Raw genomic sequence first — 72,089 nt, 5'->3', positions numbered from 1 at the left:
GGTCCAATTATGGTGAAATTTTTATGGTACGCTAATTATTGTATGCTTGAACTATAGTAAAAATTTCGTACTCATTGGACTATGTATAACTTAGTTATAGATAAATTCTAATTAATTACAGACAAAATTGGATTACGTGCATGCAAACCCGCTGTTATTGAAGTAGACCAAGTATGATAGGTGGGGGGTTAAGTAGATTTTTTCCTATTTAAATTTGTGAGTTTGAATTTGGATTATTTGTGTGAACTACTAATAGTATAGTTTGAATTGATGTAGGCCCCGTTCGGCTTACTTTAAAAACGACACTATAGTCCTGTTCGGCTTACTTTATATTCGGCTTATTTTTTCAATCAGAACAGTATTTTTCTCTCACAATAATTCAGTCAGAACAATGTTTTTCAATCAGTTTCAATCAAGAAACCGAAGGATTTACCGTCTTAGCTGGAGTTAAGCCTAATAACGGAGAAAAGCACACTGTTGCTGGAGTTACACTGTTGCTGAAGTTGCTATAATACGTACGATCAAGGTCGGATATACTGAGTGTAAGAGAGTGTTTAGTTTCCTGAATTTGGGTTACTGTAGTACTTTTATTTTTATTTAGCAATTAGTATTCAATCATAGACTAAGTAGGCTCAAAACGTTCGTCTCGCAATTTCCAATCAAACTGTGCAATTAGTTTTTTTCGTCTACATTTAATGCTCTATGCACGTATCGCAAGATTCGATGTGATAGATACTATAGCACTTTTTAGAATTTTAAGGTGCCAACTAAACACGCGCTAAGTTCACTTTCTTCCCCGCTTATTATAAAGGGTGTTTGTTTTTTTTTTCTAAATTTTAGTCGATGTTCCATCGGATATTTGAACATATATATAGAGTATTAAACATAGATTATTATAAAATTAATTGTACAGCTTGCGACTAATTTACGAGACGAATCTTTTAAGTCTAATTAGTCCATAATCTGACAATATAGTGCTACAATAAACATGTGCTAATAATGGATTAATTAGACTTAATAAATTTATCTCGTTCTATAATTTATTTTTTTATTAGTATCTAAACATCCTGCGATGTCCTTATGTGAGACCTTCTAAATTTTAGTCACGGATTCTGAGACCCTAAATATAATAATAACACACATGCACCGGCACCACATACGAACTACTCCTGCACAGCGAAACAGAGGCAGCAGGCTTGACTTATAGTACATGGAAAAACAAAAACAATTGAACCGCCCGGCGCGCCTACACACGTCTGCCCATGTGCAGCGCAGGAGGAAGAAGAAGCAGTCAACCAGAACCCGTGTGCACGCGTCGTCACGTTCGACGATTCTACACCATCTGGGTCTCCGACGGCCGCACCGCGCGGGTGCCGACGGCCTCCTCCTCGGCGTCGTCAGCCTCACCGGACATCTCCTCGAGCGACTTGCCCTTGGACTCCGGCACGAGGAAGGTGAGGACGAAGCCGAGCATGTTGCAGGCAGAGAGGACGAAGAGCGAGTTGCGAACGCCGATGCCCGCGGGGTACCCGGCGTCCGTCTTGCTCTTGTCCTGGTTCTGCGCCGCGTACAGGAACCCGAAGGCGCCGATGATGGCGCCGGCCTTCCCCGAGGCCGCGGAGATGCCGTGGCAGGTGGACCGCAGCCGCGCCGGGAAGATCTCGGCCGGCACGATGAAGGTGGTGCTGTTGGGCCCGAAGTTCGCGAAGAAGAAGGTGAAGGCGTACATGACGACGAAGCCGATGTGGTTCCCCGGCGTGGTCCAGTGGTGGTAGGGGATGGCGAGGGCGAGCATGAAGACGGTCATCATGAAGAATCCCAGCAGCTGGATGGCGAAGCGTCCGACGACGTCGATGAGCGCGACGGTGAACCAGTACCCCGGCACGGTGCCGCAGAGCGCGATGAGCGTCTGTGCGCGCGAGATGCGGAACACCTCCTCGAGGGCGCTCATGGTGTTGGCCTTGGGGATCCAGTTGATGGCTGTGAAGATGTCCTTCTGGAACAGGTTCTGGCTGTAGAAGGCGATGTCGAGGAGGAACCAGGTGGTGGCGGTGCCGACGAGGTGGAGCCCGTGGCGGCGCGCGAACTGCCTGGAGAAGAGGCCGAAGGTGTTGCTCTCGGCGGTGACCATCTCGTCCAGCTTCTCCTGCTCGTCGACGATCTCCGTCTGGAGCACCTTGGACATGTCGGCCGCGGCCTGCTTGGCGTTCTTGGCCACCAGCGCGGTGTAGCGCGCCGTCTCGGGCATCTTCATCCGCCAGTAGTAGGTGAGCACCGCCGGCGCCGCGCCCAGCATGAGGATGATGCGCCACACGAAGTCGGCCTGCGGCACGGTGGATTTGACGTGGTCGTCCCTGTACGCCGGCGCCGGGTACCCCGCGCGGAAGGCGGCGGAGATGATGAGCGTGACAATGCCGCCGGCGAGGATGCCGAAGCCCTGCATGGCGAAGACGGCGGCGATGAAGGCGCCGCGGGTCTTCTTGTTGGCGTACTCGGACATGATGGTGGCCGACAGCGGGTAGTCGCCGCCGATGCCGAAGCCGAGCCAGAAGCGGAAGAAGCAGAGCGTGGCCATGACCCCCGTGGGGGTGTGGCCGAACGAGAGGCCCGACGCGATGGAGCAGATGACCATGAGCATGAGCGTCATCCCGTACACGCTCTTCCGCCCGAGCTTGTCGCCCAACCACCCGAAGAAGAGCTGGCCGGCCAGCGTGCCGCAGAAGGCGACGCCGTTGACCGCCGCGGCGACGTTGGGCGGGAGCGAGCCCGGGTTGTCCTTGCTGGGGTCCGTGTAGTAGATGCGGCCCAGCAGCTTGGTGACGAGGGAGATGCAGAAGAGGTCGTAGGCGTCCGTGAAGAAGCCCATGCCGGCCACGATGATGGCCGTGAAGTGGTACCACTGCGTCTTGGCCGCGTCCAGCGCGCTGAGCACCTGCAGGCCGTCTCCCCCGCGCGCCATGGCGGATGGATACTAGCTGCCCTGCGACTACAAGAGAAGTGTGTTGGGGGGCGGGGCAGGCTGGGATTTGGGATTGGGGAGATGCGCGGCTGCCAGGAGCTTGAAGCTTGTGTGCACAAATGGCGCGGCCGGGCACGGGTATATGTAGCTCTGCTCAGAGCTCACTGCTGCTCGGTCCACGGATCCTAGGCGGAATATTTTACTCTGCTTGTGGGTTGCGGCGCGTCCGCCGTGTAGTTTGGACTACTAGGAAGGAAGTCGGGTGTCACCCGGCCTGCGGCGGCGGCGACGACTGGGATGGCTTGGCAGGCGTGAGCGCACAGGCATGCGCTTGTTCAAGTTGCTCGCGCCTTTCACAATCACTTTGACAAACAAAAAGGCTTGCTTTACGACATTTTATTTACGTCGATTCCTCTTGTCCGAATTACAAGGGAATCAGGAGAGTTCACTCTCTGCGTGACGTCATGAACTGATTACTCATCTTTTTGCCGTTTTCCGCCCCGGCGGGTTCGCCATAGCCGGAGCCTCAAGTCCACCTCTTGCAGCCTTTACGGAGAAACTTGGTTGCTGACAAGGACATGATGAGTGTGAGGTGCGAACGCAGTTAGCGCTTGTTAATACATTAGCAGGCTAGCAGCACACATCGACGACTTCGAGTCTCCACCAAGCACCCACCCCTATCAATTTCAACGGATACTGGCCCTAGAAAAGTTGTGGATACTGTTGCAACATGAATTCCTCGACTTCAACTACCATATATTTATATAAAGACTCAAACATATATTATCAGTTACAGCAGGGGCTCCTTTGGTAGAGTTCATATTCTCCTCAAAACTCCTCAAAACATTTTAGATCCGAATTCTCCTTGAAAATGTTTCTTTGGTGATTCTCTTATCACTTCTTTCAAGGAAAATGAGAAGCAAGTTAATCTAAACAGATGAAAAATATCCTTTTTGGGTGATTCACTCTCGTAGTGTTTAGGTGATTCAAGGAGAAATATTTCACACTTTAGCACGTTTTGCAAGGATTATGGAGAATATCACCTGAGAATATAAAACGCTTCTTGCATCCAAACCACAAGAAGAGTATATAAATTTGGGAATCAGTTGTTAGATTATTTTAACTGAAAAGTGGCCCATATATAAATTAAGGAAATTATTTTTATTATTATTAAATGTCTTAGTGTGATGGTTGTTAGACTAATAAGAATTAGGGTTGAAATATCCTCTCCTCTCTTCAAATAGAATTAGTGTTTGCATTAAGACCTAAAGGCCAATTGCTACCGCATATACTAAATAAATGTGTGTTACATGCATGCATGAGTATGTGTGTGAAAGACTCATGCGTTGCTTTGTGATAGTGCCTATTAGTATTAATTAGCCACCATGTACTAATGTTCATGCCCATTGGTAACTAATTAAGTTATAGTGGGTAGAAGCTTGAAGACAATATGCATGTAGTACCGTGTGCTAATGTCATTGCATTACAGGAGTATTATTCATTAGCACACACTAATAATGGTCATGCATTAGGGTCCTCATTGACGCCATGCATGGTGTATGCGTTTGTCATATTGTGGCTTGTGACCTTTGAAGCACCTGGTATGGGTGTATAAATAGAAGAAGCTTACAAGTGAAGAGTGGATTCCCATTAGAGAAAAGACTACGGTAACACACATGAAAAGTGTAATAGTCCTTTTATCATCAAGAGAACAAGTAAGGTAAGAAGGAAGAGGGGAGAAAAACATTTCCAAAATGCAAGGAGCAAACATGGCGCAAGGTGGGTTTGTGTTGTTTAGCACATGAACGGTTTTTGTGTGCTATGCACGTATCTAAAGTTGTTATATTTTGGTTAAATCAATTTGTGCTAATACCATAAATTGTTTAAGCTTACATCAATACCCAAGAACATGTATGGGTCATATAGGCTCATAGCATCCTAGCTACAAAAAGAAGAGTCAAAAGGGGTCTCATGGGGGCCGGAAACCATGAAAGGCGTAGACATGGGCTGCGTTTTCGTCAAAAGCTCCGGGCTAACAGTTGAGATTACCACAAAACAATGATGAGAACATCAAGGTACAACTTCACCGTTTCACAATTCATTTTTGAAGTATTCGGACCGTTTTCCTTGTGCTACAGTGCCTACAATGTCAGACAGTACCCTATAGTGCATATACATCCCAAGGCCCAATCTAACTCTTTTTATCACAATGGTGCAATTAGGGGCTTGTTTGGATCCCACTAGATTGTGCAATATATAGCTTCCACAATTTAGGCTTAGGGTCCAAACAACATAGCTTTTGTCCCACCTTTAAAATATAGCTTTTACAACCCACAATGTGTCTTGTTAGCTTATACCAGATTGTGCGTGTTAAAAGTTCTAGCTAATCCAAGCAGGACATTTTGTTACAATCAGCCTTTCATAATCCAATAGTCCACGAGCTACAATCGGTGAATACAGAGAGGAAAACCAAGATTGAAGCTTGTGCACTATAAGGCCATATTCGTTTGTCTTATGAGGCGTACTATTTCAACGAACGAACAATGTTTTTCTCTCACAACAAATCAGCGAACAGTACTTTCAGCCATGGCTTTTCAGCAAAGCGAACCGGGCTTAAGTCTTAAACCCCACTCTCTGATCAATTTCAAATTGTAATGCACTTACCCTTGCCCCTAGGCAAATTTATTTACCTTTGATAAGTTTTTAGAAAACTATATTACATCCACTAGTTCAAGTAAATGCACTATTAAGGCATGCTTCACCAAGAAGTTAATGAAACTAATTCGATATAATATATGCTGGTTCATTTTTTTTTCCTATAACCTCAGTCAAGTTTAAATATATTTCTAGACAAAACTAAAATAACTTATATACTTTGAAAAAGGAGGGAGTACCTTTTCAGCTAATCGATGTCATAAATGACAATCCAACAGTAATGATTTAATGTTGTGAATGAGTATGCCAGAAGCCTTTATATTATAGAAAATTCTTTAATCCCACCCATTCTCATTTTTTGGACAGTGAGTAGCTTTTTTTTCTGGTAGAGTGCTGGTTGTGAGACCTCGTCAGCTTGTTTAGGATTTTTTTTTAAATAGTCTTATTGTAACAATTGCTTGTAGATCTAGGTTCTTTAGAACTAATTGTAGATCTACGTATCATCAAACAAAAATTCAAAACAAACACCGTGTCGTGTCTGCCCTCCAATTTGACGGAAAAAAACAATTTCCTGAAGGAATCCCATCCTTATCTCATCCGTCTTCCCCGCAATCGTGGGATTTCGTTCAGTTTGCCTTCTAGGCCGTGTTTAGTTACCCTAAAATACAAACTTTGACACTATGAAAAAGAAAATTTTCTACCATATTAAACTTATGGTACATGTATGGAGTACTAAATGTTGACGAAATCAAAAACTAATTGCACAGTTTTGTTGTACTTTACGAGAAGAACGTTTTAAGCCTAATTAGTCAATAATTAGATAATTATTACCAAATACAAACGAAAAACTACAATATGGCGGCACCGATTCCAGCGGCTACTAAACGCCCCCTAGTTACACTCAACTCGAGACGTAGCTATCCGTTGTGAAAGCGGCCGTTGACCCGTCCTAGTCGTCGCTGCCAGCGAAGCAGCAGCAGGACGACACCCATTATTTCCTGCCATGTCCGTGTGGACCGGAAACAGCAGCGCGCCGTGCGTAAACAAAGGGACATCATCGTCTTTTCTGATCACCGAACCGCAGCTTGTGCACTGCGGCTACTGCTAATTTTTTTCTTTTCTTTTTGCAGTGCCAATTCAATTCATACGGTTTCTTACGTTGTTTATAAATAAATCGCTCTCAGACTATAAAACTGGGTCATACTACAATGCAAAGCAAAAGAATTTCAGCCGAGGGACAGGAAGGCTGTAAGCGGAGAACTTGCTGACAGCCATTTCAGCGTGCTATAGTCTAGTACAACATTGCTGACAGCCATTTCCAGCCAACGGCTCTCAGCTCTAGGAGAAAACAAACAACAAATTTGGTCATTTTGCAGCGGCCGTTCCATTTGACCTCGTTTTTTTTTATTAACGGGCAATCAGCTTGAATCCGAAAAAAAAAAGCAAATTACATGTGTGTGCTGGCGTATACTTCCCGCAGATGCGGCCGTCTGCAGCTCTGTTTCGTTTGTTGTCCAGATTATAAAAACTGGGATCGTATCAATCATCTGCGTGCGATGATAGCCTTACCTTTACAGAGGATCAGGTGCTCACCCGCCTATAGGAAGGACCGGGTTTCTAGTAATAATGATAAATAATATATGTACAGTACTACGTATTAGGTTTTGGGCTGTGTTCGGCTGATACGAAAACCAATATATTGCTACCCGCCCCTAAGAAGAATAGCCAGTGTATTACATTACTTTTATGATGATTGATGACCACAGGCATGCATGTATGCCAAATTAAAGGTGATATGCTTTACACACCAGCAGAAAATTAAAAGTAATGTATGTATGCCAAACTAAAAGTAATGTGGTCATCAATCATCATAAAAGTAATGTAATACACTGGCGATTCTTCTTAGGGGCGGGTAGCAATATATTGGCGTACATGTATAAAATGACAGTTAGCTAGCCTAACATCACCATCCAGAACCTTTCCCCAAAGAATGACAGTCTGCGTGGCAATCAGCTGATCGATTATTGAAAGAAGAAGAGCAGTGAACTATATTCGGTTTACATATGACTGCAGGTCCAGCAACTTTCGGCAAGAATAAAAAGGTTGCCGTATTATTCGTTTTTAAACTAATCTTGCGATGATATAAAAATGTCGAGGAAAGTTTATTATTATTTTGATAAAGGGCCAGGAAAGTTACATCCATATACAAAGCTCAAAAGAACATGGTACTATATATATACACTAGCAGCTAATAATTGCCTGCCGCGTCGACGTCCCTCTGCTCGAACCTCGCAACTCATTCATGCACGCACGGGCACGGCCGCACGCCACGTCATTGTTTGCGCTGAGCTCCCACATCGCTGTAGTCATCGTCAGGTTTTAGTACACGCCACTACTGGTCAGTCAGTTTTCTGGTGTGGCAACGTGGGAGCTGCCAAAGGCAATGTGCAGCGTGCGTGATAAGCCAGTGACCAGAGCTCGGCGCCAGCGTCTACGGCGCCGAGCTCGGCGCCAGGGACGCTGGCGGCGAGACGTGTTAGCTCGACGCCAGCATCAATGACGCCGAGCTAAGGGTCTATATTCTGAAATCTTTCCTCCAGAAGTTTATTTATGAGAAACTTTAAAAAAAAAAACTAAAATGTAAAAAATTCAGACTACGTCTAGCTTTACAAAAATTCAACCGCAGCCGCGTGCCGTCTCCGTCTTTTGGTTGTCCCCTTCCCCTGGTACTAGTTGGAAACTCGGCAGGTAACTTCGGCCTGTCGATTCTACACGCGGCATAGGAACCCGGCCGGCGGTTGGCCGGACTGACTGCAAGTTGCCATGGGAGAACCAACAAGGACGACACTGCGTAATCAGATGATCAGATCAGACGAGAAGCAAGGGAACGGACGCTTGGAATGTACGGGGGTATATCCGCTTGGACCGTTGACGATGACCGCCCCATGCCTTCATGTCCAGCAGTCTCAGCTATCGTTAGCTGTGGCTTCGTTATTGATGTGAATTGGTTTGAAAAAAAAAACAATGGTCATAGGAGCTTTATTTGATTGATTAGCTAGACTAATAACAGGGCGATTGCTATTCTGCTGATTAAGGGGGTGTTGGGATCCGGTGACTAAAATTTAGGAGGTGTTACGTGAGGGTGTCGTATGGGGTATTCGGATACTACTAAAAAAACAAATTACATAATCCGCCAGTATTCCACGAGACGAATTTATTAAGCCTAATCAATCCGTCATTAGCATATGTTACTGTAGCACCATATTGTCAAATCGTGGACTAATTAGGCTTAAAAGATTCGCCTCGCAAATTAGTCACAAGCTGTGCAATTAGTTTTGTAATTAGTCCATATTTAATACTCCATACATATGTCAAACATTCGTTGGGACAACGACTACAGTTTAGAGGAGAAACAAGCACCCCTAACTGTTCGTAGCATCCAGGTAATTGCGCCGAATTTGTTGGGTAACTCTTGGACTGTTCCTTCAACCGATATATTGATTCGCCCTATATGGTTATTAGCTTGTTTACAGCATCAATTGACCTGCTGACGCGGGGTTATTTGGGTGGCGATTCGACTTAGATGGCCCCACAAAAGTTCACTACAGTTGTAGCGATGGTTTTTTGGCACCGCACCTTAGGCGCCGCAACAACTGGGCGTGGCAGTCTATGGCTGGCTGGCAGCCAAACAACTTCTGGCCGAGAAATATGTACAAGGGACGGCGTAAGTTGCCTTTGGTTTCCGTTGTTCAACTCGTGTTCGGTAAATGACCTGTAGCATACAGGGTAACATAGATGAGAAATACGTACCCTGGCCGAGAACTAAAAATCGTCCTTTGACACACAGCACATGGATACTTGTTTTTTTCTTTCTGAAAATGACTCACGGTGTACTATTTCCATCGGTACGGCGCTCTGTTGTACGCATGCTTATGCGTCGTTGAATTCAACCGGAATAATGAGGGAACGAATTGAAGGTGTGTGGGGGCGTGGCGGGGCCTATTTGGCAGGGCCTATAGTAGCGACGGCTCCGTCTGGACAGGCGAGGAACCGTGGTGTGTCCGGTCTCCGGTCTCCGGTCTCCGGTCTCCGCCCTCGGTTGTTGACCAGACACAACACAACGCGTCCGGGTCTGGGTTTTGGTCTCGGTCCGCTGGTCCAGACAGGCCAACAACAAGCAGCCTGTTCGGTTGGCCCTTGGATCGAGCTAGTACAGAGTAGCGCGTAGCCATTCTCACGATTTGCTATCCGTGCTCTGTTTCTCATACTCCTACGCCGTTGCACTTGTTGTTGTACACCTACACGGCTACTCCGTACACGGCACTGGCCACCCCCACCCATCGCGTAGCACACGGTATGGTCGCCCGCCCGTCTGTCTTCAAGTACAGTATATATATACACACACCTGCTCCCTCCATCTCAAAAAAAAAAAAGACAGTAGTTGGAGGACCGGACACGTAAATTAAGCTATGTTTAGTTACCTAAAATCCAAACTTTGATACTATGTAAAAAGAAGATTCTCCATCACATTAAATTTGCGGTACATGCATGGAGTACTGAATGCTGACGAAATCAAAAACTAATTGCACAGTTTGGTAGATGAACGTTTTGAGCCTAATTAGTCAACGATTGGACAATTATTACCAAATACAAACGAATGCTACAGTGCACTATAGTGCCGACAGAATTTCCGGCGGCGCCAACTTTGAGGGCAACTAAACGCGCTCTAAGGCAGACGAGAAATATCACTGCTCCTATGGATAACAGAGCAGGTGTGGGAGAACTGGCAGAGCATGCGATGCGGCAGAGGAAACGTGTGAAGGAGAGGGCATCAGTGGCTCTATTTGTGCATGTGGTCAGTTTTTTTTCCCTCTTTTTTGCAAAAAATGGGACGAAGTTAGGAAAAAATTTAGGAGGAGTTAAACAATGATAATTAGCAAGAAAAGATGTTCAATCAATCTTAGCCCCTTCTACCTGTACATCTACAGCTGAAATTTCAGACGACGACTCTACGGGGCTTCGCTTGCTCACGAGCGGTAGGGGGCTGGAGCCCCCTAGCTCCACCGCCGGCTCCGTGCCTGCCCAAAAACAGTGGCACGTACTAGCTTCGAGAGTCTTTCTTATGATTTTTTTATTAAGTGGGTTTCGGCTTCTGCTAAATAGCATGTTCATTTATTGGTTTCAGCCAGCCCAGATCAACCAGCCAACAGCGATTTTCTTTTATAATAAACCAGTACCAAGCTGATACCCGTACATCCTGAAACAACGGTCATTGTGAGATTTTTTTTAAACCTTACGACGACAGTCCTTATGAGAACGAGGGAGTAGGATAATAGGCTATTGGGTCAGGACTCAGCAACAGCCAACAGGAGCCTGGACCCACAGTCCACAGATAGACGTGACAAAGGACGGCCGAGGCGGCGAGGCCCACCCCTATGCAAGGCGGTTAGGCCTTCCAACGATCCGTGCATGTACACATCCACACTAGCAGCTCCAGCTTCCTCCCGTCAGATTCAGTTTTTTTCTCTCTAAATTTGACTCAATTTTTTTATACATCCACATCCACATGTATAAAAAGTTTTAGAAATTCAATTTAGAATAGGTTTAAAACCTTTTCGCATTTTTGGAACGTACACGATTACTTTCCTTAGTCAATCTCTTCCCTTTTCATGAGAAATCCCCCCCCCCTCCCCTTTTTTTTTTACCGTTCACCGCTGAAACTATAATCCCCATGTTCGCTGATGCTGAAATTTGGCTTATACTGATGCTTATGCTGAAATATTGTAAGAGAAAAATGCAGTTTCATAGCTGAAAAGTAGTTCTGAATAAGCTCAAGCGAACAGGGAGAATATTTATATACAAGTCTTAGTAAGCCACGTAATCATGAAAACACTACCGGTCATAACATAAATTTTAATTAGCATACATACGCCATCTAATTCTCTTCGGTAACACTGTCCTAAGGACGTCCATTTGTCCGTTTGGACGCTCGCGTTGATGGGTCACAACACCGGCCAATGATCCCACACTCCACTTGCGTATCCGCTCGCCCAACCTTATCTCCTCGTCAGCCCGTCGTCGTTCCTCTCCATTCACCGCGTCACCGTCGCGTCCGCACATCCGCACGCGCTCCAGCGCGACCACACCGCCACGGCGCTCTCGACGTCGCAAGTGCTCTAACGCCAACCAACCGCCGCGACACTCTCCACCGTGCCCGACCGGCCGTCGTCCTCTCTCTCCACCATGCTCCAGCGCCATCGCTCGCCATCCTTCCTCTCCACCGGGTCATCCGCCCACCGTGGCGTTCTCCATCCACCGCACCGGCCTCCTTCTCCACCGGAGCTGCGCGCCTCTCCGTGGCATCGAGCTCCGCGTCGACGAGCCTCCAATCATCCTGGCAGCAAGTAGATATTGCGCTGAAAACACATGTTGCAAGCGTATGTTTCAAGTGTTTTAGATATCTAAGATGTATGTTGCAAGTGTTTCATAAGGATGTTGCAAAAATAGATCGGGATGTTGCATATGTTGTAATGGTTGTACACATATGTTGCAAACATTTGTTTCAAATATTTTATCTATCTTTAGATGTATGTTACAAGTGTGTTTATCTGGATGTTGCATATGTTTCACACATATGTTGTGAGTGTTAACCTGGATGTTGTGTACGTTTGCAATAGTTTTTAAGTGTTTTTAGGTGTTTCTGCAAGTGTTTTAAACTCATATTTCAAATGTTTTATCAGTCTTTCAGACGTATGTTGCAAGTGTTGTATTTGAATATTTTAAAAGCAGATCGGGGTTTGCACATGTTGCAATCTGACCCGCCTCCTATAGCTGTTGGAGGGGGCGCAAGGGGTCAGGCGAGGCGCAGATATTGCGTGGGGTCGGGCGGAGTGCAAACGCCGTGTGGGGTCATGTTGGGGGCGTAGACGTCATGTGAGTCGAGCGGTACGTAGGGTGCCGCACGCGGAAACAGGGTGCAGGTGTGGGCGTCCAGACACGGGCATTTGTCCGGACATCCGTGCACTAGCACTGCCGAATTCTCTTCCATGTATCTTTCTCCTATGCATCATGAGTTCATGCATAAGCCTGTTGAATTCCATGTTATTGTCACTCCCCTTAGATTCCCACGGTATCACATCAATTCATTAACCAAAGATGGCCTCTACACATATCCACTCTTTAGACAAAACTAGAGCTGGACTTCCACTAATAGGAATATCCACTTCTATGACGATTAGATTTCATCACTGAAGGAGCCAAATTCGTCATAATTTCAATTTATGACGAATTTATAATGAAAACCGGTTCGTCATAGAAGTCGCGTCATACTTAAAATTCTATGACGATTTTCGCAAATCATCATAGAAAGTAGCTTGATCTATGACAAAAACAGAACGTCATAGAACTATTTTGGCATGAGTGGTAGGGGGCTGCCATGCTGGTGGGTGCTTTCCGTTGGAGATGCTTTCCATATGTACATACTATAGCCGGTTGCATTAGAGATGGTTCGGGTACGTGTCACCTTCTTATTGCACAACGTGGCCATTTCTGGTTCTTGCACGTTTCAGGTTCTTACTGGACCACGTGTCGTGTTCCTGTTGTTCCACATGTCAGTTTTCTATGGGCACACATGTCGTGTTGCGGTTGGATCACGTGTCACTTCTTCATTGGACCATGTGGCATATTTTTATTGGTCCGTGTGGCTGTTTCTTATTTGACAACGCGTCACGGCATTATCCGTCCATGTTTCACATTTTTATTCAGCCACGTGGCTTGACGACATCCTTCCACATGTTAGATTTTTAATAGCCCACATGTCATGCTCTAGCTATTTCTCGTGTCATGCACTGGTTTCTGCATGTGTCATATTTTTATTTGATCACGTGGCTTGTTCTGGTTCTACCGCGTGGAGTACAATCAATTCGGCATAGAAGTAATTCGAGATCGTCACTACTGCATAGATTGACTACATAACAATTCAGCCTGACAGTCAAATAACCCCAATTAACATTTCACACGTCAACAGCGAACCACTAATAGAGTATCACAATATCAAACCATCACATGCATCCACACAACAGACCACAAATGTTCACCATATCAAGCCACAGGAGTTGAAGACAGAGAGTTAATTACCAGAAGAGCTTAAACGCAAGACTAGCTCACTGAGCCTATTGTACTCCTGCTGTTGCTGTTGCTTGAATTCCTCAAGCTCCCTTTCAGCCTTTTCTATCCTCGCCTTTAGTTCATCCACTAGTTCGACAAGCTCAGATGTACTTTCCTGTTCACCAGCAAGCTGCTCCTGAAGTGTCATCTCCGCCGATGTCTCTGTTCTGGTGGAGTTTCTCAGGATACCAGCATTCTTCAAAAAAGGTTTTTGCTGCTTGCCTGGGAGGGGCGCTTGCCCTGGTAGAGTTAGAGGACCTTGAAAACAATATCAACACTATTTGCAACAGGTTCTGCTTGAATAGCTTCCATAGCTTCATGCAAAATTCAACCAGTAAACATTTTTCATAGAAGTGGGTATTTCTAGTAGTGTTCAATCCTTCTTCCACCTACACACCCCATTCCACATTTTTCACCGCACCCAACCTAAATAAACTTTACACAACTTAAATATAACACCCCTGGTGTTACGAGCTTGCTTAGCACCGAGATTTAGGTCCGATAGGGATTAGCCTACCAAGTTTTTGGGTTTTAAAAATTTATAATGCACGTGAAATGATAAGCGAGTCCTATGTGACTTACTTTTGTGGACTCAAATAAATATCCAAGTTAACTTACTTGGTGCGTAAAAGTGCCAATGAAAATCCTAACGAGAAAAATAGGATAAATTGTTTTAATTGTTTGATACGAAAAACAATTTATATAAACAAAAAAATATAACTTGTGTGTAATACTTAAGTAAAGATGATGAGCAAGTGGTGTAGTTGAATATGCAACTTTAATTTATGAAAATAAATGTTGTTAACTAGTGTTCTTGGGAGCTCAAAAATCAAATTTGAAGTTAAGATAAGCTCTTTTCGTTAAGTCGGCAAACACTTGAACTATTGTTTAAAATACCATTTTTGGTGAATTATATTGAGCAAAATAATTAAATGGTGCTTAAATATTTTGCTCCTATGGGTTAGTAAGGTATGGACTATTGCATAAAATACTTGTTGGTAGCTGTTAATAGGATTTAGGCCTTTTTGAAAATTATAACAAAAGTGTTAATGGCTGTTAGTTCGAACTGAACCTTAACTTTTCTAAGTACGGAAAAAGTAGTAAGACAATGCTATTTTGACATTTAATTTCTAACAAAAATGTTTAAACACTAGATCCATGTTTTTGTACTGTTGGTTGCTTCTAAGTAAGCACTTGAGCATGGTGTAGGTCGAAGTTGTGTTGGATGTCACGTTGCTCTTGTAAAAATTGCCCAAACCTCCTTAGAACGCGCTATAACCGCGTTGTTGGCGCTCTATTCGTGAATTGGCACTCTAGCGACGAGCCCATGTTGGCATCCTTTTATCTCCCGCTTTGGTTGCTCTATGGTCGTGACGATTGCTTCGCTAGATGGCTGACAGTGTTGGCTATGGGTCAGTGAAATTGGTTGAGTTTCAATCGAGGTAATCATTCACCTTTGCTTTGCTTTAAAATGCGTGCACGGCACCGAGCGTAGCCGCTCGGCCTAAGTCCGCGATGGGTGTTGGTATCACGCCGTGGCCGGGTCGTGGCCGCAGACCAGCTCGTGTGCACAGAGGGTGCCACGCAGCGCCTCGGCCTGGCATTGGCTGGCCTCGGCTAGCCGCGGTCTGGCTCCCACTGTGCCATACACTGGGCCGAGCTAAGGCTGTGGCTATCGTCTCTCATTTGACGTGGCGTCCGCCTCTCCCATTGTTTCACCTACCGCGTCTGGGCTAATGACCTCGATCGCAGGGACGATGGTGATGTCCCTCTACCACGCTTGCCCCCTGCAAGCCGATGCTAGTGCGACTTGCTCGGGTCCCTCCGCTGCAATTCAAGCGCTTCGCGCCAAGCCTCTAGGTCTCATCGTCTTTGTGCACATGCTCATATGGCTGCCATCGATCGGGTCACCTCGTCTTAATCCACTCGAGCTCACTCGTGTGACCTCCCCACAGCCGCACCATGTGTAGAGCCACCGTCCCTTCCTCTTCCTAATCACCAGCTCGGGCTTCGCAGCGTAATTCCCCACATCAGTGGGTGGCATAGCTAGTCAGCTAGGCGCCCTATTCTCCTCAAGCCCGGTCGATCACTACTAACCAGCAATTTGATGTTTTGCTCGCCGCCGGCCGTGGGCGCCACTGAATCGATAGATTGGAAGGTAAAGCATGTAAGAGTGGTAGCAGTTCGATTGCTTATAACCCCAAGCTTGCCTTGACTCCTTCCATCCAGTGCTCGCGTTACTTTAGCCAGGATGCTCAACGATGGAGTGTGGATGCGTCGGTGCTACGCTCAGAGCATCGCCGCACGGTGCGGGCGCACGTGGCCAGACCGCCACAGCGCTCCCCTGCTTCAACAGTCAATGGGGTGTGCACCATGGTGAGCCACTGATGCTTATCCGCACTTTCTACTCTGCCGAGCGTACATAGGTTCATTGGAACAGGCGCGCCACCGCCGTAGATAGCCGCTCACCGCTGTAGCCCGCGACAGTGCGTCTCTGAGTCCCTAACCACCACCCATCCTTGCGCGTTTAGCTATAGATGGTGGTTGGCCCCTTACTTCCATCGTACCACGCCTAGGTTGCCCGACGTAACCGCCTTATGCCATCGGCCGCTGCGTCGGCGCGCGCGGGGATCCCCAAGGACCTTCCTGTGGTAAAGATGAAAACATCCGAGGGTTTGGTTGCAACATTACTGACGGTAGAAATAATGCACATAGTAGTCATGTTATTATCTAAAAGCACAGGGGCTTTTCTGCAAAGCCGCCGTCACGCGCACGCCCTCGGCCTTAGGCCATACTGGGCCGCTGCAACACGCACGCAACCGCACCCACGCTGGGCTGCTGGGCCGAATGCTTGCCACCGGCCCTTTTTGTTTTCTAAAGCATTTTTTCTAATTTAGTTTCTAAGGTAAACTTATAAATTCAATATAAAATTATGTAGTTAACCGAAAATTGTGAAATTAATTTTGTTAGGTTTCTAAAATCTTGATCTATCTGCTAGTATATTTTGTTCACATAGTTTTATAATATTTTTAAAAGTGGTCTAATTAATTTGAGATGCTTAATATTGTTAAGATATAAACTTGAAGGAATTTTTGTGATAAATTGGTGATAGTGTTGGCTCTAAAACTTTCACAGTAAATTTCTAACATTATTAGGTGCTCACTGTAATTTTTGTAGCTCCATAATAATTAGTTAGCTAAGGTAGCTAAATGAGTCCTAGTTCAAAAATATATATTTAATCAATAAAATACCAAAGCACCTTAGGGTTGTAGAACTAAAACATTTTCCAAAAATGAGGTCTTACTTGATGACGTGGATACGTAGACTAGTACGTTAGTCATTAAAGCAAGCTCGTTAGCTTATGGAGCGTAATCGTATTTAGAGTTGCAGTTGTAACGTCCCGCCTCTACAAGGCCGGGCCCGCTTACATCTGACAGCTTTTCTAGGACATAGACTGCCCTCACAGACCCACACAAGTCTTTTCTATGCACTTTATCCTCACTCATGCACACCCAGGAATGACTTCCCTGTTGGTCACCCATCCTGAAATTGCCCTAGACCAAGCACGCTTAACCTCAGAGTTCTTTAGAAACGGGCTTCCAAAAAAGAAGTTGCAACTTGTTTGTATGAGTATCATATTAATCCTGTTAAGCCCTGGGCCATGATGTTACAGTATCCTCCAATCACCTGTAACAGGGGAAATAAAACCCTGAGTACTCGATTGTAATTAGCAAGACTTACCCGATAGGAGGAAAATAAAAGACTCCAAGGATATATAAAGCTTATTTAGCTTGTGGGTTATTGCATCTGCGGAAGCATTACTAAACGTGCGTCCTTATATTCAATTTTATAGCAGCCATCATTAGTTCATTAACTAATCATTCTATGTAAGCACCTATGCTACTTTCAAGTAGGTGGTAAGCAATCAGAACTATTTTATTACCATTCAAGTTTCAGTTCTTACTACAGTGCTAGACCATAGTCAAGTCGGTACCATCTCACGGAAATAACGATTCGTGAATCAATGTATCCTAGTTGGGTACCCTAAAACACAAACCCGTTTGTACCCCAGGCACAAACAAGACCAATCCATTGCACTCCTATCATGGGATACAGGTCTCCGTCCAAACTTGGACTCCAAGCCCACACACTTGAGACTCAGTCCCAGTATGGTGCTTAGACCTCCACCTTTCCCCAACTCTAATCAGTCGGTTCGGAAAAGAGCTGGAACCCACGACAAGAGCGTAACGAGCCTTTCCGCTCCCATAAGCAAGTATGTGCTCAAGATAATAAGTCTGTGACCTAACTACCATCCACAGCAATGGACGGTCCTCAATCGACATAGGCGGAACAAATGCAATTCGAGCCTCGCTCGAATGCCTAACCAAGTCTGGATCCGAAGTACCATTCCACTCGGTCTCCAATTATCATTCATATATATTCTATGTGATAGTAATATAATAACAACAATAATATCTTTCCTATCTCTCGCGAGTGACAGGTAATCACTCGACTTCTACTGGGTCCTATAGCAGAGCAATCTACACGATTCTGCCATACTAGTACGACTAATAGGATAAGGATATATATATATGCAAGTGGTTTTCATTCAACTCCTTAAAACTTAATGCATAAGCATAAAATAAAGTGTAGAATAATAGGGGTTATGCACCGGGGCTTGCCTAGGTAAGATATAACCAAAGATTATCATTCCATCATGGCGACACAATCATCAGGCACCATCTTTTCTGCTTTTCTGGTCGACTCCACAATCCATCGTTGTTCCTATTATGATATACGTGGATGCAACGCAGAGACGTAAATAATCAACGCTAACTGCTATAACAGAACCGACCAATTATACAAAATTAAGTAGGAAAATCATTCGCCAGAGCAGACGATTTAGCAAACTTAAGCCCGTATAACCCGGTAGTCCGTGAAATCACGAAGGATTTCAAACCAACTTCCATTCTAGCCAAGATTGTAATAAGTTTAGCAGTCACCATCACATATTACATAAAAGTTTGCATCTCAGATACATTAGAGTTTAAACATAGTTATTACAAAACAAGTTTGAATAAAAGTAGCGGAAGTCATTTGTTCAAAACCACACACACTCACACGGAGTTCAAATACAGTGCCAGCGAATGATCATTTCCAACAAAAGCATCAGACAAGACGTAAGGAATGACCATGCCCATGGTCCTATGCATCACCCATCGTAGGATAAAGGCAGTTGATACAGTAGCCGTAATACATCTGCCCATCTACAACAAGTGGGAATAAAACCCTGAGTACGAGAAGGTACTTAGCTAGACTTACCCGACATAACCGAAAATAAGTGACACCAAGGATTATGAAGGGCTTTATAGTAGGGTAGCTGACTCATTTGCAAAAAGAAGCATTTTTAGCATTTCAAGAACCTTTCCAAAAGTATTATTGTCAAGTTAATTATTATTATTAACCTGTCGACTAGATTTGCACCTATACTAGAGCAAACATGTGATTAAACAGATAATGATAACCAATGATCATTAAACAACTTCCATAAAGTCCTATTCATTATAACTGTCCAAGTGTTCCATCAACATTACTATGATGAAGTAACTCAAGTCAAGTGCTCACTATCCAGGAGCGATGGCGATTCGAATAGATTCCTAACCAGCTGGTGATTTATTCCTTATACAAACCTCACTCACCCGCTAAAGTGAGATATTGATCACCGAGTCAACTATCTAGGAATCTCGAGTTTGCCAGGAACAACATGTACCCGGGGGCCGACCGACTGTACTTTGGTCTTATCATCTTGCCCCCGTGTCCTACCACACCTGCTCCGGCACAGTGCGCTGCGGGCAATCTACTTGGCCCGAATAATCTCCCAGCTTCGTGGTCGAAAGGTACTTTATACGGCCAGCTAAATATAAGGCATGCGTTCAACATGACTCGAGGCCCAACAACGGTCGGTCCTTAATCGACACAGACGGAAAGCACTACAGTCCAAAACTCTGCAAGTCTCCGTCCGGCCTCAACTTCATTTAACACTTAGTTATACCATGACTTCATAGTCATCCAAGCAGATCTAGGTAACCACCTATAGCTCGTAGGTGACAGGAAATCACCCGACTTCTACCGGTCTAAGCCAGCTAAGCATTGACTCGACTGCGGATACCAGGGTAACAAGGATATAGTATAACAAAGGTAGACAAGGTATAATGCAGCAACGGTTGCAAACAATTCCTGAACATAATGCATCAATTAAAGTAAAGCATTTAATGAATAATTTCAAACCGGGAGAGAAAATGCTCCGGGGCTTGCCTCTCTCGAAGGAGCTCGGGCGGTGATCGGGGCACTCCGGAAGTTCCTCAACGTCCTCCTCGTCGGCTTCGGGCACTTTCTATGGCTGCACGTCGAGCGACTCCTCGGGCTCCTCGGGTATGACGACTGAGTTCTCAGTTTGCGATCCTATATGATGCAATGTGCGTAAGCGCTTATGCAATCAGTGCATCTAATGAGATGAATACAATGGATATGTTTGAATGCAAGGTAGTCAACATCATCCAAGAACATATACTACAAGCACATGTCATCTATTGCATTCTCTTCTACTACTAATATGCTAAATCAACACATCTTATTAAATGCTTCAAAGATACACCAAAGCTTCACTAATTTCTTAATCACACATAAAGCAACACTTGATTAAACCCTAATTAATAATAGGTTTGAATAGTAACATCTATTTTTATTGCTTAGAAAAATCTTAGAAAATTACCATAGCACAGCACTACCCTAAGTAGTCTACTATCAGATTTTCATGGTATTTGAATGAGTGGATTAGCCTACACAAAACTAACTAGCTATGGCATGATTATGAACATGAAAATACTTTGTACTGTGAAAAGTGTCAAACAACAGAGTTAGCATTTTTCCTATGATCTTCATAGCATACAATCACTATACAAAATTTATCACATGCATGTTTTATACAAAGTTTGCTCTCTAGCTAAAATAACAAAAATCAGCCATTAAAGGCACTTGAACTACACCTCATAATTTTTCTACAGTACATGCGTGACACATATTTTTCCTAGGAAGTACATTACATAAGAAGATTAACAAACTTAGAATCATATTTTTCTGAAGCCTATAGGTTTTTCTACACATTTTTCAAGTTATCAGCAATATCCATGATTAAATAAAGTTCTACAGAAAAGTATCTAAAAAATGACATGCAATAATTTTCCCAAGTAGATCTGGTGATAAGGAACCTAGCAAAATTTATTTCAACAGATTTGGAGCAATTTTGAGTATCCAAATATTTTCCAAATCATTTCTCTTTTCAAATAATAAAGAAAAACTGAAAATAAAACATCCTATTGCTACTGGGTCGGCCCGGGGGAATCAGCTGGCCCACGGCCACACTTGGCCCAGCTCAGGCCAAGCGAAGGGGGTGCGGCGGCCTGGCAGGGGCTTCGGTCCACGACCACATGGCCCAGCTCAGCCGAGGCGAAGGGCGTTCACGTCGGCGCCGAGACGTCGCGGCGGCGCGACTCAGCCAGCGGGCCGGCGGCCATTGCCGACTGGGTCAAGGCAAGTGGGCGAGCGCCTGAGGTTCACGAGGAGTTGGCGAATGCGAGCAGGCAGCTTGGCAGGGAGGAGAAGGGGAGGAAGGGGGAGTTCCACGGCGGCCGAGCACGGTGGCGCCATGGTCGATGGCGGCGAGGCGCGAGAATGCGCTACCTGGGCTCAACAGACGGCACAATCGCGAGCACCAAGTGCCAGAGAGCGAGGTGGAGCTGCTGGCGCTTGATTGCTGGCCGAGGTGGAGGAGGGGCGACGAATTCGCCCAGCGGGCTGCGGTGGCGCTCGGTGGCGAGCTCGCTGCGCACGGGAGGAGGGGCGAGCACGGGAGGGCAAGAGAGCGGGCGGGATGGAGTGGAGAGGAGCGCAGTGCGGTCGGCAGGTGTAGGTGGGCACGTGGGAGCGGACGTAGGCTGGCCACGACGCACGGCGGCGTCGACGGCGCATGGCCGCCACGCGGCGGGCGTGTTCTACCGTGGTCGGGACGCGGCGCGGGCAAACGGCGCGGCGCAGCGCGGTCAGCAGGCCAGACACGTGCAGGGTTGGGCTGGGCCGAGGCGAGGCACGCGGCGCTGCGGGAGGCTCACTGGGCCGGCTTCGGCCATGGGCCGAGAAGCGAGGCGGCGACCCGCAAAATAAGAAAAGCCTTTTTCTAATTATGTTTTCAAGAAATTTTCAAATACCAGTTTTCAAATATCATTTTGAGCAAGAAAATGACATCTTTTGAAAATGTACCAAAAATGAAAGTTGATTAGAATTTAATTCTCTACAACTTTGCTTTTATGACCAAAGTCCAATTCTATCTAGATTTTGAATTATAAAATCAAAGTCAATTTTAACTCAAAACCCTAGTTTTTGGGGAATTATTTTTAAGGCAAAATTCTACAATAATTTGAATACAAACTTTGCTCCAAACATTGTGCTAAATAATTCTAGATGATTTACAAGCATAGCCAAACATGTTTTACTAACCTAGCAAGCATAATTTGGGCAAAACAACTCTTAAACAGGTGTATGCAACATTTACGTTTCACGAACATATTTCGTATGTTTCAAAGCAGTGTTTCAGTTGTTATTTACATGATTAGGCATGTATGATTAGGATGCTTGATAATGCATGATATGCATGATTTGCAGTGCCTAAATGCTGGCATAACACCGGGGTGTTACAACCTGCGAGAGTCAGCTCTGATACCATTCTATAATGTCCCGCCTCTATAAGGCTGGGCCCGCTTACATCTGACAGCTTTTCTAGGACATAAACTGCCCTTACAGACCCACACAAGTCTTTTCTACGCACTTTATCCTCACTCATGCGCACCCGGGAAGGACTTCCCGGTTGGTCACCCATCCTAAAATTGCTCTAGACCAAGCACGCTTAACCTCAGAGTTCTTTAGAGATGGGCTTCCAAAAAAGAAGTTGCAACTTGTTTATATAAGTATCCTATTAATCCTGTTAAGCCCTAGGCCGGGATGTTACAGATACATAGAGCTGACTTGTGTGTGAAAACCTCCTGATGGGCTCAGAGAGGATTCCTTTTATGCTACGACCGTAGTGTTTATTTATAACCCTCACTAAAGGTTTTTATAAGAAAAGATGTAAAATCTGCTAGCATCTCTTGTATAAAAATATCCACTATGTTAATGCTCCACCATGTCATTGAATTAATCTTTGCTTCCTCTGTAACTCTGATAACATTGTTATATTCCGCTGTTATAATTAATTGAGGTCATATTCTATTACTGTAATAAAGTGATATAAGAAATGGCTTAAGAATGTTGTAAGCTTTATTCTCTCATTTATGATCCTGATGGAAAATTATGGATTTTCGAGTTCTCCCTTTGGATGTGCTAAACAGGACTACATAGTTTAGTGTCCTCTCTCCTGGAGTTTAGTGTCCTCTCTCCTGGGAGGCATTAAATTAGATGGTTCTGCCACATTAAATAAAATGGTTCAAATTTCATAAAGATTTTTAGTTTATTTGAACGATTTATATGTCCCTCCAAATAAATAAAAGTCCCATATCGACCCTCATCTCAAACTTAGTATGGTCACGACCTTAAAATTGAGCTACATTTTATATGGAATATCCAATCATCCACAATGAGGCAATTGCAAATATAGCTCTATTATATCATTATAGATTCTTCACCATGGCAAAACAAAAAAAAATCTGATGAATTGATTGCTTATCTATACATCAACATGTGTGAAACTAGCATAGGACGACTTATATAGTTTTAATTATAGGCTAATACTTAATGTTGACACTAAAACTTGAAAGTCTAAGGATCAAGAGATAGTAAACTTTTCTACACACTGAATCAACATACTAGATAGGCTTGCATATCCTTGAGAGTTAGGCTAAGTATATCTTTTAGTCGGCTAAGTCTTGTGAAAGTACATGTGTACTGAGAGTTTGTTCCCACATTATTGTAGGTATAATAATTGTGCATGTGCCATTTTGGTGATACATGTGGTACCTTCGTGCTTGACCCAAATTATACATGTGCCTACATTATGCAAGTTCGAGGTCAGTGGGCATGACTCGAATTGCTATATTATCTCTTGCAGCAACACTTCATGTTTGTCTCTATTTAAACTAGTAATCTAAACTTGGTTTGTACTTGAAATAATTCAAATTTATCTAATTCCATGGTAGGAATTTGAATTCTGGTTTGTAATAACTTTTATTCAAGACAAATATATCTAATATTTTATTTCCACTAACGATGATGTAAACATGTTTCATGTTCTCATGTGGTGGTCCGACAAACTATTGAGTTTAGCTTTGTTTCAAGTGTTCTTAGTGTCATAAGGATGATGAGCACATTTGAACCAGATTAAATTGCACAATTTGCCACATAATCTATCTCGAACCTAGCTACTTAGATAATAGGTGCTCAAAGGCCAAAACCTATAATCCGACACCTATAATCGAAGGATCCAAAATCAACCTTCAACTTTAATATGATTTTCAACCCTCAGCTACGAATCAGGTACCAGACCCCCCCCCCCCCCCCCCCCCCGAATTGACATGGTCCTCTAAGTTGTTTTAAAGTTGGTTTTCTATTTTTTAAAAATAAAAATGGATTAATCTTTAAAAATTAATAAGTAATATATCTTAAAATAGAAGAATATGAAACAATTACCATTTTTTCTCTAAAAATGTTATTTATCTGGTAGTGCTCTATTTAGAGTTATTTGGATCTTATGTGTTCATTTCTTAGTGTTTCAGTATGAGTAGTAAAACAATATATATGACGTAATGGTAAATAAGATTCAAACAAATATAAATAGATTCAAGAACACATAAATATCAATTTTGAAAAAATATTACATCTTCCGTATTTACTTGATATACAATAAATTTGTTATGATTTTTACAAATTAAGTCAGATTTTTGATATTTTTTTTAAAAAATAGAAAACCATCTCTAGAGGACTAAATTTGTCCGGTTACAATCAATATCCGATATCCTAGTTAGAGTTATAAATCGGATGCCATGCAATCTGGATGTTAAGAAATAGACTTCTGCTCTTATTATAATCTGTAGTCCATATTATATATTACAATCTCTCACAATTATAATTCTAATCATCTAAAGGTAACCTAAACAGACTGAGCCCTCTTGGTAATAATGTTGTATTATGAAACTTTCGCCTACACTAATTGAACGCATAACATATTGGAAGGTGGTAAGTACAGTGTGGATAATTGCACGAGCAGAAAAAAAATACTGTTAATTATACAATATTTTGGTTGATATCAGCCAATGTTTCGTGTAGTGCTTATGTGACCACATGTATGAAATCGATCAACCCCTAATTTCATCCGCAACTGTGTAATGCGTGTAAACCCCTCTTATCCTTGGTCGTAGCCGCGTAACATGTGTGTGTCTATATATATATAATGTGTCTATATATAACTACTACTCTGTAACTGGCTATAAAATAACTTATTCTATAGCCACTTTAAGTTACAATAATTACTATATTAATTTACGAGATTATAGTAACTATTTACTTAGTGGTTTACTATAACGTTACGTTAAATATCCTCATTTGTTATAGTAACCCAACTATCATAAATATATATTGATATTATCGTAAATTAGTATATAAAATTATCGTAAATGGAGGTGACTACAGAATAACTTATTTTGTAGCTAGCTACTGAATATACTATATATATAATACATACACTAGCCTTGAGATATACGGTTTTGGCTAGCACGGAGGGTGACATCGACCCTGTCCACTCCATTCTACACGCGGGCGGCAGCGGCACGTACGGCAGGTCGGAACGGAGCGCGCGCGTACACAAATCGTTCCAGTCCAACGAGAAGGCAACCGTTGCATGGAATGTTCCCAGGAATATCCCCGGCCTCCAGCCGTTGTTGAAGACCGGCACCGGCCCAACTGGACTAAAATATGGGCCAATTATATAATTAGTAAGCAATTGACAGGGTGATTGCTGCTCCTAATAATTGGCAGCAGCATCCGAGTTATTACGATGGGAATATTGGGACTGAATTTGTTGGATAATGTTTGGATTGTTCTTCAGTTAAATCGATGATGGAGTGTGATTGATTTGAGCTGAGCCACTACATCTATTGAACTTCTATCTGCATATATTATATTAAAATTATAGCTTTAGTTCGTTGTAATAAATCATCTTAAAACTAAGACAGCCACGTAAGAGAAGTGCCTAAATTTAATATCTCGGCATAACAACAAGTACAGTACGATTTATCTAATCTGGACGACCTAATCTATGTAGCTGGCTGCATGATGGCACGTTGAGGTCGACTCCACGTTATTATGCGTGCAAGCAATGCGGTTCGTGCCATACATGTCTCTGAGACAATATATTATATATATACATGTGGTTGATTTGATTACACGGAGATGGAGTATATATAAACTGATCAGATTATCCATTTGACTTTGAATTAACAACTTTGCATATGCAAAGCACAACTTTGCACGCAAATAATGAATCGAACGGAAAGGAGCAAAGTTGTGAAGGTCAACAACATGTGCGCATTAGGTCACAGCCAGGACCTAACAACTAATATAAGCCCATGTTTTTTGCACAGTCCTTAACACACGTGGATTGAGGTCAGTCCCAGCAGCGATTGTGGATCTTTCTCGCTCCCACTGCAAGCATCAGGATCATAGCTGCCCAAAGCGGCGACTCAAGCATCTTCCCTGTGACTTCTGGTGGCCGCTGCGGGGGCGTGTCCTCTCCAGTAAGGCAGCAAGCACGGCGATGCCCTTCTCCCTGAGGGACGATGGCTCGTTGTATGCTTGTAGCACTCCTTCCATAGCGAGTCAACTACCAGATGTCTTGTCCTGTGCCAACTCAAGGAGACCGCTTAGCGCAGCTCCATGCACTACGGAATCGTCACCGGAATGGTCAATAATTAGCTTTGGAAGATCAAACTCTATAGCAACACTCCTGCCTGCCGTGTTTTGCAGCAGGTTTGAGATTCAAAGCTTTCCACTGAAGTCTGGCATCATAGGAGCCAAGAGCATTCTTCAATCCAGCGTAGTAGGCGTAGCCACTTCCCAGGCGAAATGTACAAATTCCAGGTCATTATGACGAATCAGAGATGGATCTGATTTGAAGTTTGTCAGCAGTGGCTCCATTGGATTCCATGTCAAGTTGATGACTCTTGGGATTGCTCAGTTGGCAGTTGCAGCATTATTTGAATTTTTCAAGTAATCAAGTAGAACCCACCGATAGAATGTAGATCATTTGCCATGTCAATGGATTCAACATGCTCTTGTAGCTCAACCAATATACCTTCAATGTTCTATAGGATCACAGTCTGAGACTGCAAGACATCTTTTTTTCATCACCAGAGTGATATCCTTCATCCTATTCACAACATCATTGTGTTAGCTTGCATGGCCTCCATGAAACATTTTTTTGTCTTCCTTGCTGAGAGCGTGCGGCGGGTTGGTGCCATCAGTTGTAACTCTCGCATTGCTAGTTGTAACTCATGCAAGTTTTCAAGTCGACATGACACTGAAGTTTAGAACCAACATACATAAGCGGAGGCAAACTAAATAGCAGTGTACATGATATAATGGTTCAGATTGTTCAGATGGGCAACACTTCCAAAGCAACCACAGCAGCAAGGCCAGCCGGTCTAATTTGGCAATCGATCACACAAGTTCCCAAGAGATCTGGAATTTCAGCAGCAGCTCAAAACAGAGGGCATCGCTGGTTAGAACGACTAATGATCTGGCTTAGTAAACTCCTCAAGATGGTGTAAACCCGCCATGAGATGCTAGACCTTATAAAATAGTGCCTGCTACTAACATGCACATGCATAAAAAGTAGAAATATTTTGAGAGAAACACCTACTTACAATCACAAAAGTAAAGAAAATGGTAGTAACCAAGTCAAGATGACAAGATGCCATAACTTAACCTTGATATAAAGAGGCACATTTTCTATATATGAGATCAATTGCCTCAATCACAGGCAGGCAAATCAAGATGGCAGTATAAAAGGGTTATATTCTTGTTACGTATATTCTACGGAAAACAAAATTAAATGATAATAACTACTCTCTGCTATGAAGCCGTCTCCCATAGAACTTGGAATTTACTTTCAGCTATTAGTATCTTATTCCCTTATAAATACTTTTCACAGGAGAAAACAAAGTTAAGGATAATCGTCAACCATGTGCTGGGCAGAAGATGAAACAAACAAAATGTGCATTAAAGATCCAGAATAAGTCAAACATAGTTCCTTCCCAAATAACCATAACTGAACCTTGGACTATGACCGGTCAGTGATCACTAGTGGTTATATTGCAGAAATCAGAATTGAGAAAGCCTACGCAGTGGACAGCTGCTAATGAGCATGAGTTGTCGTTCCACTATCCACCTAAACCATAGAATGAGATGCTTAAATTACACTCTAGAGGTCACAATACCAGCACGAGCTGCAGCATAAGCATCTGCAAGGCCAGGAACATGTGACAGTCGAAGAACTTCGATTTGAATGTCTCCTCTCCAATTTTAGCTAATGAGGAAAAACTCATATTGCTATTCAGCAATCCCTTTTCCTGCAGAACCTTCATGCATAATGCCGGGGCACTAACCGCTTCTCAAGGCTCATTGCGAACAGGACATGCCTTTCGACAATGCACCGTGGCTCCATCGCAGCCTCATTGACTAGGAACTCAATATTGCGGAGAAGAATATTGTCAGAGAATCCTAATATTTTTGGCATCTTATACACTGCAGTGGAAACCTCAGGCCGACTCAGAACAAAAGAGTCCTCTTAAAGAACTTAAGCTTGGCAGCAACCTTCTCTTTGGAAATACAGGAAACGGCAGCCACCGCGTGTCTAAACATCGGAGACGTGGAAGGCACCCCAAGTTCTTCTGCCCGCAGCAAAAACTTCTTCACACGTTCCCGGTTGAAGGTAAGCACCCATGGTTTTTCTGAACACAGCTTAGCAATATCTCCAACACCCCACTAACTAAACAAAGCTATGTTAGGCTTGATTACCCTCTCAAGGCTCGCCGTGAGGAGGCCCTTGCTGTTAAAATTACAGGATCATTAGACGTAGATCTAGGGGTGCTGACTTGACTAGAATAGATAAACATGCATTAGAATATGGACTATGAGATCCAAGAGGGAGAGGGGAGCCAAGGTAACGACCATCGGAGGGCTTGGTGGAGCTGGAATCGTCCATCGCGTCGGTAGAGAGGGTGGTGAAGAGGTGGTGCTCCAGTGGCGGTGTAGCGGTGAAGTGGTCCAATGGCGACGGCGTCCCGGTGATGGTGCTTCCCGTCGCTAGCTGCGGCCCTCACTAGATCGGGTTAGGTTTTGTTGGTGGGTGTGGCGGCTCACGGTGAACCTCGTACTGAGAGCCGCCGGCCCACACCTCTCTTTATAGCGCAGTGCGTCGGGGGCCCACCAACCATGTAGGGTTGGGCGCCCCTGATTAGGGCGCGAGGTCAAGGCCCAACTCGGCCATTGGGCCGAGCTGGAGAGATCAACACTAACAATCTCTCCCTTGATCTTATCTTATTACTTAAATTTAACTTACTTTATCTTTTTCCCATTCCACCACAGATCAGTGCATAGAGCGTGCTTCATCGTCACGGTCAGTGCCATTAGATTAACAGCTGCAATGCCCCTCTCTGTTTTGAAACAGATTCTTAACTAGACCCTTATTGTCAAAGAATCATAGGCTTTCCCTTAAACTCATGCCGGCTAAGTGTTCTCTGAACACGTTGGGTGGTAAGGCTTTTGTAAGCGGATCCGCGAGTATCTTTTATGTACTTATGTGCTCAAGACTAATTATATGATCCTGGACTTTGTCTTTCACAATATAATACTTTATGTCAATGTGTTTGGCAACACCACTTGACTTATTGTTGTGAGCATAACATACTGTTGGATTATTATCACAGTATAACTTGAGTGGCTTATGTATGTCGTCTACCACTTTCAACCCAGGCATAAACTTCTTCAGCCAATTCACCTGCCCTATGGCCTCATAACATGCTACAAACTCGGCATACATCATAGACGATGCAGTGACGGTTTACTTGGAGATTTTCTATGATATAGCTCCTCCTACGAGAGTAAATATATATATCCTGACGTGGACTTTCTATCATCTCCCACATAATCTAAATCTGAATACCCCTCTATGTGTAGAGAATCAGATTTCTATACGTTAGCATGGGGCCTTTTGTGCCTTGCAAGTAACACAAAACATTCTTTACCAGTCTCCAGTGTTCTATTCCTAGATTACTCTGATATCTGCCAAGTAACCCGGTAACAAATGCTAAGTCAGGGCGTGTGCACACTTGAGCATACTATAAACTTCCGATAGCTGAAGCATATGGAACCACTTTCATTTGATCGATCTCATATTGGTTCCTAGGACATTGGAATTCCCCAAATCTATCGCCCTTGACTATAGGAGTAGGTGAAGGCTTACAATTTTGCATACTGTATTTCTTTAGAACCTTTTCTAAGTATGTCTTTTGTGATAATCCTAAAACCCCCTTTCTTCTATCTCGGTGAATCTCTATTCCTAGAACGAACGAAGCTTCACCGAGATCTTTCATGTCAAAATTTGAGGACAAGAACTTCTTCGTCTCCAGTAGTAGATTAACATCACTACTACCCTTGATGCCATGCGCATCCCTCGATCGGAGCTCCGCCTAGCGGGCTCCCCCTTCCATGGGGTAATCCCAGGAGCATAGACATACCCGCTCGGACAGATTGATCTGCCCATCACGTTTGGCAGCCGAGTCAACTTCCGCTCAGAGGTCCTCACCTTTGAGGTGGTGGACTTTCCAGGGTCCTACCACGCCATCTTGGGGCGGTCGTGCTACGCAAGATTCATGGCAATCCCCAACTACACCTACCTCAAGCTGAAGATGCTGGGATCAAACAGCATCATCACCATGAGTAGCGCCTTTTTGCACGCCTTCACATGCGACCGCGAGCACTACGAGCTCGCCACTACGGTGGTCAACTCGTTTGAGCTCCCACAGCTCGGGGAATCATCGGCCCTGGCAGTCCCAGACTGCAACAAACCAACTTCCTCGATGGCCTTCCGTCTGCTCAAAGAAACCAAGGCGATGGGAATCGACCCCACCAACCCAACCAAGATGGTTCAGATTAGGACCCAGCTCCCGGCCAAATAGGAATGCGAGCTCGTCGACTTCCTATGGGACAATCGCAATGTCTTTGCATGGCAGCCTTCTGACATGTCGGGGATACCGTGGGAGGTCACCGAGCACGCACTATGCCTTATCCTAGGCTCAAAGCCCGCCAAGCAGCGCCTGCGTTGCTTCGATGATGAGAGGTGCAGGGCCATAGGTGAAGAGATCGCCAAACTCCTGGCAGCCAGATTCATCAGGGAGGTATTCCACTCCAACTGGCTCGCCAATCCTATCCTTGTCAGAAAGAAGACTGGGAAGTGGAGAATGTGCGTTGATTATACTAGACTCAACAAAGCGTGTCCAAAGGATCACTTTCCTTTGCCGTGCATAGACCAGATAGTCGACTCCACCTCGGGTTGCGAGATCCTCTCCTTTCTGGATGCCTACTCAGGCTATCACCAAATCGCGATGAAAGAATCCGATCAGCTCGCAACCTCATTCATTACCCCGTATGGTTCATACTGCTACGTGACCATGCCTTTCAGCCTGAAGAATGCTGGCGCCACCTACCAAAGGTGCATGTAGCAATGCTTCGCCGACCAAATCGACCCGCTCGATCAGCCTGATCAAGCCGAGCGGCCAAAACCAACAATCGCCATCTATGTTGATGACATAGTGGTCAAAACAAACTTGGCCACGACATTCGTGAACCTCCGAAGGTTCAACATCAAGCTGAACCCTAAAAATGTGTTTTCGGGGTTCCGAAGGGGAAGCTGCTTGGATACATCATGTCCGAGCGTGGCATCAAGGCCAACCCTAAAAAGATCATGGCCATCTCCAACATGGGCCCCATACGCAACGTCAAGGGCATACAAAGGCTCACCGGCTGTCTGGCTGCCCTGAGCCGCTTCATCTCCCGACTCGGTGAACGGGGGATGCCACTCTACAAGCTCCTCAAAAGGACGAATGCCTTCATCTGGACTGAAGAAGCCCAGCAGGCTTTCGAAAAGCCTCAAAACGTCCCTAACGTCAGCCCCAATCCTCATCGCTCCCGAATGGGGAGAACCCCTCCTCCTTTACGTCGTGGCAAGCAACCATGTGGTGAGTGCCGCCCTGGTCATCGAAAGGGAGGAGCCAGGACACCAGCTCAAGGTACAATGACCCATATACTTCATCGGAGAGGTACTTACCGACCCCAAGGTCTGGTACCCCTAGGTGCAGCAACTCCTATACGTCGTGCTAATGGTGACCAGGAAGCTCCTACACTACTTCACTGACCATGAAGTTGCGGTCGTCACTTCATACCCACTCGGAGACATCATCCGCAACCACAATGCCGCGGGACGAATCTCCAAGTGGGCACTCGAACTCATGGGCCATGACATCAGATATACCCCCTGCACCGCTATTAAGTCTCAAGCTCTCATGGATTTTGTCGCCGAATGGACGAAGGTCCACCTACCAACCCTGGACATCACCCATGAGTACCGGACATCACCCACTCAGGGGCTGGAGTGGTTCTGATCTCCCCGAATGGGAGTAGGCTCCACTACACCATCCGCCTCCACTTTTCAGCTTCAAACAACACCATGGAATACGAGGCCCTTATCAACGGACTACACATCGCCATCGAGCTCGGTGCTACGCAACTCTACGTTTGTGGTGACTCGAAACTAGTCATTGATCAGGTTATGAAGGAGTCCTCCTGCAAAAGCCCCCTCATGATAGCATACTACCAAGAGGTGTGCAAGCTCGAGGACAAATTCTAGGGGATCGAACTACATCACGTCCCTCGAAGGGACAACGATGCCGCCAATTTCCTTGCAAAACTGGCCGCCAAGCGGGATCCATCCCCGAGCAGGGTCTTCATCAATGACGTCCACAAGCCATCCACCCGCATCCTAGAAAGTCTGATCCAGACATACCTTGACACCCAGCCGGCGCTCAGGGGCTTTGACCCCAACGCCAAGCCAGTGCTTGGGGGCTCCGATCCTAGTACCTCTATGATGATGTCACCCGCGAACGTCGCCGTATTGGCACTAGATCAAACCAACTGGCGAGTGACGCTACTCGCCTGTCTCCTCGAGGAGGTTCTCCCACCCGAAAGGACTGAAGCCCGATGGATCACTCGACACGCCAAGACCTTCGTCGTGCTCGGTGATGAGCTCTACAAATGGAGTCCATCAGGGGTACTCATGAAGTGTATCCCCACCAACCAAGGGAGGCAGCTCCTCCTCGAGGTCCATGCTGGAATTTGCGGGCATCACATGGCCCTAAGGTCGCTGGTCGAAAAAGCCTTTCGCCAAGGTTTTTACTGGCCCACCACGCTACGAGATGCAGAGGAGGTCGTCCGTAGGTGTGAAGGATGCTAGTTCTACGCTCGACAAACCCATTTGCCGGCACAAGAGCTCCAAACCATCCCCATCACCTGGCCATTCGTGGTCTGGGGCCTCGACATGGTAGGACCCCTCAAAAAGGGCCCAGACGGTTTCACTCACCTACTCATAGCAGTCGACAAATTCACCAAGTGGATAGAGGCCAAGCCCATCACCAACATCCGCTTGGAGGAGGCAGTCAAATTCTTCCTCGACATCATCTACCGGTTTGGCATTCCTAACTGTATCATCACTGACCACGAGACTAACTTTAGCGAAAAAAAGTTCCTAGACTTCAGCGATAGATACGGCATCAGGATCAACTAGGCTTTGGTCGGACATCCACGAACTATTAGTCAGGTCGAACGTGCCAATGGCATGGTCCTCCAAGTACTTAAGTCATGCATCTTCGACCGACTCAACAAGTACGCTGGGCGATGGGTTGTAGAGGTCCTAGCGATCCTCTGGAGCCTAAGAATGACCCCAATCTGATCCACGGGATTCACACCCTTCTTCTTGGCCTACGGAGCTAAGGCAGTATTGCCCTCCGATCTCGACCACGGCACACCAAGAGTGAAGGCTTTCGACCGCGACCGAGCCACGAAGGCTCAACAAGACATAGTCAACCTGCTCAAAGAGGCCTGCGAGACGACCATCATCCACTCCACTCGCTACCAACAAACCCTCCGTAGGTCCCACGAGAAGTCGGTGATCTCATACTCTGGAGGACCCAATCGACGAAGGAAAAACACAAGCTCTCTCCACCATGGGAAGGGCCCTATACGGTGACCAAAGTAATCCGACCAGGTGCCTACCGACTGGAGGACAAGAATGGCAATGTTCTCACCAACACTTGGAACATTGAACAACTATGTCGTTTTCCCCCTAAATTTGGTCTAACCACTTTTTAGTTAACATATGCTCCTATAAGAGCGCCTCAGCCCGAACACTTTTAGCTAGGGTCGCTCAGGGGCTCCATAAGGGTACAATATTGAATATCACCCCCTTTCTTTTTACTATCACATGATAAACAACTTTGTCCCTGAACGGAAGCACATTCCATTCCTTTGATTGCCCTACGTGACTCTGTTCTTACTCCCAACCAAACGCACCTCGCCACGACCTACGGTTACAAGCGGCCAAGCCCCGTGGGCCATGCCTAGGCTCTTAACAGCTGTAGCCTACAAAACTAACAGGCAGGTGAGAGAGAGAAAAGGATAAAAATGAAAGTTATGCTAGGATAAAAACAAGGAACGGATATCGTGGTTCTATCACAAAAACAGTACTGATGTATTTATTGATATAAAAAACTGTTCACACGGGGACTCATCCACAAACTCAAACTATTACATTTTCTACTACTACAAATACTACTACGCCCACTCAATGACATCGCCTGAACACCAAAGGAGACACCACGACACATGACGCCGGACATAACCACAACCGCTGGTGCCCCACCCGGTTCCGCTCCCTCAACTTTGGCGAGCGCAACGGGTACCTCAAGGGCGTCGCACCCAAAGATGCTTAGCATAAGAGCATGGAGCTCCTAACCTTCTCATGCAGTCAAGGCAGCTCCTGGGTAGGGGCACTGCTACTAAGGTATGGCCACCGTGGTTGGAAGAGATCTCATCAAACTTTATAAACTGGCCAACCTGAGCAGCTGCAGGCATGGGACCCTCCACCGGCATGATCCTGAGCAACTTCCCCTCTGACAAAACTCACTCGATGAAGATCCATAGGAGAATCCACACACGGCTCCACCCCAAAGACGGCCTCACAGATTAATCTAGCACCACCCACGGCAGTCTCCAGTTCGACATTACGCTCTAGATTTATGAAAGGATCTGTAAGCCCTCCCCCTCGCTCAACCCCTCTCTCACTTAGGAACCGCCACAGCATACAGGCACTCTCGGTGAGAAAGAAGAAGGAGGAGAGGCAATAGTTGGAGAACAGGCAAAGGACTATGATGGAGAGCCCTCTCCCTCCCCCTATTTAAGGAAGAAACATGATAGCCGAAGAAGGGCAAAAGATCAGAGTGCAAAACTCTCCCCCTTCCCCCATTCAATACGAATGGGAAACGATGGGGCACGCCCTGACCGAAGGGATGTGCACTGACTGACGGAACAACACCGGGTCAGACAGAATGCCGCCTGGCGAGATGAAATGTGGCCTGGGTATGGCCCACCACTATCACACGACTGGGCATGAAAACCAAAGCATCACCACATGTAGGCAGCTCTCCGTATCCCTAGGCGGGACTTGGAAAAACCCAAAATGGGATCTCCGCTGGGAGAGACCATCGGGCTTCCCAAGTCGATCGAACGGCTCAGAAAGACACACCGAGACACAGGTAGGAAGCAAAGGGATGCCCCATGTAGGCCATGCCAACTCTGTAATGAACGACAAGCACGGGTCCCGGTCGGACATTTCCGACTGAAGCTCTCTAAACCCTGTCACTCAAGTCATCAAGGTGAACACTACCAACCCCCTCTATTTCCTTATAATCATTTCATACATCCATATGCGCATTCATTCCATATGCCCGTGCCTCCCGGATGATTCGGGCCCTGAACCGCCTGGGGGCTCAGGAACTAAGCATCGCACATGCAGCGAAATGCACCACAATGCTCCGTGTTGCGTCATGAAGCAGCGGTTGCCTCATTTGACATGAGCAACCAACAGAGCCAGGGGAGAAAAATGTAGATGAGCCCCATGCAGCCCTCGCCCAGTCTAGCAGACCGAGTCATCTCAACCTTCTCATTCGATCCTGAACCTCTCGCCAAGCCCATAGAATCTCCATCGATGCGAGACCATTAGGCCACCCAGGTCGGTCTCTGAAATGACCCAGGCATCTACTGGGTTGTAGATAAAGGAGTAGTGGAATGTCACAAGGGGGCTATGTCGACCCCATCATGAACGATGGTCCCGGATTCCTCTCGATCATACCCATTAGCGAACTCACCGAGCACGTCACTCGAGCCCGAGCAATCGGGACAAGCGACAAAACTCAGCCCCTCTGGTTGTGAGGAACCTAGGATGGGGTAACACACACAAGTCACACTGACCCCTACTAAGGCCCAACAGGGCTTGGGGGCTCAAGACACAAAAAGCCTAGGTCTATGACCCCGAACTCGCCCCTTCCGACTACACTCCAAACACCCGGGTCTATGACCCCGATCTTGCCCCATCCGGCTATGCTTCCGACTGCGCTCCAAACACCTAGGTCTGCGACCCTGATCTCACCCCATCCGGCTACACTTTCGACTACGCTCCAAACACCTAGGTCTGCGACCCTGATCTCTCCCCATCTAGCTATGCTTCCGACTGCACTCCAAAGCACCTGGGTCCATGACCCCGATCTCGTCTCACGACTCCAACTCACCCGATCCCACGGCGCGCATCGACGCAAGGATCAGTGAGCTGTCTTGTCCAAATTGACTCCCTTGCTCGATCCCACGGCGCGCATCAATGCCAGGATCAGTGAGCTCTATCGCGTCCAAACTAACTTCCTCGTCCGATCCCATGACGCGCATCGATGCCAGGATCAGTGAAGTTCTATCTCAATCCAATCCCCGTGCCTAACCGCCTCAGCTGCACAACAACGCCTTGGATGACAAAACTCCATCTCAAACTAAGAACATGCACACACGCCCGCTAAACAAACATCCCCTAGATGGTTCTACCCGAACCGCCCTGGGGCTCGGGGGCTACACCCGCGGGTGCGCTCGCGCGCACCCACCGACGAAACAGAAAACCTCCCCCACTGACAACATAGAAAAGCCCCCAAACGGTTCTGCCCAAACCGCCCGAGGGCTCGGGGGCTACACCCATGGGTGCGCTCGCGCGCACCCGTCGGCAAGACAAAAATCCCCTAGACGATTCTGCCTGAATCACCTAGGGGCTCCTATTAGGTTCATAAACCTAGGGTCCCTCGGGGATTGGCTTCCATGCCAAGGCTCGGCCCAAGCAGATAGCATGTAACTCATGGGCCGGCCCAAGAGTCTAAAAACAATAGGCCGGAAGGGCGGTCTAGTCACCGACCAGAAGGTCGGGCCGAAAAGGAACAGCGCCCGCTCGTCGACTACTTCAGCCCACCTCTCCGACCAGAGCAGTCGCTTTGGACTCCAGCCTCCTCCGAACAGCCTCTTCAATCAGAAGGCCTAGCCTAAGCACTACTTCTGACTCTGACCCCACGTCTTCGACCGGGGTTTGCAGGAACCCTGCTCACCGCTCTTCTCCGACTGGCGCGACTAGAGCCGACTAGGGCCACCCGACCGGGGATGCCCGCTCGGAAAGGACCAGGGGACGAACGGAGAAAGCAAGCTAGGGCGCACAAGTCAAACCACGATACTAGGGACCATACCCTGTATGCCTACAGGAACAGTGCTCTACAACCGCCCTAACACAAACAGTATTGTAGGCGCCGACATTTCTCTATACAGTATTGTGGGCGCCGTTAACTCCCATACGGTAAGGCCCCCCACATGCCTCTGGGCATCGATAGTGTTATGGGCGCTGGAATTTACCGTACTAGGTGAACATGGTGAAACTCCTCACATGCCTCTAGGCATCAAACAATATTTGCAGGTACCGACATCTACCATTCCTGAAGAAGGCAACGCAACCTCCCACATGCATATGACATTCTACAATGACATCAACAATGTTGTGGGCACCTACCATTATCTTGTACCCACCGGCATGGGAACAAAGCTTAGTAGCATACGTACCCTCACCCTCTCACTTGTAAAGCCATCCCCTTTATCTATAAAAGGGGATGCGCTCCCTCCAATGAAGGAGAGATCTTTTTAGATTCATTAGATTGACCAAGTTCACTAGTCCACAACCATAGAACCGCCAGGTTCAAACCTCAAGCACACGCTTGAACACCTAGCTCATAGCAGAGCTCCTGTCGCTCTCGGCCCTTCCGACCGAAGCCCGACCGGACCTCTCGTACACCCCATCTTTCTCCCTCTCGTTTGTAACCCCACTGTAGACTTCAAGCACCTGGGCTCAGGAATAAAGTCACCTGGGCTCCAAAGCACCTGGACCAAGTACATCTTTTCTTATAAAAACCTTTAGTGAGGGTTATAAATAAACACTATGGTCATAGCATGAAAGGAATACTCTCTGAGCACACCAGGAGATTTCCACATACAAGAGTCAGCTCTATGTATCCTCCGATCACCTGCAACAGGGGGAATAAAACCCTGAGTTCTCGATTGTACTCAACAAGACTTACCCGATAGGAGGAAAATAAAAGGCTCTAAGGATATGCAAGGCTTATTTGGCTTATGGGGTATTGCATCTGTGAAAGCATTACTAATAGTGTATCCTTATGTTCCAAGTTTTATTAGCAGTCATCATTAGTTCATTAACTAATCATTCTATGTAAGCACCAATGCTACCTTTAAGCAGGTGGTAAGCAATCAGAAACATTTTACCATCTTTCATATTTCAGCTCTTACTATGGTGCTAGACCATAGCCATGTCGGTACCGTCCCACAGAAATAGCAATTTATGAATCAATGTATCCCAGCTGGGTACCCCAAAACACACGCCGTGCTTGTACCCTAGGCACAAACGAGACCAACCCATTCTACTCCTATCGAGGGGTCCAGGTCCCCGTCCAAACTTGGACTCCAAGCCCCCACACTTGTGACCTGGTCTCAGTATGGTGCTTAGACCTCTACCTTTTCCTGCCTCCAATTAGTCAGTCCGAAAAGAGTCAGAACCCATGACAAGAGCGTAACAAGCCTTCCTACTACCATAAGCAAGTATATGCTCAGGATAATAAGTCTGTGACCTGACTACCATCCACAGCAACGGACGGTCCTCAATCGACACAGGCGGAACAAGTGCAATCCAAGCCTCGCTCGAATGCCTAACCAGGTCCAGATCCAAAGTACCATTCCGCCCGATCTCCAATTATCATCCTGATATATATATATATATATCCATGTGATAGTAATATGATAATAACAATAATATCTTTTCTATCTCTCACGAGTGATAGGTAATCACTCGACTTCTACCGGATCCTATAGCATAGCATTCTACACGATCCTGATATACTAGTAGGACTCATAGGATAAGGATATATATATGCAAGTGGTTTTCATTCAACTCCTTAAAACTTAATGCACAAGCATAAAATAAATGTGCAGAATATTAGGGGTTATGCATTGAGGCTTGCCTAGGTAAGATATAACCAAAAGTTAGCATTCCCTCATGGTGACATGATCATCAAGACACCATCTTTTCCGCTACTTCGATCATCTCCACGGTTCATCGTTATTCCTATTATGATATACGTGGATGAAACGCAGAGACACAATTAATCAATGGTAACTGCAACTCTAAAATACGATTATGCTTCACAAGCTAGCTTTAATGACTAACATACTAGTCTACATATCCAAGCCATCAAGTAAGGCTTTGTCTCCAGAAAAATGTTTTAATTCTAAAATCCCAAGGTATTTCAACATTTTATTGATTAAACATATATTTTTGAACTAGGGCTCATTTAGCTACCTTAGCAAATTAATTATTATGGAGCTACAAAAATTACAGTGATCACCTAATAATGTTAGGAATTTACTGAAAAATTTCAGAGCCAACACTATCACCAATTTATAACAAAAATTCCTACAAGTTTATATCTTAACAATATTAAGCACCTCAAATTAATTAGATCACTTCTGAAAATATTATAAAACTATGTAAACAAAATATACTAGTAGATAGATCACAATTTTAGGAATCTAACAAAATTGGTTTCATAATTTTCGGTCAACTACAGAATTTTATATTTAATTTACAAGTTCACCTTAGAAACTAAATTAGAAAAAGGCATTAGAAAAAAAGGAAAGGGCCGGCAGCAACCCTTTCAGGCCCGGCAGCCTAGGGCGGCGTGGTTGCGGGCGCATCGCGGTGGCCTAGTATGGCCCAAGGCCGGGGGCGCCCCGCGCGCGTTGGCCATTTTGCAGAAAGGCCCCTGAGCTTTCATAGATTAATACGACTACTATGCGCACTATTCCTACCGTCAGTAACTTTACAACCAAACCTTCGGATGTTTTTGTCTTTACCACGGGGAGGTCCTTGGGATCCCCGTGCGCATCGGCGCGGCGACCGATGGCACAAGGTGGTTACGCCGGGCAAACTAGGCTTGCTACGACGACATTAAGGGATCGACCACCATCTACATCTAAACGCGCAAGGATGGGTGGCGGTTAGAGACTCGGAGGTGCACTATCACAGGCTACAGCAGCAAGTGGCTATCCATGGCGGTGGCGCGACTGTTCCAGTGATCCTACGTATGCTTGGCAGAGCAGAAGTGATAGATAAGCATCAGTGGCTCACCGTGTTGTATGCCCTACTCATGGTTAAAGCAGGGAGCATTACGATGGTTTGGCCATGTGCGACCAAGCAAGGCGGCAATGCTCTGCGATGGACACCGGCGCGTCACCCCACCGATGATGAGCACCCTGGCCAAAATAACACGAGCAACAGATGGAGGGAGTCAAGGCGAACTCAGGGTTATGAGCAATTGAACTGTTACCACTCCTACAGGCCTTACCCCTAACCCTCTGGTCACGACGGCGCACAAAATTGATCATTGACAGATCACGGCTGGGATCGATGAGAATGCGTCACCTAGCTAACTTGCTAAGCTACCCACAGATGCGAGGAATTGGACTAGGAAGCCTTGGGCTGGTGATTAAGAAAGGGAGAGGGAGAGCGGTGCACTACCACCGCCAAATCGTGGGAAGCGGCCCCAGCAGAGATGGCCCTGCCACTACTCGATGAGGCACGACAGCGTGGGGATATGACTGCTCGAGTGAAGGACAGGCGGCACGTCGGTTAGCACTTGGACGGAGCCATTGAAGGTGTGCCCACATGCGGCCACACGCATGCAGCAGGATGGCGTTGCGATGCAATAAACTATGTAAGACATCGAGCTCGGGCTCGATAAGTGGGTTGTGCGGATGAGGGCGAGCGCGGCAGTAACCAAAACAATAGGAGGACAAGGCATAGCCCTGTAGGTGTGCTTTTACAGTACCACGATTGGTAGCATCCCACGCACGGTGGAGAGCGGCTACGGCCATGCCTGGCCTGTGTGGGCAGCCGACGACACTCGGCTGGTTAGCGGGACAGCGATTGCGGCCACAGGGTACGTCAGCCAATGCATGGCCGACTGCAGTGCAGGTAGCCCATGATGATATGACACCAGACATGGTGACCGTGTCCCCTAGCCTGAACTGCTGAACCATGTGCGAAGCACGAATTTTAAAGCATCAAAACCAACCGCTTAGAGCCCAGTGGAGATTAAAGCAAGAGTTCAAGATTCTAGTAGCCACTAAGTGCTTCCTGTCCGAGCAACAATCATGGCTAGGGAGTGAGCATTGAGGGAGATAGAGAGGTGCCAACAGGAGCTCGTCGCGTATAACACCAGTTCCTGACCGAAGCCCGAAACAAACGACAACTCCAACTCATCCATGGACTTCACCATGCTAAAGTAATCACTTCGATGCAATCAACAATACCAAAACATGCAGCTAGTGTTTAAACATTTTAGCTAGAATTTAAATGTGAAGATAGCATTGTCTTACTACTTTTCCCATACTTAGAAAAGTTAGGGTTCAATTCAAACTAACAACCATTAACACTTTTGTTACAATTTTTAAAAGGCCTAAACCCTATTAACAGCTACCAACAAGTATTTCATGCAATAGTCCATACCTTATACTAACCCATAGGAGCAACATATTTAAGCACCATTTAACTATTTTGCTCAATATAATTCGCTAAAAATGGTATTTTACACAATAGTTCAAGTGTTTGCCGACTTAACAAAAAGAGCTTATCTTAACGTCAAATTTGATTTTTGAGCTCCCAAAACACTAGTTAACAACATCTATTTCCCAAAAGTTAAAGTTGCATTTCCATCTACTAAACTTATACTTCTATTTTTATTTAAGTACTTAATACAAGTTATGTTTGATCCTTGTTCATAGAAATTGTTTTTCGCCTCACATGCATTATAAATTTTTAAAACCCGAAAACTTATTAGGCTAATCCTTTTCAGACCTAAATCTTGGTGCTAAGTAAGCTCGTAATACCAGGGGTGTTACATTCTTCACATTCATAGACTTCATAGTCACCAGAAATGATTGGTTTCCTGACTCTTTGAGACCTTCTAGGGGCCTCATTAGTTGATGCTTGTTCTATATGAGGCTGTTGTTGCTCTTCCTCATGTGTGACAACAGGTTCTACAGGATACTGAAGGACAGGTTCCTCATGTTTATTCTTTGTCGCCACAGGAGAACTAACAACAGGTGCTGTTACTACAATGTCTTGCATTGTTGGTGTAGCAACAACAGGTAGCGTGAAGAATAGCTCCTGAACCATTGGAGTAGGCACATGTACCCGCTTCTCCTCTAGGTTAATTTCTCGCACTACCGTGCTCCCCCTGACCATATCATCCTTCAAGAACACAATGTGTCTTGTTTCTACAAACTTTGTATGTCTATCAGGACAATAGAAGCGATAACCTTTTGACTTTTTTGGATAACCAATGAAATGGCAACTGACTATCTTGGAGTCTAGCTTTCCTATGTTTGGGTTAAAGACTTTAGCCTCAGCTGGACAACCCCACACATGTAAATTGTTAAGTGAGGATTCCTTTCCTGTCCACAACTCATATGGTGTTTTGGGCACCGACTTGCTTGGCACTCGATTAAGAATATGAATGGTGGTTTTTAATGCCTCCATCCGTAAACTTATCGGTAGAGTAGAGTAACTTATCATACTTCTCACCATATCCATTAAGGTACGGTTGCGTCTTTCAGCTACTCCATTCTGCTGAGGCTTGCCCGGTGTAGAGTACTAGGCAACTATGCCATTTTCCTATAAAAACATTGCAAAAGGTCCAAAAACATGGCCATATAGGGTGTGTCGACTGTAGTACTCCCCCCATGGTCGAATCTTACTATCTTAATCTTTAAATTGTGCTGATTTTCTACTTTAGTCTTAAATATCTTAAATTTATCCAATGCTTCTGATCTTTCCTTAATTGGATAAATATAGCCATAACGAGAATAATCATCTGCGAATGTTATAAATGAATCATAACCATCAACACTCTTCACAGGAAAAGGACCATAGATGTCTGTGTGAATTATTTCTAAAATTCCTACGCTTCATTTGGCATATTTCTTTATTTTCTTAATATACTTTCCTTTTATGCAATCAATGCAATGTTCTAAATCTGAAAATTCTAATGGCGGAAGAATTGATTTCTTAATCAATCACTCTATTCTCCCCCTTGAAATATGGCCTAGATGATAGTGCCATAATTTCGATGATACATCATGAACTCTCTTCCGCTTATTTCTTACATTCATAGACGAGGTGGCATTCTCATTCTTAGTGCTCACAACATACACATTCTCAGAAAGTGATAACAAATAAAGCTTGTCTTGTCGGAAGGCAAGACCAACACACTTATTATTAAACACAATCTGACATTTTGCCATTACCAAAATGGCAATCATATCCATCATCGTCTGGACGTGAAACACTTATCAAATTTCTACGCAAAGAGGTACATAAAGGGCATCTGAAAGCTAAAGTACAAAACCATCATCTAATTTTAGAGAGAGATCTCCAATGGCTTCAACTTTAGCTTCAACTCCATTTGCTACTTTAATTCTTCTTTCTCTTCTTTGCAGGGTCCTTCTCGTATGGAATCCCTGTAATGAATTTGCAACATGAATAGCTGCACCTGAGTCAATCCACCAAGTAGATTTTGCATAACTTCAATACAAGGACTCATCTATGAATGTAATAATGTGCTCACCTCTCTTTAAAAGGCTCTTCAGGAAATCAGGACAGTCCTTCTGGTAATGTCCATGCTTCTTGCACCATTTGCATTGATCCTTGTCAACTTGGACATTGTTGTTCTTCTGATGGTGATCATTCTGAGGGACTTTCCCTTGAGGTTTGGCATTCTTGTTAAAGTTCTTCTTTTTATAGTCCTTCACATGGTTAGCAGAGTCACCATGTGAGCTTTTAAGCCTCTCCTCTTCTTGCACACACATGACAATGAGCTTCTCAATGTCCCATTTATCGGGCTACATGTTGTAATTAACAACAAAAGTTTCATACTCTTTAGGCAAAGAAGCAAAAACCAAATGAATCAGGAACTCATCTTTGAGCCCCAAATCCATTGGCTTGAGCTTTGATGCCGTGTTGCTCATCTTCAATATGTGTTCTCTTATCCCTCCACTAGAGTATTTCTCATTGAATAACTTCTTGATCAGGGTGCTTGCATAAGCCTTTGAAGAAACAGTAAACTGGCTATCCACTTTCTTGAGATACTTGATGGCGGTGTCACAATCTAGGATTGATCCCCTTATTGCATCTAAAATAGTGGACTTAGCCACCATCAAGCACTTGCTATTCGAAATGTCCCACTTCTTACTATCAAGATCATATTTTATTCTCACTTCTGTATGATCTCGCTACCGAGCAGTGAAATCAGCATCCGTTTCATTCTCTGCCCTCACCGGGTCCACTGGCTCAGTAGGACATGGAGAGGTAAGCGCAAGTGCCAACTCATACTTCTCTCGCCATACGCGATAGTTGCCCCCTTCAAGAGGTGGAATGTGCGAGATGAATGCCACTGGGTTGAGTCCTGAAAACATCATCAGAGAAAGTGAGAAAACATGACATAATAATTGCATGGCTTAATTTAATGTTGGTCAAAATTAAAACATACAATGTGCTTCTACATTAACTCTATATCACCGTTGGGCAGAAATAGAACCAATGCATAGAACTCATAAATAAAAAATTATAACATTGCTATCATCAACTTTGGTCAGAAAATAGCAATATCATAAATACAACATTCTTCAACATTAATTTTATATCACCGTTGGACAGAAATGGAATTAATGCATGGAAAACAACTCATGAATAAACTTATAATATTGTTATCATCAACATTAGTCAGAAAATAACAATGCCATAATTTAACTTAAACAAACATGACTACTCCTCTAATTAAAATTTTCTGTTGGTTCCAATTTAATTAGGGGATAAAACATTAACGTAGCAGCAAAAACATGAAAAATACTGTATTTTTCCAGAAGCATTTTTGAGTACTTATCTGCTCTCTAAAATTGAACATGTTGGTGCAAATTTATAGAGATAAAAACTAGATTAAAACATATTGTCAAAATGCTACTGAAAAATAGAAAAAACTTAAAACTGTCGTCAATTGTTCATTCGGCCCAGCCTGGAAAGTGAGGCCTGTGGCCCATCAGGTGCTCGCGCGCGCCTCTACTCTCCGCGCCCTTGCTGTAACCTAGGCCTAGGCCGGGAAAGATGTTCCCCGCCTGGGCCAAAAGCCGGCTCGGCCGCCCGGAGCCGTCCATCTGGATCGAACGGCTCCCCAGAGTCCTCGCCCGATCAAAACCGTGGCCGGCTTCCTCCCCCAGAACCCTAGGTCTCATTTCTTCTCCTCCTTTTTTCTCTCTGCGTGGCGACGCAACAGCGGCGACAGCCCGAGGCTGCCGAAGTAGAGAAGGCCGGCGCAGCCGCAGCCCCCCTCGCCGACGCGCGCGTTCGCCCATGGGTGAAAACGCCATCGTCGAGTGGGCTTGTAGTGGCACCCTCAGCCAGGGCTCGCGTGCACGACGACGAGCGCGGCTTGACCATCTTCCCACATGCCGGCGAGGCGGCGGCGGGTCCTTCTTCCCACCCGTGGCGGTGTCGACGGTGGTGAAGAAACCAGGTAGGTCCTCTCCTTCTCCGTCCGTTCCCCTTCTAGGGTTAGGATTAGGGTTAGGGTGATTCAGCTCGATTCATTTCTTTCGATTCATCTCTTTCTATTTTCTCTTGGATTTCTACTCCAAAATCTAGATCTACATGCTAGGGTAGGCGACTGATACCATTGTTAAAATTACAGGATAATTAGATGTAGATCTAGGGGTGCTGACTTGACTAGAATAGGATAAACATGCCCTAGAACATGGACTATGAGATCCATGAGGGAGAGGGGAGCAGGGTACTGACCATCAGAGGGCTTGGTGGAGCTAGAACTGTCTATCATGTCGGTAGAGAGCACAGTGAAGAGGTGTCGCTCCAATGGCGGTGTAGAGGTGAAGTCCAACGGCGATGGAGTCCCGGTGATGGTGCTTCCCGTCACTAGCTGCGCCCCTCACTAGAACGGGTTAGGTTTTGTCGGTGGGTGTGGCGGCTCACAGTGAACCTCGTACTGAGAGCCACCGGCCCCCCACCTCTCTTTATAGCATAGTGCGACAGGGGCCCACCAACCATGTAGGGTTGGGTGCAACTCGGCCGTTGGGCCGAGCTGGAGAGATCAACACTAACACTTGCACCTCTTTGCGGCCACCAGGACCTGCTCAAACGAGCCATAGAAGGAGATGAAGAACTCGAGCTTTGGAACGATGTCGCCCTTGTGGAGAGCGAGTGAGCCAACCAAGAGAAAACCAGCTATCTGGGGAGTAGATAGACCAACCCGGTTGCGGAGAGCAACAAGGCGGGGGGCGATGTTCTTCACGGAAGCACGGAGGAGCAATGGGTCCATGGAGACGGCGGCAGCGATGTCGGCGCGGGAGAGGCCAGAGCCTGGGAGCAGGGCGAGGATGGCATCGGGGTTGGAAGCGGAGATGAGGTGACAGTAGGAGAGCTCATCTAATGGTCTCTTGGATGCTCTGGATAATTCGTGGAACGCCTTCTTTGACACCTCGTCGGCTTGGGCTGGGGCGAGGCCGCAAGACGCGATGAGGTAGTCCTTGAGGGAGAAGGGCACAGGGGAGGTGGAGGGGGAGATGGAGAGGAGGCGGCACACATGGGGGTGGATTGGGAAGGGTAGCGGTGATGCGGTGCAGAGCAAAGGGAGGAGGTAATTTCGTAGGCATAGCTTGGCGGCGGCGGAGGGGAGGGCAGGCTCTTAGGCTGGCCGGCGTCGGCCGACCGTCGTCCGCGAGAGCAAGCAGCAGGGAATGAAAGATGGATGAGCGTGCCTTCTACTTATATCCTGCTGGATGAGGTGGCCAGGGCCCAGAGGCAGAGCCACGGAGAGGCTGCGGCAGCCTTGGCACCGCCGCCTGGCCTCATTCTGTCGCGCGCGCACAGCCCCTGCCGCACCCTTGCCTGCCCGGTGGCCAGCGTGGTTGCTGGTCGCCCGCGCCGCCCTTTGGCTCGATTTGTATGCGCCGCTAGGATTTGTGGTAGGGGAGCGTCACCGGAGCGAAGAAGGGCGTCGCCGCTCTGTTTGGCGACACGAGAGAGGGAGGCGAGCTGCCGAGCTGGCTCCCCTGGCCGTACTATTGGGATGGGACCCTGTTCTCTACAGGATTACAGGAAAGATCCCGTATTTGGTCAGCCAACTCAATTGCCCATGAACCACTTCCAAGGCCATACGCTGAGCTTGTGCTGGTCTGTGCGATTTCAGCCTAAGTTACCGGCCCTGGCGCTGGAGGAAGAGCCCATATTTGCTCTTAATTTCTCCGTGATTTTCTTTATCCCGTCATTCATTTTTCTTTTTGTTTCCTCTACATAGTCGTATCACGTTATTTATTCTGGATATATATATATATATATATATATATATATATATATATATATATATAGTTATTTCACTTTGATTTTTTCTTAAAATAGTACCCCCTTGGTAAGTGTGCATGATGCGCTATGGACAAGCATTGCAGCAGCCTGTTCGCTTGCTCGTAAACGATCGTAAATTTTCAGCCAGGAACAGTGTTTTTCTCTCACACCAAACCAGCCAGCAGTAAATAATCCACGATCGTTTACGGCCTCCCGAACAGGCTGCAGAACATTGTAAAGCTAAAATGCTTATGCTACAATTCTAAAAAAAATACTTATGCTACATGAAACATTTGAAGTCAATGGTTCTACCTATTAGTGCCTTTGAATTACCCATTCTTGACCATGTTTCTGTTTGGCTAAGTTTTGTTTGATTATCCTGACATTCATCATGAAGTCATGTCCATTTATGATTTTCCCGTTTTTTATTTTGTTTCTAATGTAAGCAATCAACCTGATGAGATATATGGATCATAGATATAGTGTTTGCCTTATATGTCGATGAATCTTTGATGGAGGAAACAAGAAATAGATACCTTTGGATATTCGATATGTCTTTTCACATACATACATGTGACGGGAGAAATTAGTGGGGACACATACATATTTCAGTATCTGAGATAGGGGAGCGCCTCACATGTTATTTACTAATGAAAATACCACGTGGGAGTGTGTAAAGTGACTTGTGGAACATGGGTATTAATAATTGCATGACATGTCATATTTTGGGATTAAAGCCCTTCAAGAGGACGAACAGATATGCATGGTAGAAACTAGAGATTCTGATGAAACATGAATTGGCCCATATGTTTAAATACCACCAAGTTTGGATTGATTTCCATCTTTTTCCACACACTCTCTCATGTTGTGTTAGTTGTTTTGTGTTCCGCTCACTTTCCCTCTCTAATCCGGTTTACCAACTAAACGATTTCATAAAGTGATCCCGATTCATCATCAGAAACATTTCTTGAGAGAATCTGGATCCAAAACGTTTCTGCGAGAATCTGGAGCCATACCAAACTCGCACCCTAAGTTATGATGTGATCATGATCACCAAGTGTGGCCTAACTGTGTTGATAGTATACGTATTCCCTTCGTTCTCGCTTCCCGAGAAGTTAAACATACTCAACTTTGACCAAATATATAAAAAAACATTGTATTTATGTCATATGATTAATATCATTAGATAGACCGTTGAATATATTTTATAAACTCATTTGGAGATATAAATGTTGTAAATATTTTCTATAAATCTAATCAAATTTGAGAAAGTTTGACTGATACATATACTGTAGCGACAGTTAAATATGGGCAGAGTGAGGGGGAGTACACTCTGGGTAAATGCAAATTCATGGATGCATGTGGACGTCCATGCATGACTCGTGTGGTGCATGTATACTATTAAAGAGGGAGAGGGTGTACTCCGTAAATGCGTGCTTGGTTACGTCGTCTCCTCGTGCCCTCGTATGGCTGCTGCATGCATGGATGCAGGCACTACTAGCGAGGCATGCACGACGCAAACCTCTCATTTACCGCCATACTTGTCTTTATCGAGAAGATCGTCGAGGACCTTATCGTCGAGGCACTCGAGCTCGATCCCTTCACCGTTCCAGCGGCCCACCCCCCTGGACGAGGCAGAGGCCGGTGCAGAAAAAGAATTACCGGCGACGACCCTGCCGGCCTCGCCGGGGAAGTTGAGCACAGCGGTGGCGCCGCGCTGCGCATACGCCGCGCGGTCATACGCGCGAGCGGCCTCCTCGGCCGTGTCGAATGTGCCAAGCCAAACCCGGGCGCCGCCACGCTCCGGGTCACGGATCTCGGCAGCGAACTTGCCCCACGGGCGCTTACGGACGCCGCGGTACTTGGTGCCACTGCCACCGCCGGTGTCCGTGTCCTTGCCGTCCTCCATCCCCTTGTTGAGGACGAGCGTCGAGCGTGGCAGTGATCGAGCAAGTGTATAGCTAGCCAACTTTCTCTGCATGTGGCTTGAAGGACGCACACAACTATTTATAGAGGCCGCGCATATAGGTATATTATTAGGATCAGCATATACACCGCATGTATTTTTACTTGTTGCTTGTATGCTGCACACACAGAACCTACGTAAGTAGACGTGCGGTCTCGCTGAGTTCATTCATCTAGTAATAATAATATAAATAAATTACTACTGTATAAAACTAGAGGGAGAGTGGATAGAGTAATAGAATGAACTGTGGGCTACGCTGTTTCAAAAAAAAAAAAAAACTGTGGGCTACGCAATGTACGATATGGGCGGGATTGTTTTCCAAGAGAAGCATGGTAGGAAGGTGGTCCTTCAGTCCCATAAAGCAAGACATCATAGAATTCAAAATTTGTCTTTATACAAAAAAAGACATTCTAGCACTATTTAGCATTATATCAGCAATGTGCATCACTCAAGAGGGGTATACAGGTCATCTTGTTTCATACTTATGTGTCCTAGCTAGAAAATAGAAATCCTATATAGTGTCTTCATTTACGGGATGGAGGGGAGTATCTCTCTGTAAAAAGAAGAGGAAAAACTGTTATGGGGAGCATACTAAGATTATTTTAGTCGAAACTAGTGAAGCCATTTGGCAGGGCTTCACTTCACTAGTGAAGCTATTTTTTTGCTTCAGTTCCACGAACGCCTCCATCGATGGAGCTGCCGTTTTGATGATACAATACATGTTTTATTTGTTTCTAGTGCTCTTTCTCAGGTTCCCTTTAACATCTCTAAGAATTACAATGGCTTTTCTAAGGTCATGTGAACAACATAGTATACATAAGACGACCCAACAAGAATAAAAGAGTTTCATTCATTCTTTATTTGGCCTCAAAAGTGCTAGGGCATAATTCCTAATTGAGTTGAGTTCCTTCACTAAAGATACATTAACAGGTTTGTTTTTTTCATAGAAAACCATTTCAAAATTTTCAAAGGAAACTCTTTTAAGACAAACAAGAAGCTGTTTATTTTGATCTAAAGTAAATTGCACGGCCGGTCCTTAAAGTATTGGACGGATTTCATGAGTCCCCAAACTATGGAATCGCACGTTTAGCTCCCTAATGTATTTCAGTGATCTCATCTAGGTCCAAAAAAGACACGGGGAGGGTTAGAAGCTAATTTAAGCACAAACCCTAAGACCTGTGTCGGGGACCAATACTAGGGTACCCAAAGAGGAGGAGCTAATAACCATCAACAATGATTCATCCGAGCAGTCAAGAGCGTGACTACAGCTCCAACCGACCCCTAGGAGCGCAAGCTCCGCCTCACCCGGCCTCTAGGGGCGGGCTCCGTCTCGCTCGACACAGAGGTCGCGGGCTCTGTCTCGCCCGACCTCTAAGGGCTGGCTCCTCCTCGCCCGGTCTCTGAGGGTGGGCTACGCCTCGCCCGACCTCTGGGGACGGGCTCCGCCTTGCCTGACACCGAGGCCGTAGGCTCTGCCTCCCCCGGCCTCTAAGGACGGGCTCCGTCTCACCCGACATCTGAGGGCGGGCTCCACCTCGCCTATCCCTTGGGTTTGCGCTCCGCCTCACCCGACCTCTGAGGATGGGCTCCCCCTCACTAGACACCGAGGCCACAGGCTCTGTCTTGCCCGACCTCTGAGGGCTAGCTCCGCCTCGCCCGGCCTCCGGGGGCGGGCTTCGTGTAACAACTCTGGTGTTATGAGCTCTGATGGTGTAATCTGAGGAGAAGAAATAATCTGGTTCGTTGAAGAAGTTCAAGTTTCCCTTGGGGAGTTTGATCTTTGGGTTCACAATGTTTGATTTCTCAGTCGACTGTTTTTGGATCTGTTGGACCTAAACCATGATTTGAATAATCATCTTCCTGTTGTTTCTCCATTGTCCTCGCCTATCTTGACTTTTGGATTAAGTCTCAGTTATATTAGGTTGCTCTTAACCATGTATCCCTAAATCCCTGTGTGGTTTAGCATTCGAAGTCGTGTAATCTTTCGTGTGATCTCTGGTCTACAAAATGTAATCGTGTTTCCCCTCTTCTAGTTCTTGCTTCGAATCTCGGGACGAGATTCTTTTTAAGGGGGGTTTGTTGTAACACCTCTGGTGTTACGAGCTCGTTAGCGCCGTGATTTAGACCTAAGTAAAATTTTCGAAACGAGTTTCTCGGAATTTTTTATTTAAAATGTACTTGATGTGATAAGCGAATCCTATGTATGACTTAGTTTTGTGGACTCGAATAAACGGCCAAGTTAAAATACTCAGTACGTAAAGATATTTAGGAATATCGAACGACGATGCTAGCAAACGGTTTGTTCTGTTAGATTAAGCATGAAAAACAACTTTTATAAATAAAATAAAATCCATTAATAAATAAATAAAATGATATATATATACTCATGTGTTTATTTTGATCAGGACGCATAGTTGAAAAGCTTTGGTCCGGTGACATGTTTACGTTTATGTATAGACTCGTTTTAGTCCCTAGATAAATTGATAACGTATCCGTGACAGCTGCCGCCCTGACCGCTTGAACCACCCAAATTATTCCGTCGTGCCGCGGCGTCAAGTCGATTGCTTGCTCTTTCTTTTTCCCGGTCTAGTTCTGTGTCGTGACGTAGCGCGTGGAGCATGTGTCGTCCCTGCTGCTGTCGTGTATTGCTTCGCTTGAAATTTCCCCTAGGAGAGCACGTGGCCCTGCTCCTGCCATGCCATGTCCACTCCCTGCCTGTACTTGCACCAGCACCGGCCACGTTGTGTCGTGCGCCCCTATCCCATGCCCTGTCCTTAACGTCGTCATGGCCCGTTGCCGCTGCTGTCTCGCCGGCTTGTGCCCCTCTCTCTCCCTTTCCTTTTCTACAGCTATGAAGTGGCGTCTTAGCTTCAGTCCGGCCACCGCACGTGAGTTCTTCGACTGCGCTGGGCCTACATCTTCCCTGCGTTGGATCACGGCCCCTGCTTGCCTTTCCCCACTGCGCTGCCCCATGTCTCTAGCACCGCCCTCCGCCCCACGCGCGTCGGCACCCCCTCATCTTCCTTCCCGCGCTGCCTTGCAGTCGCCGCGCCTCACCCCACCGGTGCTGGCCCATCCCCGTGAGCGAGCGCGCCCACGCCCCTCAGCGCACCAGGCCGCCAGGTGCACTCGTGCTTGGCCGTGCTTCTGGGACAGCGCCGCTGCTCCCTGCTGTCTTGCGCGTGCATAGTGCTAGCGTGCCACCATCGCCTGCTGCCGTACGCACTGCGCGCCGAGCTACGTGGACCCGAGCGGCTCCATCTTGCCTCACATCCCGTGGCTTCTTCCGTGGCCATGCCGAGGCGGCCATGATCTGCCACCGTAGCACCCGCCAAGCTATGCCCTGGCCAGTGCCTTCCTCCTCACGTGCGCGTGCTACCGCTGCGCAACGCCGCGCCTGGAGCGCCGCCCTAGCCAGATGCATGCCTTACCACCGGTGCCGAGGATCCGTGCCCTGCAGCGCCCCTGGGGCCACGCCGTTGTCCTGCCCTTCACATGTGCGTGCCCCACGGCCACGCCGGACCTCCGACTCCACGTCGCTGCCCCCTTTCCATGCGCCTCCTCCACGGTTTTCATGCCGCGGCTATGCCGGTGCTCCGCCAATGCACTGTGGCCGCCACCGCCTGGCTATGCTGTGGTCGTCCACGGGTGCAGCTAGATCCGCTGATGCTTCCGCACGCCGCCCTGCGACAACACCGCCACCGATGAGCTACTCCTTTGGGCTGGCGGATGGTCTTCCCATGCCTCCTCTATTTTGGAGAGGAAGAGAAGGGTAAGAAGTGAGAATAGAAACTTTAGAGGGTTCTTATCGCAAGAAACATGACTCATGTGAATAGTACCTACTGGACTACGTGTAATTTCAAGAAACTATGGGGGGCATTTTGCAAATATGCCATGCCACCTGCCCGCTTGGGCCGCGCCTGTGCCGCACGTGGGCCAACTGGCTGGCCAGTGCTCGCCACACCATTAGGGAGCTGTCTGGGCCGTTGGCCGCGCGCCCGCTTGGGCTAGTCCGGTGCCGCACGCTTCTGGGCCACGCGTTGACGTTGGACTGCTGGGCCAGTTAGTGGCCATCGGCCCTTTCCAATTCTAAAATTCTTTTCTAAAATTGGTTTCTAGTTTAAATTATAAAATCAATATAAAATGGTATAGGAATCCAAAAATGGTAAAATCAATTTTGTTAGTCTCCTCAAATCATGATCTACCTGCTAGTATAGTTTGTTCACATAGTTGGAGAATATTCTTAGGAGCTATATAATTAATTTGGGATACTTAATATTGTAAAAATATAAACTTATAGGCATTGTTGTGATAAATTGGTATTAGTATTGGATCTGAAATTTTTACAGTAGGTTCCTAGCAATATTATTTGCTCACTGTAATTTTGGTAGCTCTAGAATAATTAGTTTGCTAGATAGATAATAATGCCCTATTTTGAATAAAGATTAAATCGATAGGATAAAATAAAGAAACAACTTGGGTTTATATAACTAAAATAATTATTGGGAAGTAATGCCTTATTCGACAACATGGAAACGTAGACCAGCGTTAGAGTTATCTCATTAGCTTGTTAGGCGTGATCGGATTTCTAAGCATTTCGATTGTCGTTGGTTATTTACATCTATGCATTTGTATCAATGCATATCATATAGGTACGATGATGAATCAACGGATCAATTGAAGGATGATTGGGAATCCGAAGATGGTGTAATGGTATTCTCTCCAGGAGATGATGCAATGTGCTTTCTATCTAGTTGATGGTGGATGATCTAAAGATCTAAATACTAACTTTTGGTTATATTTTACCCAGGCAAGCCCTGATGCATAACCCATACTTTTCTGCAGTTTAAATTATATTTGTGCATTAAGTTTTAAGGAGTTGAATGAAACCCACTTGCATATATATATCTTTATCCCATGAATCTTACTAGTATGATAGGATTGTGTAGATTGCTATACTATAGGACTCCGGTAGAAGTCGAGTGATGGCTATCACTCGTGAGAGATAGGAAATATATTACTGTATTATTGTCACCTGGAAAATATAACTGGTGGAAAGGAAAAATGGTGACCGGGTAGGGATATGGTTTGGGTATTGGGGGGTGTAAGAGGTTGTGCTGCTGTGGACATGGGGCATGGCTTGGTTACACTGCTTTCTCTGTCTGTGTCGGTTAAGGACCGGTCGTTGCATAAGCCATCGAGGCAAGTCACAGATTATTATCCCGAGCACATACTTGGGTATGGGCGCTTGGAAGACTTTTTGCTCTCTTGTCATGGATTCGGCTCTTTCTGGACCGATTGTTAGGGTTTTTTTGGTGGAGGAGGTCCTTGCACCACACTGAGTCCGAGACTTAGTGGTGGGGGCTTGGAGTCCCAGTTTGGATGAGGACCTGGACACCCAGGATAGGAGGGTGATGGGTTGGTCCTACTTGTGCCTTAGGTACAAGTGGGGCATGTGTTTTTGGGGTACCCAGCTGGGGGCATTGATTCGTGAATCGCTGGGCAATCCGGTATGGCTTGTTTTGTGCCTAGCACCGTAGTAAGAACTGAAGATGAAAGATGGAAGATGAAAAAAGGAAATCTGATTGCTTACCACCTGCTTGAAAGTAGCACATGTGCTTATATAGAATGGTTAGTTAATGAACCAATGCTGCTATTAATAAAAATTAAATATAAGGACACATGCTTAGTAATGCTTCCTGCAAATGCAATAAACCCACAAGCCAGATAGCCTTGCATATCCTTGGAGTCTTTTCTTTTCTCCTACCGGGTAAGTCTTGCTGAGTACAATTGAGTACTCAGGGTTTTATTCCCCCTGTTGCAGGTGACAGGTGGATGCTAGAGCTGACTTTTGTTTGTGGATTCCCCCTGGTGGGCTCAGAGAGAATTTCCTTTATGCTGCGATCATAGTCTTTATTTATAACTCTCACAAAATGTCTTTATAAATGAAAGTTTTATAATCTGTTGTCATAATTTACATATCAATGATTCATCATGTCATGAATAGATAATTATTTCTACTGTAATTCTAATCACATGTTTATATTCCGCTATTCAATTAAATTATTCATAACCCTGATAATATGATTACATTCTGTTGTTATAATAATAAATATTATACTTTGATGTTGTATTAAAAGTGATGTAAGAAATGGTTAAGAATGATGTAAGCTTTATTCTCTCATTTGTGTTCCTGATGGAAAAATGTGGATTTTTGGGTTCTCCCCTGGGGTGTGCCCGACAGAACCGAGCAATTTGGTGTTCTCCTTTGGGTGCTTAGTAACTAATGGAAGACGAGTGCTCCCGGGAGGCACTAGATTAGGCGGTTCTACCACACTTTGCCTCGCCCGACCCTTGGGTTTGTGCTCTGCCTCGCCCAACCTCTGAGGGCTGGCTCTGCCTCGCTTGGTCTCCGGGGGCGGGCTCCCCCTCACCCGACCCTTGGGTTTGCGCTCCGCCTCGCTCGACCTCTGAGGGCGAGCTCCGCCTCTCCCGACACCAAGGCCACAGGCTCCACCTCGCCCGACCTCTGAGGGCGGGCTCTACCTTGCCCGACATCTAAGGGAGGGCTCCACCTCACCCAACACCGAGGCCGCAAGCACTGCCTCACCCGACCTCTGAGGGCTGGCTCCACCTTGCCTGACCTCTAGGGGGAATCCAGGTCCAAGCGAATGTGCCTGGGTCAAAGCTCTGACACCATGGAGGTGACCAGCATGCCCCGATATAACACATGGCCGTGACAGGCCATACCAGGGGATTCACATCAGGAACAGTGTCGGGCGTACCGGTGTTGTTCTACCTAACCCTCGTATGAGCATTGACAGGCACATCAGTTTACCATGACGTCCGTGAGGACAGAGTGGGGCGCCACGACTGGGAGACGACCCCTATGCATGGCGCTAGTGATGGACATGGCTACGACATGGAGCTATCCCTATTGACGTCTACATGGTTAGTGGGACCCGCATAAAGGAAAAGAAGGACCCAGCGATCCTGGAGGACTTCTTCTCCATCTCCTTCTCCTATTTTCCCTCCATTGTAACATGTGCTTTCCCTTGGCCTATAAAAGGGAAAGCAGGGCGTCCCATGAAGGGGACTCAAACCCATCGAACCCTGAACCGATTAGAACACACCAGCACACAGCCGGGAAGCGACCGAGCTCTTATCACCCGTTCGCTCCTCTCACTAGAGACTTGGGACATGTCCCTCTCTCAACCGTTTGTAACCCCTACTACAAACTTTCAGTGCTAGTAACACGAGCAGCAGCAATGAACTGGATGTAGGGACATTCTGCCTGAACCAGTATAAACCTCGTGTCCTCTTAGTACACCATCCAAGCCAGACACATAATATTAGAAATTTACTAATCGGTGGCAACTCAAAACACCAACAGTTGGTGCACTAGGTAGGGGCCTTTTGCGTGTCTCGACATCGACACTAGGCCTCGGATGGCTAGTGACAACCTCAGCTGGGTCCCAGGGGTGCACGTGCGCTTCGGGGACCTAGACTTCATTGTCTCGATGGAGGGAGAGTTGGTGATAGCTCCCACCGCCATCTGACCTCTCCACTCCTCTGGCCTTGACGCAATCACCGAGGCGCTTGAGGAGCTACAGCTGCACACACCGAAGGCCCGCGCCCCCAGAATTGACCAGCTCCTCAACTTCATCTATGGGAGGTTAGAGCACTAGCTTGGCGCCTACCTAGGACCCTGTCGCACCCAATTTTGCAAGCAAAACCAAGTACTCATATATGTGCGCCCAGGATGTCCAAACACACACATATATCACAAATTGTAAAAATATCAAAGTAAAGTACTTATTACACCGCATATCTCATCATAAGAGTTAATACAAAGTTTGCTCAATGGCAAAATTATTACAAACACAGCGGAAATAACTAGCCCAACTGCCACAGGGACTCCAACTGGTGAACGTCTTCCTAGTAGTCCTGGACATCCTCCGGAAACTCGTCATATCCATTATCTGTTACCCATCCGGGATTTTCATTGATGTAAAGCAAGTGTAAGCTCACCATGCTTAGCAAGTATAACAAAGGGATCTATGAGGCTCAAATAGGCTTGACACTGTTTGACTGCGGTTCGCAATTTTAGTCGATTAATTTTTAGCAACCTGAATCACTACTTTAATGAACAGTCCCAATTCCCAAGTGGTATTAAAGTATCATCAAGTTTTATCTCAATTCCCAACTATCCATCATCCACAGTAACCACTAATCTCGAAGGATCCAGACCGCTCGTATCCGTGAGCACGGCTGTTATAACAGGTTAATTATTTCTGCAGAAATTGTACATCTTTACCCACCGAGCCGTGATTCCCAATGCCGGGGTTCGCGAGACCCACTACACCTCTTCCAAGGAAGTGTGGCAGAGTTTCACTATGAAACCCTTAGCTAGTTGCACTAATAGGTCATAGCTACAAGGAATGGCACACGTGGGCATCGCAGCACGGTGCACACCCAAACAGAAAAAAGGAAAGATACCCTCTTACCCCTTACTGGAGCTACAGACGAGCTAGTACAGACTAGATAATAGGTTAAAGTCAGAGCCATTTGACACTCGGGGTTGTACGGTCCCTCCTAGGTTGCCGCTTCAGGATAAAGTCCTTATGGAGAGGCACTAGAGTACTCAACCCCGTACTCCAGCCCCCTATCTGTTGCTAAAAAGTTCTATTTTATCACCTTGCATATAGTCTTTGAGTATGTTTAACAATTATTTCATGTTAAGCGCTACAGCATCTATCCAAAATGCCTACCCAATAAACCCAGGTATCAAGGATATGTGGTACAATGAATCATCTAGGTAACGTCCTTAAAGGCAATTCAAATTAAACACATGCATGAATGTAAGTGGTAGTAGTTCATAGGTAACAAGGGGCCTTTGGTACACTTGCCTTCCTCAAAGTCGTCCTGGGAGTACTGCTGATCCTGCTGGGGGTCCTCAGTCACCTCGAATGGCTCACCCTCTAAGCGTGATCCAATCATCAATCAAGCATCATTCCAATCATTACATGCATACAAGATAGAACTCTATTAGAACAGTACACCAAACAGTGAAAACATATGTTGAAAAGCTTACAGATCTGTTCTACGCATTTCTACGAACACATGAGCGAAAGAATCACTCAAATCAGACTTAAAACGTGAAAGTTATGCATAAAATAAGATGTAATGGCAATTCTGTAAATAAACTAACCTATTTTCGAATTAAAATATTTAAAAATCTGAATTTAAATGAAATCTGGACCGGGCTTACTATTTCTGGAAACTTCAGGGACTTGAATGAATAAAAACAGGACTAAATAAAAATTAGTTTGAACTGGACTGGACCGCGGGTTGATTTCTGGAAAAGGCGGGGACCTTTCTGCAAAACTCGCTTGGTTGACTGGGGTTTGACCCGACGGTTGACCGGGCTGCTGACTCATCGACACGCGGCGGCACAGGATAGGTGCGGTGCACCACGCGGGCGTGGGCGCGCTGACGTGGGCGCTGACGCGGCCACGGTGGACTGAGTCCACGGTCCGCTGTGGACCAAACCGGTACCAGCTGATCTGGACCGTGCCTTGATGATCGGACGGCACAGGGTGAGATCCAGGCGATGGCTCGCCGGGGAAGAAAGAAAGGCCGGCGGCGCCATGGCCGGTGCGCCGGGACCTCGGGCTACGGCTTCCTAGGGCGCCAAAACAAAGGCTGAGGGCACGGGAAGGTAGAGGGGCTCACCGTGAGTCGCCGGGAAGGGAACGCGGCGTTCGGGACGAGCTCCAGACGCGGTGTCGACGGCGGCGGGGCTCTGGAGAGAGAAAGAGAGCGCGGGTGAAGGCGAAATCGACCAAAACGTGACCAAAAACCAGAGGTGGAGGTACCTACGGGCGCGGGGGAGTACGGTGGTGCTTCGGGTGGCTTCGGCGACGAGGATAGTGCTCGGGGAGGGGGAGTTCGCCGGCTGCAGTGGTGAGCTTCGAGCGGCGGTCATCCAGGGAGGAGGGAGGCGCTCGGTTGGGGCTTTATAGGCCGGCTGTGCGCAGAGAAAAGGAAGGAGAGCGGGCGGGATTGGTCACCTGCCATGTGCGGGTGACGGCGGTGGCCTTCCATCCGAGCAGCGCTGACGGCGGCCGGAGAAAGGAAAGAACCGGGGAGGAAAAGGAAACTCGGGGAAGAAGAAAGGAAAGAAGAATGGGCGCTGACCGGTGGGGCCGGAGCGCAGCGAGAGAGCGAGCGTCGCGGTGAAGCCAAGCAGGCCGCACGGTGCAGTCGCGCGAAGCGGGCCACAGCAAAGCGTGTGCGCACGGGGGTGGCCAGCTGGGCCGCATGCGTTGCGGGCCGGCGCGGGAAAGAAACAGCGGCCCAAGCGAGCAGGCCGCCGGGACAGGACAGCGGGAGGAGGAGGGGAAAAGGCCGGGCTAGCTGGGCCAGAAGGTGACTTTCTCCCTTTTTTTTTCAAATCAAATGTTTATCAAATTCTATTTTCTCCATTTTCCTTTTTAAGCCAAATTCAAATAAGTTTTGAATACAAACTCCAAATCTTCTAGCCCTACACTCAATCAAAACCCATATGACTCGGCATGAATGCAACAAACAAGTTTCTAAACTTATAGTTTATTTTATTTATTCAATATTTATTATTTGGCCTAAGTTAAAAAAAATACCTAGAAAATGTAATAAATGCTAAGAATTAATTGCTAATTTGTGGTAAAAATTTTGGGTGTTACAAACCTACCCCCCCTTAGAATGAATCTCGTCCCCGAGATTCGGATGGTTCAAAGAGATTGGGATAGTCAGTTCTCAGATCTTCCTCTCTTTCCCACGTTGCCTCATCCACTGAGTGTCTGTTCCACTGAACCTTGCACATTCTTATTATTTTGCTCCTTGTGATTCTCTCCGCTGTTTCCAGGATTCTCACGGGATACTCTTTGTATGATAGATCCTCTCGGATATCTAGTTCTTCCAAGGGTAGTTGTTCCTCAGGTACTCTCAAACATTTCTTAAGTTGCGACACATGGAAGACATCATGAACACCTGAGAGCTGCTCTGGTAATTCTAGCTGGTAGGCAACTTCTCCTCTCCTGTTAATGATCTTGAATGGCCCCACATACCTAGGTGATAACTTTCCCTTGGTATGAAATCTCTTTACTCCCTTCATGGGTGAAACTTTGAGATAGACAAAGTCACCAATTTCAAATGCCAAATCTCTTCTTCTCGTGTCCGCATAGCTTTTCTGTCGGGACTGTGCAACCTTTAGGTTTTGCCTTATCGTTTGCACTTGTTTTTCTGCCAGTTGCAAAACATCTGGTCCAAAGACTTGGCTTTCCCCCGTTTGGTTCCAAAACAATGGTGTTCTACACTTTCTGCCATACAATGCCTCAAACGGTGCCATTCTAAGACTCTTTTGGTAGCTATTATTGTAGGAGAATTCGGCATAAGGTAAACTCTTATCCCAACTTATCCCATACTGCAAAGCACAAGCTCTCAGCATATCCTCTAAGATCTGATTTGTCCTTTCGGTCTATCCATCTGTTTGAGGATGGTAAGCTGAGCTGAAGTTCAACTTCGTATCCATTGACTCATGCAATTTCTGCCAAAAATGTGATGTGAACTGTGTACCCCTATCTGAAACAATCTTCTTTGGTACACCATGTAAACATACAATCCTTTCCATATATAACTCTGCTAACTTTGCACTTGAATAAGTTACCTTGACCGGAATGAAATGGGCCACTTTTGTCAATCGGTCAACAATCACCCAGATAGAGTCAAATCCTTTCTGTGTATGGGGTAATCCAACTATAAAGTCCATTCCAACTTCTTCCCATTTCCACTCGGGTATCTTCATAGGCTGTAGTAAACCTGCTGGCCTCTGATGTTCTGCTTTCACTCTTTGGCACGTGTCACATATAGCCACATGTTCTGCTACGTCTCTCTTTAGTCCATACCACCAGTACCTCTCTTTGAGATCAAGATACATTTTAGTACTTCCTGGATGTATGGAATAGGCTGAGTCATGAGCTTCCCTCAAGATAGACTCCCTAATAGATTTTACTTCTGGCACACAAATCCTTTTACCGAACCATACTGTCCCTTGATCATCCATATGGAATCCTGGGGCTTTACCAATCACTATACGCTCTGCAATATCCTTGATCCTCTCATCACCCATCTGTCCTTTACGAATCTCTTGTTCCAGAGTGGATTCTACCTCTAACTCCATGGTGTTGGCCACGATACCCAAATTCAAGTATTTGAACTCCTCACACAACTCTTCAGGTAGTTGAGTTGTATAGGCCATGTTCACATAACTCCTTCTACTCAGGGCATCCGCTACAACATTAGCCTTTCCCGGGTTATAGTGTATATCCAAATCATAATCCTTGATTAACTCTAGCCATCTACGCTGCCTCAGATTCAGATCTGACTGCGTGAATATGTACTTCAAACTCTTGTGGTCCGTATAAATCTCACACTTATGACCAATCAAGTAGTGCCTCCAAATCTTAAGAGCATGTACCACAGCTGCTAACTCCAGATCATGAGTCGGATAATTTAACTCATGTTTTCTCAGTTGTCTGGATGCATAGGCAACAACTCTACCTTCTTGCATAAGAACACCACCTAGACCTTGCCGTGAGGCATCACAATAGATAGAGAAACTTTTGGTGAGATCAGGTAAGATGAGCACTGGAGCAGAAGTCAGTCTCTTCTTCAACTCCTCAAAACTATCCTGGCATTGTTTAGTCCATACAAATTTGGCATTCTTCTCTAACAACGTAGTCATGGGCTTGGCTAACTTAGAGAATCCCTCGATGAATCTCCTATAATACCCAGCCATACCCAGGAAACTCCGAATCTCACTAACATCCTTAGGTGGCTTCCAACTCAACACATCTCTAACCTTCTTGGGATCTACTGCTACTCCTCCATTAGAGATTATGTGACCAAGGAAAGATACTTCTTTTAACCAGAACTCACATTTGCTGAACTTGGCATAAAGTTGATGTTCTCTAAGCTTTTGCAACACCAATCTCAAATGCCCTTCATGTTCTTCTTCATTCTTAGAATACACCAGTATGTCATCAATAAACACGACGACAAACTTATCAAGGTACTCCATGAATACTTTGTTCATCAAATACATGAAGTAGGCAGGTGCATTAGTCAGACCAAAAGACATAACTGTGAACTCATACAGTCCATAGCGAGTCACAAAGGCGGTCTTGGGGATGTCAGTACGCCTTATCCTCAACTGATGGTATCCAGATCGAAGATCAATCTTGGAAAACACACAAGCCCCTTTCAATTGGTCAAATAGGTCATCAATTCTAGGCAATGGGTACTTGTTCTTAATTGTGACCTCATTAAGTGACCTGTAGTCTATGCACATCCTTTGTGTACCATCCTTCTTTTCTACAAACAGTACTGGTGCACCCCATGGTGATGAACTAGGTTGAACATAACCCTTATCTAGCAATTCCCTTAGTTGTTTCTTAAGTTCTGCTAATTCATTCACTCCCATTCTATAGGGTCTCTTAGCTATGGGTGCAGTTCTAGGTAAAAGTTCAATTATAAACTCGATGTCTCGGTCAGGTGGCATACCTGGCAATTCCTCAGGAAAGACATCCGGGTACTCATTTGCTATTCTTATATCTTCTAAGGTTGTGCCCTCCATCTGATTAACCCGACAGATTTCTGTAGCAGACTGAGTTGCCACAAACACCACTTCTTCCCCAGTTGAAGTGATAAGATTTACCGAGCTATTACCACAATTAATAACTGCTTTCTGCAACCTTAGCCAATCCATACCCAAGATGACATCGATACCGGTGGAGTTTATGACTACAAGATTTGCTTGAAATTCTACCCCCCTTATGTTGAGGCTAGCAGCTAAGCATATCCACTCTGCTTTCATAACCCCACCAGGTGAGCTTACTAACATGTGTTTCTTCATAACACTTACTGGAATACCATGCTTCTTTATGAATGTATATGTTATGAAGGAATGCGAAGCACCAGAATCAAAAAGTACTGTAGCTGAGTTTGAGTTGACCGGAAACGTACCGATCACCACATCCGGTGCCTCTTGAGCTGTTTTAGCAGTAACATGGTTCACCTTTCCCCGAACGTAGTTCTGCTGTGAGTTAATCTTCTTGGGGCATCTATTAGAGTAATGTCCCGGCTCTCCACAATTGAAGCACTTGTTGTCATTAACTGCATTTGGCGCTTTTGGTGTGCCATTCCTCTGTGGAGCATTGGGGGCATTGTTCCTCACTGGTACATTGTTGGGCTGCTGCTGGCGCTGAGCTGGTGCTTTGAACTGCTGTTGCTGCTGCTGTGCACGCTGCTGCTGCTGGTTGCGGTTGGGACCTGTCTGACCTTGATAGCGCTGCTGAGGTTGAGTTTGTTGAGGGTTGGTACGGAAGCGAGAGTTGCTCCCAGATTGTTGTCCTTGAAATTTCCTCTTTTTGTCCTCCATCTGGCGGCGCTTGTTCTCAATCACTAAAGCCTTGTCCACCAGCTGCTGGAAGTTAGCAAAGGTATGAGACAACAGCTGGTACTGGAGACCATCATTCAAGCCCTCCATAAATAGCTCCTACCTCTTTCCATCCTCATCTACCTCAGTAGGTGCATACCGTGACAATTGTATAAACTTGTCACGATATTCAGCAACAGTCATGCCCCCCTGCTTGAGAGCCAAGAACTCCTTCTTCTTCAGCTTCATCAGTCCTGCAGGCACGTGATGAGTGCGAAAGGCACTGCGGAACTCAGCCCAAGTGATGGGATTAGCTTCGGTGCGGCCGAAGCGGAATGAGTCCCACCAATCCTGTGCAGCTCCCTGCAACTGTCCAGAAGCATATAAAACTTTCTCCCTATCATCACATTGGGCAATCTCCAGTTGCCTCTCAATGGCACGTAGCCAGTCGTCAGCCTGAAGTGGGTCGGCAGAGTGCTTGAATACAGGTGGGTGTCCTTTCAGAAACTCTCCCCTCTTATCCCTGACATGAGGGGGTGCATTCCCATTCCCTTGCCCCATGTTCTGCATGTTCTGGGCCATCTGCTGAAGCAACTGGGTCTGCATCATCATCAGCTGCTCCATGGAGACTGGAGGTGGTGGTGGCAGTTCCTCGCCTCCTTGGTTGTTCCTCCTGGTGTTCACCATCTGTAGAGGCATCATATAAGTCTCACATGTCCAAGCATATAACTCTTACAAGATACCGGTGTAACAAGAGTAGGTGTAGACAAGAGATATATGTAGGGTATGCAAGAAGATATTTGTTCTGAATTTTTCCAGCGAGCTGGATAGCAGCAGTGTGGTAAAACGAGCATATCTCACTCTCTGTTTATCATATGATTACGTATTTTACCTTTCTGGACAGCTTATGAAATTCTCTACAACTTTGATTTAGAACACTTTTCCAGATTCTGACGTTTACTTTGTCAAATACAGACGACAAGCAGTACTGTTCCAGAATTCTGACAGCACATAAACCTCATCTTAAAACAGCTGTATCTCACAATTTATAATAGGTATTGAGGTGATTCCAGAGCCAAAAGAATGATGTTGAAGTCTACTTATCTCCATATAAATTTCATGACCATTGGACAATTATATTATGAGATATGAACTGATAAAGACAGACTGCTCAGATTGATAAAGAATGGACAGCATGATAAAATGAACCCAACTATTTATTCATAATATTCCTAAACCTTAACCTTAACTAAATGACCGTGGACATGCCCACAAGTCATCACAATCATATCAAAGATCCAAATCAAACATTATTCATAATGATAAACATCCAACCATGCAACTAACACTTGTCCAACCATTAAAAGAAAGAAACTAAATACTCTCTCGCGTAGCTACGCGTGCTTATTACATATTTTTAAGACTCTCCTATGGGTACGGGTCAACGGTGGTGCTGGTGCTGGGGTCTCCGGACTCTCCTCTGGACCTCGGGGGCGACTGAGCAGGTACTCCTGGCGCTTCTACATCTGGACCTCCTAGTTGCTGCTTCAGTGTAGCGTTTTCACGCGCAAGCTGTAGGTAGGCCCTCCCCATGACGTCGAGCTCGTCCTGGGTCTGATCCAAGTCGGTGTTGATCTCAGCCAAGCACAACAAGGTAGGCCTCAGCCTCAGGTTCGCCTCTCCGAGTGGTGCAGCGATGTTGCATGTAGACTGTCCGCTCCGACGGCGGGGAAGATATCGGTCGTCCTCCCAGGCGATGTCGTCGAAGTGGCGGTCGCGGTTGACCACCAATGCCTGTCGAGCTGCGTCCCTGATGACGGCCTCGCGTGTAAGCCGTGCAGTGATGGCGCGGTGGATGTAGCGCACCCGAGTCCCCTCTCGGATGTACACCTCTGTCTCCCAGAAGCCGAGGTAGTCAGGGTGGGTCCAATGCTCCGTCCTGTACTGAACAGTGCCTCCGGGGTGGTAGCGTTGCACAAGTGCGAGTAGCCTGGGGTGATAGTAGGCATCACCCTCCATGTCGTAGTGGATCTCCACGGTCCATCCCTGAGCCAACAGTGCATTGTGATCATCATCACTGTCATCACCCCCATTTCCACCGTCTCCACCATCACCACCATCTCCACCATCTCCACCATCATCACCCCCATCAGCATCAGAATCATCAGAGTCATCTCCATCGTCGGGGTCACCAGCTCCCTCCTGGCCATCCTGTTCCTGCTCCTCCATAGGATCCTCCTCAGACTCTTCTATCTCAATGGGCTCCTCGAACATAGGCCCCTCTTCTGTTTCTTCGTCCATCGGGTCTTCAAGCACGTCCTCCAGAGGTTCCCCCATGGGCACCTCCACAGGTGGTTCCTCTTCCAGGTTCCTCAGGGCTTCCACCAGATGTGCCGGCACACGCTTGCCCAAAGTGAACCTGGTCCTGCTGGTGGGCATCGGAAGGGTCCTCTTGCGCGCGGTCAGCTTGGTACGGGCCATCTATAAGAATGAAAAGGTTGAGCATTAGAACAAAATAATTTTTTTTGGCAATAGATAAAGAACAGAATATAAGCAAAAATTTTATAGTAAATTAAAGTAGTAAAATAAAGATAATGTGATCCTAGAAACGTCCATTTCTAACTAGGTTGTTCGTCCTACAGTCAGTTATAGCTCTGATACCAATTTGTCGCACCCAATTTTGCAAGCAAAACCAAGTACTCATATATGTGCGCCCAGGATGTCCAAACACACACATATATCACAAATTGTAAAAATATCAAAGTAAAGTACTTATTACACCGCATATCTCATCATAAGAGTTAATACAAAGTTTGCTCAATGGCAAAATTATTACAAACACAGCGGAAATAACTAGCCCAACTGCCACAGGGACTCCAACTGGTGAACGTCTTCCTAGTAGTCATGGACATCCTCCGGAAACTCGTCATATCCATTATCTGTTACCCATCCGGGATTTTCATTGATGTAAAGCAAGTGTAAGCTCACCATGCTTAGCAAGTATAACAAAGGGATCTATGAGGCTCAAATAGGCTTGACACTGTTTGACTGCGGTTCGCAATTTTAGTCGATTAATTTTTAGCAACCTGAATCACTACTTTAATGAACAGTCCCAATTCCCAAGTGGTATTAAAGTATCATCAAGTTTTATCTCAATTCCCAACTATCCATCATCCACAGTAACCACTAATCTCGAAGGATCCAGACCGCTCGTATCCGTGAGCACGGCTGTTATAACAGGTTAATTATTTCTGCAGAAATTGTACATCTTTACCCACCGAGCCGTGATTCCCAATGCCGGGGTTCGCGAGACCCACTACACCTCTTCCAAGGAAGTGTGGCAGAGTTTCACTATGAAACCCTTAGCTAGTTGCACTAACAGGTCGTAGCTACAAGGAATGGCACACGTGGGCATCGCAGCACGGTGCACACCCAAACAGAAAAAAGGAAAGATACCCTCTTACCCCTTACTGGAGCTACAGACGAGCTAGTACAGACTAGATAATAGGTTAAAGTCAGAGCCATTTGACACTCGGGGTTGTACGGTCCCTCCTGGGTTGCCGCTTCAGGATAAAGTCCTTATGGAGAGGCACTAGAGTACTCAACCCCGTACTCCAGCCCCCTATCTGTTGCTAAAAAGTTCTATTTTATCACCTTGCATATAGTCTTTGAGTATGTTTAACAATTATTTCATGTTAAGCGCTGCAGCATCTATCCAAAATGCCTACCCAATAAACCCAGGTATCAAGGATATGTGGTACAATGAATCATCTAGGTAACGTCCTTAAAGGCAATTCAAATTAAACACATGCATGAATGTAAGTGGTAGTAGTTCATAGGTAACAAGGGGCCTTTGGTACACTTGCCTTCCTCAAAGTCGTCCTGGGAGTACTGCTGATCCTGCTGGGGGTCCTCAGTCACCTCGAATGGCTCACCCTCTAAGCGTGATCCAATCATCAATCAAGCATCATTCCAATCATTACATGCATACAAGATAGAACTCTATTAGAACAGTACACCAAACAGTGAAAACATATGTTGAAAAGCTTACAGATCTGTTCTACGCATTTCTACGAACACATGAGCGAAAGAATCACTCAAATCGGACTTAAAACGTGAAAGTTATGCATAAAATAAGATGTAATGGCAATTCTGTAAATAAACTAACCTATTTTCGAATTAAAATATTTAAAAATCTGAATTTAAATGAAATCTGGACCGGGCTTACTATTTCTGGAAACTTCAGGGACTTGAATGAATAAAAACAGGACTAAATAAAAATTAGTTTGAACTGGACTGGACCGCGGGTTGATTTCTGGAAAAGGCGGGGACCTTTCTGCAAAACTCGCTTGGTTGACTGGGGTTTGACCCGACGTTTGACCGGGCTGCTGACTCATCGACACGCGGTGGCACAGGATAGGTGCGGTGCACCACGCGGGCGTGGGCGCGCTGACGTGGGCGCTGACGCGGCCACGGTGGACTGAGTCCACGGTCCGCTGTGGACCGAACCGGTACCAGCTGATCTGGACCGTGCCTTGATGATCGAACGGCACAGGGTGAGATCCAGGTGATGGCTCACCGGGGAAGAAAGAAAGGCCGGCGGCGCCATGGCCGGTGCGCCGGGACCTCGGGCTACGGCTTCCTAGGGCACCAAAACAAAGGCTGAGGGCACGGGAAGGTAGAGGGGCTCACCGTGAGTCGCCGGGAAGGGAACGCGGCGTTCGGGACGAGCTCCAGACACGGTGTCGACGGTGGCGGGGCTCTGGAGAGAGAAAGAGAGCGCGGGTGAAGGCGAAATCGACCAAAACGTGACCAAAAACCAGAGGTGGAGGTACCTACGGGCGCGGGGGAGTACGGCGGTGCTTCGGGTGGCTTCGGCGACGAGGATAGTGCTCGGGGAGGGGGAGTTCGCCGGCGGCAGTGGTGAGCTTCGAGCGGCGGTCGTCCAGGGAGGAGGGAGGCGCTCGGTTGGGGCTTTATAGGCCGGCTGTGCGCAGAGAAAAGGAAGGAGAGCGGGCGGGATTGGTCACCTGCCATGTGCGGGTGACGGCGGTGGCCTTCCATCCGAGCAGCGCTGACGGCGGCCGGAGAAAGGAAAGAACCGGGGAGGAAAAGGAAACTCGGGGAAGAAGAAAGGAAAGAAGAATGGGCGCTGACCGGTGGGGCCGGAGCGCAGCGAGAGAGCGAGCGTCGCGGTGAAGCCAAGCAGGCCGCACGGTGCAGTCGCGCGAAGCGGGCCACAGCAAAGCGTGTGCGCACGGGGGTGGCCAGCTGGGCCGCGTGCGTTGCGGGCCGGCGTGGGAAAGAAACAGCGGCCCAAGCGAGCAGGCCGCCGGGACAGGACAGCGGGAGGAGGAGGGGAAAAGGCCGGGCTAGCTAGGCCAGAAGGTGACTTTCTCCCTTTTTTTTTCAAATCAAATGTTTATCAAATTCTATTTTCTCCATTTTCCTTTTTAAGCCAAATTCAAATAAGTTTTGAATACAAACTCCAAATCTTCTAGCCCTACACTCAATCAAAACCCATATGACTCGGCATGAATGCAACAAACAAGTTTCTAAACTTATAGTTTATTTTATTTATTCAATATTTATTATTTGGCCTAAGTTAAAAAAAATACCTAGAAAATGTAATAAATGCTAAGAATTTATTGCTAATTTGTGGTAAAAATTTTGGGTGTTACAGACCCTGACCATCTCGGGAGGACCTGCACCACCTCACCTTCTAGTTCACAAATGTTATGGCACATCTTGCCGGAGGGGAGCCGGTCTCTGTAGAATACCTCATCTAGAGCACCCCGACATCACTCCTGTTTGGTCTTCGCAATGCTGTAGAGACCGATGGCCACCCTATGGTGCAACGCATGCCTCCATCCCCCATGAACGACGAGTTTGTGGGGATGACCCAATATGTCATAGAGTCTTTTCACGACCTCCTTGTGGGAGAATCAGAGTCACCCTCTAGCTCTAACTGTAGCAAGGGGAGCCATCACCCCTCTCGTGAGAGTTTCATGATGGATACCCCTGAGGGACACGTCGAAAGCATCCACAAGGAAGAGGCTACCCCAATGAATGACCTCAACAATGAGGTTGGGTGGATGTAGGGGCCCCGCCTCACCTACAGGTGGAGCGGCTGAAGGCCCAACACCAAGAGCTCGAGGAAGCATGACTCTAGCTTGAGCATGAACATGTGGAGCTCGATCAAGAGATCGAGCACCATGGACACAGTGGCGCGCATGTGCCATGGCCCGCGATGTGAACCAGAGGATCATTGAGGATGATGAAGCCCTCCCACACTTCGTTCGGGCAAGCCAGAACATCGCTGCTATGGCAGCCTTCCTCCATGGGCTTTCGAGGCCCGCAACGCCCAAGGATCTTCGAGCCCATAATGAGATTCGCATGCTACTCGAGCGTGCAGCGGCGCAGCAAGCAGAAAGCTCATTGTCTTGATGATGCGAGCTCGATGCCAGCCAGCGCATGCCCTCAGAGCGACCTAACAAGGACGCATTAGTCCACTAGGTGCCGCAAGGCGGCATGCTACGCACCACGGTCCCAGTGTGTGAGCATCTTGGCAGCAACCATGATGTGCGTGACTCCCTCGATGCTCACAGGCATACCCATGGCTAAGCGGGGAAGGGAGCTAGCTGTGGCTACCACCCTCGTTGTGGCAGATGGTATGATAGTGGTGAGGACTAAAGCCCGAGCCCCAGCCTGCTGAGACCTTAGGCCTTCGGCCGACACATCCTCAACGCCGCCTTCCCGCCATGGTACCGACCACCAACCAACATCCCAAAATACTCTAGGGAAACGAACCCTAGACTATGGCACAAGGATTATCGACTTGCTTGACAAGTCGGTGGAGCGGATAATGACAACTTCATTATCCGCAACCTTCCATTGTTCCTGGCAGATTCGGCATGAACATGGTTGGAATACCTTCTGCCCAACAGAATCCACAATTGGGCAGACCTAAAAGATATCTTTGTGGGGAACTTCTAGGGCATGTATGAGCATCCTGAGAACCCATGGGATCTAAAAAACTACCGAGAGATGGCCGAAGAAACCCTCCATGGGTACATCTAGTGCTTCTCCCAGTAGTGCAATGAGCTGCCTAACATCGCCAACGCCAATGTTATAGGAGCTTTCCTATCTAGGACCACCTATGAGTCTGAGTACACAAGCTGGGACGTAAGGGCCCACAACCACCAAGGAGCTCTTCGACATCGCCACTAGCCACGCCTCGAGCGAGAAGACGATCGGAACAATCATCGACTGCCTCAAAGGCAAGGTGAAGCAGGACAAGGACGTCGACGAAGGCGCCTCCAACTATCCCATCAAGAAGAAGAACAAGCAATGGCATGAGGGCTCACTCGTGGCTGCCACCAACCGAAAGGGGGGCCAAAAGCCCATGGAGGGTACCCCAGACCACTTCGAGAAGCTGCTCGAAGGGCCATGCCCAAACCATTCCTTCCCCATTAAGCATCTATACAAGGAATGTGGCCTCATGAAGCGGTTCTTGTCTGGAGGCTTCAAGAAGGGAGGGCATGGGAAGGACCCCAAGTCGACCGCGAACAACGCCGAGGGGAGGGATGGTGGCTTTTCGATGTTGGATGGC

At 46.4% G+C, this 72,089-nt stretch overlaps 1 protein-coding gene and 2 pseudogenes across 1 annotated transcript; all 3 read right to left on the bottom strand.

The window, feature by feature from the left end:
- Positions 1 to 1,078: 1,078 nt before the first annotated feature.
- LOC136525596 (probable inorganic phosphate transporter 1-8) lies at positions 1,079 to 3,089 on the bottom strand. The gene has a single exon (XM_066518536.1). The coding sequence runs from the start codon at positions 2,957 to 2,959 to the stop codon at positions 1,334 to 1,336; it is 1,626 nt and encodes a 541-aa protein (XP_066374633.1). The 5' UTR covers positions 2,960 to 3,089; the 3' UTR covers positions 1,079 to 1,333.
- A 23,397-nt stretch (positions 3,090 to 26,486) lies between these two features.
- LOC136536660 (uncharacterized) lies at positions 26,487 to 27,268 on the bottom strand (annotated as a pseudogene).
- A 1,026-nt stretch (positions 27,269 to 28,294) lies between these two features.
- Positions 28,295 to 49,944, bottom strand: LOC136536659 (uncharacterized; annotated as a pseudogene).
- Positions 49,945 to 72,089: the final 22,145 nt, after the last annotated feature.

Source organism: Miscanthus floridulus, chromosome 2 (assembly GCF_019320115.1).
Source record: "Miscanthus floridulus cultivar M001 chromosome 2, ASM1932011v1, whole genome shotgun sequence".
Taxonomy (NCBI): domain Eukaryota; kingdom Viridiplantae; phylum Streptophyta; class Magnoliopsida; order Poales; family Poaceae; genus Miscanthus; species Miscanthus floridulus.
Note: the sequence above shows the minus strand (reverse complement) of the source record. Positions and strands in the feature narration are given on the sequence as shown.

Bases quoted from the DNA above. Each gene is read 5' to 3' on its own strand.
- LOC136525596 (XM_066518536.1), bottom strand. From the start codon at position 2,959: ATGGCGCGCGGGGGAGACGGCCTGCAGGTGCTCAGCGCGCTGGACGCG.